The sequence below is a fragment of the Cetorhinus maximus genome, chromosome 13, assembly GCF_964194155.1.
Source record: "Cetorhinus maximus chromosome 13, sCetMax3.hap1.1, whole genome shotgun sequence".
NCBI classification, from domain to species: domain Eukaryota; kingdom Metazoa; phylum Chordata; class Chondrichthyes; order Lamniformes; family Cetorhinidae; genus Cetorhinus; species Cetorhinus maximus.
This window is the reverse complement of record NC_135891.1, coordinates 88,922,790-88,994,878: the sequence shown is the minus strand read 5'-3', so window position 1 is coordinate 88,994,878 and position 72,089 is coordinate 88,922,790. Positions and strand designations below refer to the sequence as shown.

Here is a 72,089-nt window from a genome sequence, read left to right as displayed (position 1 = left end):
TAGAAGAATTAAAACTGCTTCTAGCTTCTGGTTAACTATTGTACAGACCCACCTCGAACCTCCAGGGGACTCTCACCGCCCCCTGACCCGTCTCCACCATGGGACCCCACCCCTCTACACAGGACTCCCCCCAACCCCCAAACCCCCATGGGACTCACCCCACATCCCGACAAAGCCCTCCAGGACTCCTCCCAGCCCCCAACTACCAACCCCCCACCCCCCGGCCTGACCCAACCGGACACACCCCTGCCGAATGCCGGACCTCCTCTACCCCAACTGGCCGACCCCCCTGACTGCCCAACCCACCTGCCTGACTGTCTGATCTGCCCCCAACTGCCCCCAACTGTCCTGACTATCTGACCTCTCCCTGTCCGATTCCCCCCCCACTCCCCCCACCGAATGTCTGAACCCCGCTCCCTGACAGCCCGAACCAGACTGTCCAATCCCTCCAGCCGTCTCCGACTGCCCAGAACCACCACCACCCCCCTGGACTGTCTGAACCCACCCCGACTGTCTGACTTCCTCCTGACTCTCCGATCCCCTTGACTGCCCGACCACAGACCCTAACTGTCTGCAACCCCCCTGACTGTCCAACCCACACCCCTGACTGTCCTGCCCGCCCTCTAACTGCCTGACCTCTCTGACTGTCCAACCCTCATCCCGACTGTCTGACCCACCCACCAACGCTCCCCCCACAAAATTCTAATGATTTACCCAACAAACCCACCTTCTCCCTGGCTTGAAGGTGGCTGGACATTTCAATTTACCTGATTTACGGCAGCCAGTACCGCAAAAAAGGGGATGTGGCCTCATTCCATCCGATTCCACAGTGCTCGGCTGAAGGGCTCAGGAGCACGATGCCCTGTCCAGTTCTAGTCTGGCCTGAGTAGAAAAGTTGGGTGGGACATTATCAAGAAGATTTCCAGGTACGAAAGTAGGAGTGGAGTGGCAATCCGATTCAGTTTGCCTCTCCATGGAAGTTCAGGCCCATTTTTCCCTCAAGTTTTTGCTCAAACTAATTTGCATACCGTCAAATACAAAACCTGCCCTGGACCAGGAAAAGTGGCCATCATTTTAGCATTCTATTTCACAAAAACCGTTACTTCAAAACAAATCCTTCATATATTTCGGACGGTGCTTGGAGCAGTTTAGTTACAACAGCGGTAAATTGGCTTAACCCAAAAAAATAAGCGTTTTAAAATCACAGTGTCAATCCACTACCTGTGAGTAGTCTGATTTTAAATTGCTGAAAATGATTTTTAAAATAATACAAACCTATTTTCCAATGAGATTGGGGTAAAGTCGAGAGATCCTTAGTAAATTGAAAAAAAATTCGAAAGGTTCCTATTCATTCTCTTGCAGCCAAAAAAGTTCCAGCATAAAATCTTTAGAACCTCCCAGAAGGCAAGCTCCCAATTCCCAACGGTGATTAATTTTCTTTGGTGCCTGGTCAGTTTTGTGGGCGGGGCCTGCTTCTAGAGTAATATTTTTAAAACTAGTGCAGAAAATTGGGGTAACACTAGTGGCAAAAAGCTTTGCGATCATTTGCACAGATTAGAGCGATATCAGGAGAATTCTGCTGAAAAAAAAATCTCAATCAAAAGGAAGCCCCAGGCCTATATAATATATATATTATATGTAATATATTATGGCCTGAATGTTTCCCTTGTTGGGCACACGCGATCAGCAGGCCCAGGAGCGGTCAGGAAATGGGCCCCTGACCGCGATTTCACGCCAACTGGCCAATTAACTGGCCAGCATGAAATGCGCGCTGAAATGCTCAGCACTGCCGGGGTGGGGTCAGGAAGAGAGGGGGCATCATCGTGGGCGCAGGTGAGCAGTCCAAGGCAGCCTAAGGGAGCTGCAGGCCTCCAAATACTAAAAGAAAGCACAAAAAAGCTGCAAAAATTGTCCATGCATCACAATCAAGCACCTGAAAGCATACCGCGTAAAAGTGCTGTCCCCAGGTATTGCTTATTATTTTATATCCTGATGGAGATTTCATCCTGCCCTTGGGTGAGGTTTCATCCAAAATGTAAGGGCCGCCTGGCCGATTGGCCCATTCGCCAATCATAAAGTTGGATGGGCTATGGAAAATCGCTCACAATTGCGCTATTAATGGGCTTAATTGCTCACTTTATTGTCGTCGGGCGCTCTTCCGACTGCCGCATGCACTGCTGAGCGAAATATCGCATGAGGGTGCGATGGCCTTGGCACACTCGCCCGACGTCATCGCACACGATTTTACGCCCGTTCGGGTCAGGTGTGGGCCCACCCGCGGAATGTAAAATTCTGTCCTATGTATTACATATCTAGGGTATGTAGTTTGGGAACAAAGATGCACTCCCGCCATACCATTATTATTTTTAGCAGCTTGTGAAAAGGAATAAACTTTAATTTAATAAAGTTGATTTACTGTTAAACAGAATCCCATGTAGCAATGAGTCAGTTGGAGTCCGATCGAAATGCATTCAGCTCACAGCAGGAGCTGATAAAACTGCTTTGTCTTGGCTGGAATGACAGTTGAGATGCTTCTTTTGGCCCCAATGCCCTTGAGTTATGGAGGGGTAAATAAAGCAGGTCGGGTTTCTGCTCCTGATTGCCACCCAGTGCCTGGATGTTAAGTGAGGACAGGAACAGGCTAAGCTATCGTGCCTCTAACTGGAAAATAGCCTTGTGGCATCTGAGAGAAGACATTTTAATGGAGAAGGACTTTTGGGCAGGCAATGGATGGGGTGAGCCTCAGCCCCCTCCTCCTTGACCTCATCAGTTTGACGCCTGGGCTAGTTTAACTTTGGGTTTCATTTATATTCTGCTGACCAGCTGCCTACACAAAACGACAGTGTAAAAGAGACTGTTGGTCAGCTAGGGGTAGGTGAAGATCAGGTGGTACAATGGATGCCCGCCAGCACTGAGGTTGACGGGGTTTGGAGGATCTTGAGAGCAGGAGCCCGTGGTGGTCGAGGACCAAATTTTCCTTGCAAGGCTCAAAGCATTTAAAAAAAAATTAATTCATGGGATGTGGGCTTCGCTGGCTGGGCCAACATTTTATTGCCCATCTCTAATTGCCCTAGAGAAGGTGGTGGTGAGCTGCCTTCTTGAACCGTTGCAGTCCATGTGGTGTAGGTACACCCACAGTGCTGTTAGGAAGGGAGTTCCAGGGCTTTGACCCAACAACAGTGAAGGAACGGTGATATATTTCCAAGTCAAGATGGTGAGTGGCTTGGAGGGGAACTTCCAGGTGGTGGTGTTCCCATGTGTCTGCTGCCCTTGTGCTTCTAGATGCTAGCGGTTGTGGGTTTGGAAGGTGCCGTCTAAGGAGCCTTGGCAAATTCCTGCAGTGCATCTTGTAGATGGTACACACTGCTGCTACTGTGCGTCGGTAGTGGAGGGAGTGAATGTTTGTGGATGTGGTGCCAATCAAGTGGGCTGCTTTGTCCTGGATGGTGTCCAGCTTCTTGAGTGTTGTAGGTGCTGCACTCATCCAGGAAAGTGGGGAGTATTCTATCACACTCCTTACTTGTGCCTTGTAGATGGTGGACAGGCTTTGGGGAGTCAGGAGGTGAGTTACTTGTCGCAGGATCCCTAGCCACAGTATTTATATGGCTAGTCCAGTTCAGTTTCTGGTCAATGGTAATCCCAGGATGTTGATGATGAAGGATTCAGTGAAGGTAATACCATTGAATGTCAAGGGGTGATGGTTAGATTCTCTCTTGTTGGAGATGCTTATTACCTGGCACATGTGTGGCGCTCCTACCCTTAGGAAAATTTAACACATATATGGCCTCTTCTTCCCGCAGACTAGGGCCAGGATTTTCTGGCCCCGTTATGGCGCCATGGGAGGCTCAGCGGCCCAGGCAAAATCCCATTGATTTTCAGTGGGACCGGACGATCCCGATGGTGGCTGGGGTTGGAAAATCCCACCCTAGGTTTCACTGAACATAGTGACTGCAGTGGTTTAAATGCCATCAGGTCCTGAATGACACGAGTTGCATGTATCAATGAGGTTCTCCTCTGAGTCAGGTGCCTAAAGTAATTTCCCAATTCAGGTAATGGAGAATAGGACTCAATGGGGATATTGGAGGTGATTTTAAATGGCCGTTGCTTCCCACTGGGTAGAGTGATTTTAAATTGTTCCCTTATCTCAGCTGAGGTAAGAATGACCCATTGGTCAATAGGAAGAATCACCCATGGGCTGGATTTTACAGCCATAAATCAGGCAGATCCCAAAAACATGTAAAATATGACGTGATGGCATTGGGTTGGCAATCTGACATCATCATGCCAGTGTCTCTATTATAGAAGGTGAGCAGGCGTAGAAATCAGATGTCCAGCGGCCATTTTGAAATAACCATTTAACAAGCGTTAGAACTTGTTAAGGGGCCGCGTGTTTGCAATTTTTCATTGTCTTCTCTATTGTCCCAGTGCCGGACAAAAAAAAATTGGGAGTGTTTTCCGGCAGGCATGAGGAGGTGGCACAAGGTCAGAAGAAAAGCCTTCCTGTAGGACCATGGCTGCATTTAGCAGCAGAATCTGACGGTGTAGGGGGAAGCATTTCTATTTTTTTGACTTCATTTATTCACTGTTTTGAGTCTGATTTAAGAAGTAAGGAAAGCCACAACTGACTTCCTCATGACGGCATAACCACTCCCCCACCTCGCCCCAATATGACGCCCTGATCTAGATACCCAATTGGGCGCAGAGCCTCCCCTTTGCACCCCCTAATTGGCTGCTTTCCAGCCAGCCGGCTGCTAATTGGCTGTCTGAGATTTGATTCACCGAGCTGAGACGGTGGGGCCAGGGGCGGGAGCGAGCGGACCACTCGCTTCCCATTCCGCCTCCCTCACCCCGCCAAAATCCAGCTCCTTGAGTGAATTACCAAGAGCATGGCTTGGACTCATGCATCCGTATTCCAACTAGAGTCAATGACCTCAGAAAAGAAAAGGGAAAATGTACAGGTATTTGTGACCAATCATTGTGTAGCATCCGTGGGGATAGCAACCCAGGATGATCAATGCTATCTCGGTTTCACTATTCAGCACCAAAGCTCAAGTAAACAATTTTAAACAGGCCAATTTCAAGGAATGAGTTAAGAATTTAAAGTGTTGTTAGTGGGGACAAATGGAATATGTTTAAAGACATGCTGCTGAACATCGAAACAAAATACATCCTGAGCACTGACTGAACAAATGTCACACTTGATGAATGAAGTGAAATAAGGAAACAAAAATAAACTATGAAATCCCTGCAGGGAGAAAATGAGATGAGAACAAAGCCTCACTTTAACAGAGCAACAAAGAGGAACAGGGAAGTGAGCGTAGCCTGCGGCCACTAAACAAACATCAACAAGCACAATGCAGACTGGTCAAATTTACAGATAATACCAAACCAGGAGGAGTAATTTAATCAGAGGAGGTAGCCAAGGAAAATGTAATTGGATAGGTAAGTAACAGACAAGATACATTAGGTATCAAAATTGTAAAAATGTTCTGTTCTCCATGTATGGTGCCAAACTAGCTAAGGGTGAATTTCAAGGAGATTTTGGAGTTTAATAAATACAGTGACTAACGCTTTTAAATATCTCAGAGCAAGAATCATCCAGCAAATAGATCAGTCAGCTGTGCCCCCAAAACAACACCATGTTCAATTCTGGCCTGTGAGACTCAGAGGAGATATTCACGCTCTGAAGGTGGTGCAAAGAACAGCCCCTCGAATTAGGAGTTTGAGTTATGAGGACAGACTGAAAAAACATGGAATCTTCAGATTTGAAAAGAGGGGCAGAATCGTCCCAGATTTGCACAAAGTGCAGTAGCGGGTGGGAAAAAAGTCGTTTCACCTGCTGGTCACAATGGTGGGTTTTCACGCCATATTGCCCCATTCCTGGTGCCTCCTGCCTCATTAGTAAAGCATTCACAGGAAACAAAAACAGAATTACCTGGAAAAACTCAGCAGGTCTGGCAGCATCGGTGGAGAAGAAATCAGTTAACGTTTCGAGTCTTCATGACCCTTCGGCAGGAAACTTCACAGCTTCACTTAGCTTCACAGGAAACACTCTGGATTGCTGGTGGACAGGCTCGGATTTGCCTACCCCACTGTGACCTCAGTGCTTCCTCGCTCTGGGCACCATATTTAATATGCACCAGAGCGCAGCCTACTTCATGTGTATAGACCAGGACTGCTCCAGGCGACAGATGGCCCCGAAAGCAAAGAAGACAGCAGCCCCAAATTTAGTGGCGCCCCTCTGGGGCACCTTCTGGACGCAGTGAAAGGCTGCTATAATGTCCTCTTCCCCGGCTCTGGCCGCAGGAGGTCCACCAGAGTCACCAATTTGGCCTGGGAGGCACAGCAGTGGTGGTAAGTGCTGCTGGAGCACAGAGGAGGTCAGCCATCCAGTGCAGGGAGAGGATGAATGCTCTCATCTGTTCTACCTCCTTACTCTTAACTCACAAACTCATCACACATCCACAGGGATCTCACACCTCAAGGGACAACACCACTAACTCTCACACACACCCTCACATCTCCATCAGGCTCATGTTCTCTGGGGCTCATGTCCCCATCCTGTCCATGGCTCCATTCACCATACAAACATTCCATGCAGTGCCATGCATCCTGCTCACACTCTCTCCATCTGTTTTCATGCAGGAGAAGCTGGCCCACAACAGCAGGGAGAGGTCCCAGACTGGGATTGGAGTAGCCCAGATTAAGCCCCTCACTCACTTTGAGGAGCGTGCCGTTGCGCTGACTGGTGAGGATGTGGACTGTGCCTGCGACGATGGTGAGGTCGGCGGTGAACACCCAGATGAGGATCCTGCATCACATCATCCCTCTCTCCACTCAACTGTGAGAGGTCTCTCTCCTGTTTTTGATTATTTTGCCATACATTAATTATCCCTACTTTGGTTCACAGGGAGTTCTGCCAAGCTCAGTCCCTCGATGTCCCTCCAGGTGCTTCTTTGCCTCAAGGAATCAGGCCTCGGGCACCCTGAAGGGAGGAGGAGTGGCAGCTGGATACCCCTGGGTCATCCACTCAGGAATTTCACAGTCTGTCCTCTCCCTCCGAGTCCCCTTTGCCTGTTACCCCCTCAACCCCATCCTCTGTCACCGCAGAGGGAGCAGCTGGCCCACAGGAGGACAGTCAAAGCAAGCCGGGGCCCTTAAATCCTCGGCTGTCCAGAGGAGGCATGTCAAAGTCATCAGAGGCAACAGGGCCAACCAATGCACAGGTTGTCTCCACTCTTGCTGTGGATGTCAGGGCAGCACTTAGAAGAAATGGTAGGTCTAGAAAAGTTAAGAATTTCTGATCCCAGTTGGTTGCACGGATGAACACATTTTGTCACTTTATAATCTGAAAATATATTCACTTTCACTGAGTAATGTGCAATGTTGTCTTTCAGCTTCGCTTATAGGCTTCATGAGTCCTCCCACTGCATTTCCCCCCACTACCAGTTCAGCTGCACGCAGCCAGACCTGAGTGATTCTGGAGGCCTGTGGAGAGAGAAACACAAAGTTAATTGACTAGATTTTCGCGAAGTCAGGAAGACCCTCTGGACCTTTAAAAATGGCAGGCAGGACCCAGATGTGGAAGTCCCACACCCATTTCCAACAGATCTAATTTTTGCTGGGAGGGGAAGGGGGGCAGGTCATGATTCACACAGGCAGGAATCCTGAATCTAGCAGCGCTGAGTTCAAACAGATCCCATTTTAGCTGGTTTAAAGGCCTTAACCTGCTGTGTGGAAGTCACGAATTGATGGAGTAAAAGCTCTTGAAGGGTGGCTAAGGTCTGTATAACTTTCATGAATCTGAAGTTTTTTAAATGCCCCACTCTTTAAACTTAAAAAAAAAATAGACTGCATCTATCAATAAGTGTTTTTTAAAAAAAACTTCTGCTGGACTCTTTGATTAATGGGTGCAAGTTAGAAAAAGTAGCATCTAGTCATGCAGTTTCTTTAGAGATCTTTGTTGACATTTCCCCAAGGACTGCCATTATGTCATTATGAACACTTGGCTGAGTTTGAAAAGCTACAATTATCTCAGCAGGGATTCTGATTGACAGCTTAAAGAAGGATTAGCTCTTTTTGATGTGGCTACTAAATAAAAGTTTGTTTTATTAGCAATTAATTACTTGAGGAGATCCAAAAGCTTTGAATGGATTTTATGAATGGGAGTTTTTTCACTACCAAGTTTGAAGGAGTGAGAGTTGAATGTTAGAAGTTTATTTTTCTCATCTCCACATGGCTCCTGAGGTCTGCCCATGGGGGTTACTTGGTAAGTAGCTATGGAGTTGGTATAGAAGGTATTAGGGTCCATGGGACATGGGTGAGGGGCATGAGTTGGAATTGAGTTGGCATGGAGAGTATGAGGAGCTATGGGCGGGTTAGGTGGTGGGGTGAGGTGGTGTGAGAGGTGAGGGGTCGAGGGCCTACCAACTTCTAAAACAAAGCCTATGGACAGCCTTCCTTCTCCACCACCAATTGAGACACTTAAGTGGGAAACTAATGCCCACTTAAGTGCCTCATCCCACTGCCATTGGTATTAACCCAACGGAGGGCAAGGCACCCATGCGGGGTTGCTTGCGCGCTCTAAGGGGTGTGTCCCTGATTCAAGGCACTCAGTACCTGATCAACTGATCAAGAACCTGGCATCAGAAATGGGGGGGGGTGGGGGTTGCTGCTGAGAGCCACCCCTCTGCCCTTGTTGTTGAACCCCCTGCCCTCCAGCCCCCCTCCTCCACAACCTCCCTTCTGCCATCACTCATCTAGAGTGATGTTAGTTGGTGTCGGGTGGATGTCATACTGGCAGCAGCCACTGCCTCCCTAGTGGCACTGTGGTTCAATAGATCTGTTAGCCTCTGATTGGCTAGCAGCTCTTGGCTGATGGGTCTTCCTCCCCGGGGTCCTTGATCCAAGGGAGACCCGCCTCTGTCCAGTTAAGTGCCTGAGTGGGACTTAATTTAGCAAGCCTTCCCTAAAAGAGGCAAAGAGGGGCTCTTGCCAGCTCTCCAGCTGGTGGGCAAGATTCCCGTCACCTCCATTAAATAGTCCTCATTGTGTTTGAATGATTTTGCAATGTTTCTGAAAGATGTGAATGGGTATTATATAAATACAAGTCATCTGTCTTTCTTTTGAAATGTTTCTAAAACGCATTTGTGCATATATGAATGTATTTAGATGTATATTTCTACATATTTATATGTTTAATGCAAATGATCGCCTCAGTTTTTCTTTGCTTTGATACCACACAACCCTTGGGATTATAGTTACTCCAATAAGATATGTGCTATCTTCTGTTTCCTACTTCTACACTTTCAATCTCTCCTTGTCCATTTCCTTCCTCCTTTTCCCTCCCTCCTTTTCTATCTCCATCTTTTTTTCTCCTCTTCCCTCAACCCTTTCCATCTGCCTCATACCCCCTTATTTTTATCCCACCCCCCCAAATGACTCTACTTATCCTCTGCCCTCCAACCTTGCCTGACCTTACTACTGTACTTTGCTTTGCTCCCCATGTCTGATGCCCCAACACATTGACTATCATTCAGGTAAAGTTACGGTCAAACTGGACCAAACCGAATGACATTGCCAGGAGTTGCAGGTCTGGATCTAAAAAGCGCTTAGGCTTGTGTGATCCCACACAGCGCGTTGCTGGTTGGGTTTCCTTCCACTTCCAAAACAACTGGGATAATTCTCACGAGGAAGGAATTGGCCATAAATGGGCTCTTTTCTATCCTAGTAGATGGTATCAGTAGTTCTGGAAATCATCCGGATGTCTGTGGGTAAATGATTGGCAAAAATTGCAGTCCTGGCCCAAGACCAGGGAGAGGCAGATAAGCATTTCCCTGGGGCTCACCTATATTTAGGAAAATTTGATGTTCAGCACTTTAAAGTGTTAAACCCTTTGGGGGTAATTTTGATTCTGATGGTGTGAAATGGGTAATATTGATTCTGACAATTCAATAGTTTGAAGTTAATGGAAGCGAAATGAAATCATCTAACAGCTGGCTGAATAGATATTGCTAGTTTTTCATGATCACCTCAAGTCAAAGCCGCCCTATCAGTTTTAAGAAACTACAAAGAAAGAACTTACATTTAGATAGTGCAACTCACAACCTCAGGATATTCCAAAGCCAATTGAATATTTTTTAAGTGTGGTCTCCGCTACAACATAGGAAATTACATAGAAAAAACGTTACTTAAAATAGAAAAACAGCCAGTGGGTGTGGTTTGCATTAGTAATATGATAACGTACAGTTTACAAACCGGATACAAAGGTACCAGGTCCGTAAATACAAATGAGTCATCAGGTGCAAAAGAAATGAACAATTTGACTGAACTGCCACATAAGTAAGCACTCTGGGGAGCTGGATACTGCATCACAATACAAGGAAAGAAACAGAGAATGTATGCATGTTTTAATATTGTGGATTGGGGTAGGGGTTAGGATGTAAGCACCTGCAGGCGTCAGATCTTTGAGTGTTGCTTTTGGCTTTTGTTTACCAGTGTGGCTCCAATTTCTGTTGGATTTTTTGGAGGTGGACAGATCCTGGGGGAGGGAAAACCCATCTCCAACAGGAACCCAGAATTCTATGGGAGGGAGTGTTGGGGAATTCCAATAAATTGTTGGGGAATTCCAATGAATCACTGGTGGATTATAGAATTGATACAGCTCATGCTGACAGATGGCAAGGCATAGTCCTAGAGCCTGAAAACCTACATTTTTCCATTTATTGACCTGACAAAACTGAAGTTGAATTTCAATTGGATTTTATGAGAGATTCTTTTGTTTTTTTTGCAAAGAATTGTTCAATGGTTCTTATATTTCTCAAAGTCATTAACAATCACTTTTTGTGAACATTAAATTGATGGTTGATCCGCGATATTAGTTTGACAATTTTTGCAGGAAGGGATGCCAGCATGAATGCTCTAGTCTTTCATTTCCTCTTCAAATAGGTTCAGATTATGATAAACTGGAATGGCAGTGATTGCCATTGACCCTCTCTTACACTTCTTCTCAATTTTGCTTCGTAATGAAAGAAAAGTGTGTCACGTGTTTTATTTTAATCTCCTCCCCTAATTCATCCCCTTTTTTTTCCTTTCTTCTTCTGAAAGCGCAAACCCTTTTGGGAGCCCATAGTTCTTCTGTGCATCTGGAGATCCTCAGGCCAGCTGCCTATGTCTCATCATGTTGCCATTAGGAGCAGTACTGCCTCTGGAGTCAAAGCAAATGCTTTAATGGAAGTTGTCAGCCCAACCATATCGGCAAGTGCACTGATTGTAACTGGTCTGCAGGATCTTCCTTGAAGATTGGGCCATGCCCAGAATGGGGCGTTTGAGCAACAGAGGTTCAAAATAAACTATCTCTCCCACTGCCAAATCTTCCCCTACAGGAAAGGATCAATTAGATGCATGCAAGATTGACACACTTACTCATGGGTTTACAAGTTCATGAGCAGTCGGTTAGAATTTACATTCTTTACAATGTTCCCTTCTCTATTGGAGATGGAATACCTGTACAGGGTAGCAATGAAGAAACCACATTACTGTCTCGAACAGCTAGTTGGAGAGTTCAGCTTCCCCATAGTCAGATCCAAGATGGTGAAACCAACTTATTGACAGCTGTTTATCTTTGCCACATTATCACCAAATGGCCAGTACCTCCTCCTGGTGCTGCTCTAATGCTCTTTCTGTCAGAGGCAATTCTGTACAGGCGACTTAATTTCAAGAACGTGCTTTCAGTAGGTGGCTGATACTTTTACTTTCCTTCCTTGTTTGTTCCATCTGTGGCTACCAGCCCTGGGTGTGAGATTTTAATTGCTGAGCCATAACCTGAAGAACCGTCTGTTTATTTGTTCTCAGGTTGTTGGCAATGGTTATCTTTACAAAAGCCAAATAATGGGAGTACTGGAAATCTGAAATGGAAACTGAAAATGCTGGAATTATCCTGCAGGTCAGGCAGCATGTGCATGAGAGAAAGTTTCAGGTTGATGACCCATCCTTAGTTGCCCGAGAATGTGGGACTTCTTAACCCACTGGTAGCAAGCATTTACACAACTGAGTGACATCTTAGACGATTTCAGAAAGACATTAGGAATCAACCACATGGTGACAGACAGGAGTTGTGTGGAGGCCAGATAAGGTAATGGTGGTAGATTCATTTCTCTGAAGGGGATTAGTGAATCTGGTGGGTTTCATTGTCATTTATTCTAATACTAAAAGACCAGGGAAGTTATCCTTGGTGTCCGGCCAATAGGTTAACCTTAGTCAACAACACAAAAAGTAGATTATTTGCTCATTGCCACATTACTGTTTGTGGGAGCTTGCTGTGCGCAAAATTGCCTGCTTCATTTCCTACACTTTTCAACAGTGCCTCCACTTGAAAAGTACCTCATTGGCTGTAAAGTGCCTTGAGACATCTGGTGGCCATGAAAAGCATTATATAAATGCAAATCCATCTTTCTTTTTTGTTGGTGTTAATATGTATGTATGTATGCTCATCCTTGCCTGTAACTATTATCAATTTTAAGGGAAGGAATAGTTACCCTGAAATCTTTGTCCTGAGTTGTCTTTTCCACCTCAAGTCTAAGCTGTACTGTTAGACAGAGGTAAAATTAATTGCAAGTCTCACACAGAGAGACCTAGGGGAATATGCGGATAAATTGCTGAAAGTGGCACAGCAGGTTGATAAAGTGGTTAAAAAGGTATACAGGATCCTAACTTTAAGAATGAAGACATAGGCCGGAATTTTACATGGAAGCGGCTTAAAGTCAGGGACAAGTCTGCCACCACTTGGTCAGGTCGACCTGCAGCCATTTGTATGGCTGTTGGTCATCTTACCAGGTATTACTTCTTCTGCTATTGCGAGGATACATGAGGGCACTTGCTGGAAATACATTATCCAGCTCAGAACACAAGGGGATGGGGATCCCAAGTTAGGCTACTGTATAGTTAGAAACTGTATAGTTAGACCACTTATTATACTGACTAGCGATACTGTACCTGAGCAGTCTGCATTACGATACTGAGCTTGTATCTCAGCATGTCTGTGTGAGGTCACATTTATGGTGCAGAGACCTGGCTCAGCATTGTAATGCACACTGTCACCTCTGTGCTGCTGCCTGGTAACTCATTTGTTAGCTCTGGTAGTTGTTGTTGAAACCATAGTTGGAATTTTTTGCTTTGCACTGATGCAGCAGATGGCTTGTATTGGTTTAGTGTAATTAAAATGAGATTAATCAAGCACTGTACATAAATTCAAACATAGTGTGCTGTAATTTTGCAGTATATTTGCATACACACACACACACACACACAAAACGTAAACAGAATGATTCATGTGTGGGATTGTTTGAGCTCCATTTATGTTCCCCTCTCTCTTTTCTCCACTTCTTTATTGAAGATGCTGCAGTACCACTGGTGATGACAGCCCTTTTAGTATCACAACCCAGTGGCCATTCTATATATGTGAGCTTAGACAGAAAGGCAGGCTATTGAATGGGGGCATCACACTCAGATGAAAATGACATCCCTGCCAAACAGCCATGCATACACACTCTCTAGGTCGTGCTCAAGCTCTTAGCATATCCTTATGCCTCTTAAATAAGCTGCACTCAGTCGTGTTTGGAGTTTAATTTGTTTTTCTTCCACCGCTATGACTAGAGAGGAAAAATAATTCAAGTTAATAGCTGCAGTGCTGACTCACTGTGCTCAGTAACAGTGAAACCAAGCCAGAATTTATAGTGATTATAGGATTGTTTCACTCTTGTTAACGAGTTTGCTGCCTCCATTCCTATAGCACCTAACAAATGGTGTACTGGTATGAGTCTAATTAGTCCCAACACAGTCAAACTGGGTTACATTATTTTTGAATGCATGAAATGAGAAGTTTTCTGCAGTCTGGAGGAGAGATTTTGCTCAACTTTTGGCTCCTTGGTATTCAATCTGTGAAAGACAATGTGAACATGAGGCCCCAAAGCTCCCCCCCGCCCTTGTCAGAGACAGATAGATTCTTGTGGTCAGAGGACTAACACAATAGGCATACAACCAGGAAAGTCATCTGGTTTATAAAACCTGCTCCTTCCACATATTATCTAGAATAAAGTCTATAGGAAACACTACCACCCTGACTCCTTCCACAGACATAGACTATCTACTTTATCATATACTCTACCCACACGCTTAGTCTCCTGAGAGGAAGTTCTATGTAAATATTCCCTTACCCTCAAAGACAAAATGTCTGAGTATTTGTCCTTCCTCATCATTCCAACACTATTTAACCCCGAAACAAAAACAGAATTACCTGGAAAAACTCAGCAGGTCTGGCAGCATCGGTGGAGAAGAAATCAGTTAACGTTTCGAGTCCTCACGACCCTTCGGCATAACTGAGTATAGTTAGGAGAGAGGTGAAATATAAGCTGGTCTAAGGTGGGGGGCGGGGGGAGAGAGAAGTTGAGGGTGGGGTGATTGTGGGGATAAGCAAGCAGTGATAGGAGCAGATAATCAAAAGATGTCACAGACAAAAGGATCAAAGAGGTGTTGAAGGTGGTGATATTATCTAAGAAAAGTGCTAATTAAGAATGGAAGGCAGGATACTAAAGGTACAGCTCTAGTGGGGGTGGGGTGGAAAGACTACCAAAGTTTTAGTTTTAGATTTAAAAATAATGGAAATAGGTGGGAAAAGAAGAATCTATATAAATTATTGAAGAAGAAAAAGGGGGAGGGGGGAGAAACGGGGTGGGGATGGGGGGAGGGGGAGTTTAAGATCTAAAGTTGTTGAATTCAATATTCAGCCCGGAAGGCTGTAAAGTGCCTAGTCGGAAGATGAGGTGCTGTTCCTCCAGTTTGCGTTGGGCTTCACTGGAACAATGCAGCAAGCCAAGGACAGACATGTGGGCAAGAGAACAGGGTGGAGTGTTAAAATGGCAAGCGACAGGGAGGTTTGGGTCTTTCTTGCGGACAGACCGCAGGTGTTCTGCAAAGCGGTCGCCCAGTTTGCGTTTGGTCTCTCCAATGTAGAGGAGACCGCATTGGGAGCAACGAATGCAGTAGACTAAGTTAGGGGAAATGCAAGTGAAATGCTGCTTCACTTGAAAGGAGTGTTTGGGCCCTTGGACGGTGAGGAGAGAGGAAGTGAAGGGGCAGGTGTTGCATCTTCTGCGTGGGCATGGGGAGGTGCCATAGGTGGGGGTTGAGGAGTAGGGGGTGATGGAGGAGTGGACCAGGGTGTCCGTGAGGGAACGATCCCTACGGAATGCCACCAGGGGGAGTGAAGGGAAGATGTGTTTGGTGGTGGCATCATGCTGGAGTTGGCGGAAATGGCGGAGGATGATCTTTTGAATGCGGAGGCTGGTGGGGTGATAAGTGAGGACAAGGGGGACCCTATCATGTTTCTGGGAAGGAGGAGAAGGCGTGAGGACGGATGCGCGGGATATGGGCCGGACACGGTTGAGGGCCCTGTCAACGACCGTGGGTGGAAAACCTCGGTTAAGGAAGAAGGAGGACGTGTCAGAGGAGCTGTTTTTGAAGGTAGCATCATCAGAACAGATGCGACGGAGGCAAAGGAACTGAGAGAATGGGATGGAGTCCTTACAGGAAGCAGGGTGTGAGGAGCTGTAGTCGAGGTAGCTATGGGAGTCGGTAGGCTTGTAATGGATATTGGTGGACAGTCTATCATCGGAAATTGAGACAGAGAGGTCAAGGAAGGGAAGAGAAGTGTCAGAGATGGACCATGTGAAAATGATGGAGGGGTGGAGATTGGAAGCAAAATTAATAAATTTTTCCAGGTCCCGACGAGAGCATGAAGCAGCACTGAAGTAATCATCGCTGTACCGGAGAAAGAGTTGTGGGAGGGGGCCGGAGTAGGACTGGAACAAGGAATGTTCCACATACCCCATAAAGAGACAGGCATAGCTGGGGCCCATGCGGGTACCCATAGCCACACCTTTTATTTGGAGGAAGTGAGAGGAGTTAAAGGAGAAATTGTTCAGTGTGAGAACAAGTTCAGCCAGATGGAGGAGAGTAGTGGTGGATGGAGATTGTTCGGGCCTCTGTTCAAGGAAGAAGCTAAGGGCCCTCAGACCATCCTGGTGGGGGATGGAGGTGTAGAGGGATTGGACATCCATGGTGAAGAGGAAGCGGTTGGGGCCAGGGAACTGGAAATTGTTGATGTGACGTAAGGTGTCAGAGGAATCACGGATGTAGGTGGGAAGGGACTGGACAAGGGGAGAAAGAAGGGAGTCAAGATAACGAGAAATGAGTTCCATGGGGCAGGAACAGGCTGACATGATCGGTCTGCCAGGACAGTTCTGTTTGTGGATTTTGGGTAGGAGGTAGAAGCGGGCCGTCCGAGGTTGGGCGACTATCAAGTTGGAAGCTGTGGGAGGAATATCTCCAGAGGAGATGAGGTCAGTGACAGTCCTGGAAACAATGGCTTGATGTTCTGTGGTGGGGTCATGGTTCAGGGAGAGGTGGGAGGAAGTGTCTGCGAGTTGACGCTCAGCCTCCGCGAGGTAGAGGTCAGTGCGCCAGACTACAACAGTACCACCCTTGTCAGCGGGTTTGATGACAATGTTGGGGTTGGACCTGAGAGAACGGAGTGCAGTAAGTTCAGAGAGAGACAGATTAGAATGGGTGAGAGGAGCAGAGAAATTGAGACGGCTAATGTCACGCCGACAGTTCTCAATGAAAAGATCAAGAGAAGGTAAGAATCCAGAGTGAGGGGTCCAGGTGGAGGGAGAATATTGGAGGTGGGTAAAAGGATCCATTGAACGGGGAGAGGACTCCTGCCCAAAGAAGTGAGCATGGAGACGAAGACGGCGGAAGAAGAGTTCAGCATCATGCCGAGCCCGAAATTCATTGAGATGAGGGCGTAAGGGTATGAAGCTAAGTCCTTTGCTGAGCACTGAACGTTCAGCATCGGAGAGGGGAAGGTCAGGGGGTATAGTGAATACGCGGCTGGGGCTGGGATTGGAAGATGGGGTGGGGACGGAGGGACAAGCAGGGGTGAAGGGTCCCAGATGGGTGTTGGTGTCGATGAGTTGTTGGAGCTTGCGTTCCTTAGCACTTGAGAGAAAGAGAAAAAGTTTCTTGTTGAGGCGACGGATGAGGCGAAGAATAAAATGAAACTGGGGGCACGCGCAGCTTTGAAAAAGGGTGCGGCGGTGCTGCTGGAGGGAGAGGTCGAGTGTGTTCATATGGCGGCGCATGGCACTGAGTGTGGATCTCAGAATGCGACTATTTAACCCCGGTTGGCTCCCACTCCCTGACTCTCTTGCAGAATGATAACCATCAAGGTCAATGGAATACTTGGGTATTGCAGAACTAGACCTCTGTCTTTGTGATCTTGTGGCGCAGTGGGTGGTGACCGTGCCTCTGAACCAGGAGCTTTAGGTTCAAGCCCCACCCCAGGAGTTGATGGCAAAGGAAGGTGTGTTCATATTGTGGCCAAACAGGTTGAGTATCAACTGGCAAATCCATCCAATACATGCCAATGACAGGCGGTGAAAGTTGGAGAGATTCTTGGTCAGCTATGTGATGGAAAGAGTACTGGAGCCTCTGCCAGCACAATCCATGGCTCCAGACGACAACATCCATGTCAAAGTGCATGTTACCACAGCAACTCGGACTTCTTGAGTGGACTATAACTCACCAGCTCTGCCAACCAACCTACTTCCCAGCTGGGCAAGAGCATATTCTTTTCATCCAATCAAAATTTCAGATCTTGGCGTCTCTCTTGATCAGTCCTGATGTTGTTCACTTTAGATTTCACGATAACATTCCCAGAACACACTCATGAGGATTTTGGTTTAATTAATAAACAGGATGCGTTGTTTTCCCTCCCGAAAGGGGTGATTTCACCGTTTATTGTTCACAAGCTCATATTTGCTATTTTTCTTCCATTGATCACAATAGCAGCTGTAATGAGCACACAAGCCCTACCCAGCTGTGTTCCTGCCTGGGACAGGATGCTGATTTCCCAGCTCAAACAGCTCCATTGTTTCTCATTGAAATAATCCTCAAAGTTCTGTCTGAAATGTTTATGCAGTCAGTGAGACCGTGCAAGTGCTAGATTCAAGTGGAATGCAGAAACGTATTGAGTACAGCTTGCCTTGTTTTTGCTTGCAGTTTTTCCACAGTGTCTAATAGGCCCACTGGGTGTCCAAAGAATGGGGACAGATGGGGCTGGTTTTCACCTGGCCAAATGGGCGATAGCGAGATGGTAACAGACTCAAAATGGAGCCAGCGGACTTATCGCACTGTTAACGGCTGTTGTATGGGTTGTTTCAGGTAGGAGGCCCCTTTACTATGAAATGTAGGGCCCATAGGACCCCGATTGTCATTGCAGAACAGAACTGGGTGGAACCAGTGTCGTGCCCTCTCCGATCAGCCTCACTGGTGCTGCAGACGAGTAGGACCAACAAAGGTATGTTTTACATTACTGTTGTGGGGCTGAGGGTGCCTGGGAGTGCTCCTCCGAGTCCCACCAAATAATCTGGCCTCTCCCCACGATTGCAACCCTCCACCAGGTCTTACCTGCCAGCAGAGGAGCCACCCGATATCGTGTCAGACTCAACTCTGACGGGCTGCGTCAAGGTGCACATTTGGGGTGGGCCGCCATCTGGTTCTCCTTGAATGAGGTCCATGTGGACCTGAGGAAGGTACTCGATCTGCCTCTGAGAAAGCTCTTTGGCACCATGAATGTTGAGCCAACCATTAGTTAACTTCCTTGTTTCTATTCAACATGTTTCGAGTAAGACATTCCCAACACAGTCTGAGTGTATGGAACAAACTTCATTCATAAAGTATAAGTAATCGGTCCATACAATACAAGGTGTGGCTTCAGGTTTCTCTCCCCAGCTCTCCAGCAAACCTTAGAAAAGCCTTTCTTATAAATTCTCAATGCCTACTTAAAAAGTATATTTCCTAGATAAGACTTTATTGTTTATCTGTTGTGGAACTTTTTCAGGGACAGTTTATGGACAGCTTATTTACCTAACTTGTAATAGGCATCCATTCCAAACCATGGTTAATTGATCCCTCTGCCTATGTTTATTATGTTTTAGCAAGGCGGTTGACTCTTAACTGCCCTCAGAAATGACCTAGCAAGCCACTCAATTCAAAGGCAATTAGGGATTGGCAACAATTTGACCTTGCCAATGACGCCCACATCCCATGAAAGAAGAAGAACAAGAATTATACCACTCACTAAGGTTAGAAATTAATCAATCATGGTCAAAGTCTTCACAGTCAATATCTCCCTTCACAGGCATTCCCTATAAATGGTAAAAGACATCTGGAGTGATAAAGAGCTTACCCTCTCTCACTCATCAGCATCCCACCATTTTCCTGTTATCCTTAGAAACCCTGTTGCTCTGAGACCAGTTGTATATATGCAGTTCAATTGAAATTTTAACTCTTAACTCTTCAGCATTTCCACCATTTCTTTAATTTCTGTGAGATGTATTGCATAATCAATAATATTACTCTAATCCATGAGTGCTGTTATAACTGTCTCCTGTTTTTGTTATAAACTGTGTTACAATTCCCATAAAGAATGATAACTTTTAAAAAGAGATGGATTTCCCAAATGACTAATAGAAATAAACCAGTGGAAAAAACTGAAATGAAAAAAACAAACTAAAATCAATATAGATCAGACATTAATTAACAGGCAATAACACATCAAGCTAAAGAAAAAGGGATGTTTCACATTCACTAGCACAACCAAAATATGTCTTATAAAACGCTTTTACCCAATGCCATACTCCTCGCAGATAGGAAACATATCAAGAACAGTCCCACTGTAACTCCAGCTCTCCAGCAGGTTCACTTCCCCCCCCTTAATACCAAATTGAAACTTTCAGTGCCCTTCGATAATTGTTCCACTCAGCTTGAGTTTTCCAGAATATGGTTGTCACCAGCAAGGCACACCTCAGTGATTCCCCGTCATTAAATCTTCAAGAGCCCTGTTTGTTCTGTTCCCTTTTTTGAACAGAAACCAAACTCTCAGAAGCATCCTACTTGGTTGTTAACACAAAACAGTTCACCCTGCTTTCCCATAGTAACAACTCCTTTGTTTCTGCATCTCAAACAGCAGCTGCCTTTTTTTCTGTAATACTATGAAAAGGTATTAAAACAACCATCCCCACCACAGTGGGTTTCTGTTTGAATTTCTCCCCTCCCCCCATCAACCAGATCACATGGGCATGTCTCTGAGCAAATGTGTTCTCTGCTTCACTTTGAGTTAGAGATATATTTCAAAGCATAAAACATTTCAAAACATAACCAGCTTCTAAAGTGACCTCCAAGCATAAATATTGCCTTTCCAATGCCAGCATTACATTGTGTCATATACTTTGTTAGTCTTCTAATGCTAGGGTTTATAATCTACGGAAGGAATCCCAGAAAATTGTTTCATTTACCAGTTCTCAGTCATTATCTCCAATGGCGTGGGCTTATCTAAGGACCTCATGTTGTTAGCATCACATACCATTTTCAAGCCATGTGACCTTTTAGTCTACGTATCATTTGGTTAATTTTAAACATCACAATTCACGATAAAGAAAACCATAACACGTTGTGTAGAAAGCCACATTAAGAAGAAATTGCGATTTGAAAGGATCTCCAGCTCTCCCTTATTATTCATCTTGTGGATATTCTTGCCGGGTATTACAGGTCAAGTATCCTTTATCAGAAACCCTCGGATTTCAGATAATTTCTGTTTTTGCATACCGCATTTAAACTTACAATAGCCTATGCCTAGGCTAGCTATAGTCTAGAGTAAATAAAATAGCTGGAAAAGTAAGATGTATCACTGAATAATAAATACAGGGTACCTGCAATATGTTTCTTTTTGATGTGTTCACCACAAAAATCGCAAGGTAAACAGTGCAGACAAATAACTAGACTTCCTGTGCTAAAGGGCAATGAGGTTCAAAAAAGGTACGGTTTTTGGATGTGTTTGGTTTTTGATTTATGGATAAAGGATAGTCAACTTGTACTCTCCCTGGCTTTCAGTTATCCCAATTTTATTGTTAACTCAAAGGAACCCAACCTGAACTTTTGGAAATTCACTTTTCTTTAATTTCAATCTCTGATAGATATTAGTAGGGAGACATCAGAAGCACCCAGAACAGAGCAGAAATTATAACCACTTGATGACAGACACTAGGAAGAGGGATAACAGGAAAATCACCACCCCTCTCACCTCTCCTAGCAATGTACTTGGCTATAGGCTGGCAATTTTTCTGGCTGTGGTTTTCCCACTCTGTCTTATATAGACCTTCTCCAGCCAGCGAAAGAGGTTGGTGATGAACTAATGAATGATGTAACCAGCATTTGATCTTCAATCCCACCCATCCCCACCACTGGCCTATCCACTCCCTAATGACCCCTTGCATGACATCTCCCCTCATCTCCTGACAGGGGTTAAATTTTCATGGGGTAATTTTCTGATACCTCCTGTAACCAATAATTACCTCTGATGAGGTTTTGCAATGAGTGTAATTTAGCTGTTAACTTACAAGAGACATTGTAACCAAACTCGATCCTGTCATCTGATGCCTATACATACTTTCCGGCATGAGTCACTGGTTAGCATTTGGGAAAGGAGACATAAAGGGACGCTGAGGTCAACTGCAGCACCCTTATAATGGCCCAGCTCAGTTCAGCCAACTCAGCAAAGAATCAAAGGTTCAAATCTGACCCCTGCCCTTAAAATCATTCCATACCTCAAAAGCATGTAACATTAGCCGACACTTCAGGGAGTGCCACATTGTCAGAGATGCTGTAATTTATATGAGATGTTAAACCAAGGTCCCATCTGCCTGTTCCTTAGGATGTGAAGGATTCAATTTTTGTATTAGAACGAGGAGGGAGTTCTGTCAACATTTCTATTTCAATAAACCAGAAACAAATTAACTGGCCATTCATCTCATCGTTATCTGTGGGATGTAGTTATTGCAGAATGGCTGTTAGTGTTTCAACGTAGCCATAATCAGTGAACTCTAAACGTAGTTACTGACATTCTGCTTGTTCTGTAGACCCAGCGGGATATATGTGCGTGTGTTCTTGGATATCAGAGTCAAGCTGGCTCCATACTCACTGTAGGGTGGATCTCTTGGTGAGGAGTTGGAGGTCCGTTTCTCAGTGAGAGTCAGGGATTGGGGGGGGTGGGGGGAAGCAAACAAAAAAAGCTGAAATAGCTTAAAGGGGAGCCTGCCACCACATTAAAAAAAGAGAGAAAATCAGCCTGTCTTTCGATGAGCTCTAATCTCCCTCAGTTTTATATGTTACAGGAGGCAGTTTTGTAGATGGCCAAGTAACCAAAATAAGGATAAAAGCAAAATACTGTGGATGCTGGAAATCTGAAATAAAAACAGAAAATGCTGGAAAAACTCAGCTGGTCTGGCAGCATCTCGGAGAGAGAAACAGAGTTAATGGTTCGAGTCCCTATGACACTTCCTCAGAGCTCTGAAGAAGAGGCATACGGACTCGAAACATTAACTTTGTTTTTCTCCCCAGAGATGCTGCCAGGCTAATCAAAATATGGAGACAGGCTAATTTGAAAAAAATCAAACTAAAAAGCTTAAACTCATTAAAACAAATCACTTAACTTTATCACAGACTTGAGTAGTATTAGGAGACAGAGGTAACAAATAGAGCCAGGATAATTGCTCATGATTTGGGAATAAGTCGGGAGATTTTTCAATGATATGTTCCCATCACACGGTGCTGCAGCCACTGGAGTATCTGGAAATTGTACGCCTGGAGCCTAATTGGGTGATGCAATTTGCTGAGGTTTGTTCCCAGTAGATAAGGATCCGTGTTAGATTAGCACAATCGGAGCATTTAACCATATAATTCCACCATAACAAGTTGGTATTTTAGTTCTTGTTTATAGCTGAGGGCTGCCTCTGTGTTGCCTCTGTTGGTAAATAGTTTGCACGGTGTGCTGCTGGGCCAGGCAGCTTTCGAACAGCCCAGTCTGAACTCAGTTAGTTAAGATCAGGAGTTCAGGGCAGGAAAAAGCAGCCAGGGTTCTTATTCCTAATCATCCAGGTGAAAGGTGCAGCTTAATAGACATCATGGGCTGGATGTTCCCTCTGAGAGCAGGAAACAGGCGTCCGTACTGCTTCCGTGTCCTAAAGCAGCCCCTGAGGGAGGGGAGGGGAGGGAGGGGAATAATAAATCTTATGGATTTTAATGGAGGCACTTCCTTAATTAGCGTGCAGTCAGGTTCCTGTCCAGTTAAGGGCAGCTGTAGTGTTTCCCTTCTTCTTCTGCTTACTTAGCAGGTAAACATTAAGGCACCAACCACACTTAAAGGATTGGCTCACACAAAAAAAATGTAGGTTCATTTATTAAGGATTTGAGAAGTTGGTAACAGTGCTACACAGCTGGTGAACTTGTATACATGCCTGAGCTGGGAGCTTCCTCAGAACAAACTGAGACCGAGTCTCAAGTCTGAATCACATGATACATTGTAACATTTCTCCTCTAGTAATGGATACAAAAAACAAAACCCACTTAAGATGTACCACAAAAGCAGCAGCAGGTGGGCTCTGGAAGCCAGAGGGCCAATCAGCTTGAGAGAAGCAGCAGGCTGCAGTAGAGGATAAATAACCGAGAGGGTGCTTCAACATGGAGGTGCCTCTTGTCAACGTTTTAAAAACTTTACATAAAAGACAAAGTAACCTGTCAGGCCACCATTGTTCCAGGAGAGGTGGTGGTGGGTAGTGGTCGTTGGAACCCCACCACAGGCTGACCTTTGGTTGGACTTGCACTCAGGCAGGCAGGAAGGGCCTATAGATCTGCTGGAGTCCTGCCCCTCCAACCCACCCTTCCCCCCCACGCCATCCCTCCCACCCCCCACCCCGGGCCTGCTGCTGGCTGAGTGGCCCTTACAGCCCTGAACTAACCATGGCAAAAATGGCCGGTGCTTGGGAAACCGTTGTTGGTATTTTCCAGGCCCCATCTGTCCCTGTTTCCGACCTCGGTGGGACCTGAAAATTCAGCGCTATGATAGGCCAAGCTCAGTTCTCCTCACAATTGAATAACTCATTGTCTAGGTCAGAGATAAAGTGTGTCACTTGAGTGTAATACCAAAAAACAGTCCATAGCGGTGGAATTCTATTTCACTATCAGGAAAAGAGGTGATAAAAATGGAGGAAAGGGAAAATGAAAGAAGAGCAATTCGCTTCAACAAGTAAACCATTCAAACAGTGTGGCCACATGACCACCAGGTGGCAACCTACTCCAAGAAGTGACCTCGCTCAGCTTCCCACAAGGTCAATCTGGATTGATTTTGACATTGAGCTACTCTGCTCCCAGTGTGGAGACTCGCTCAGCGGGAGCACTGATGAGAGAATTGGGTCCAGAGGTTAGTTTCCCATTCCCGCAGCTGTCTCAAGATTCTGGCCATTATGCCAGGAATTGGGCAAGCTGTTCATCGTGCCATGATTCCGTGCTTGGTGCTGGGAGTGGAGATTCACAATTTTGGGGCACATATGTTTTTATTCAAGGTTACAAATGTCTTGGGTATTCTGATTCTAACCCAAGGACAAGTCTAGCAGCTGGCTTTTCTGTTTAGTGCATTAGTGCACATTGTCACTGCAGGACTATTAATCGAATCAGACTTCCAAAAGCAACAGGCTCGAGGAAGAGATGGATAGTTTTGAGTTTTCTTTTAACTTCCTCCTGCTCTGGTTCAATTCTATGAGTTCTCCGCATCCACAAGCTCCTTACCTCCCCCATGCAGCCAGTGCCAACAGAGTAATGGAATGTGGGATCACAACTAAATCTGATCCTGCCCTTTCCTCATGTCCACATATTCAGTGATTAGGAGCACGCTGAATTTCCGCCTCTCTGACCCAGGACCACTGAGGCAACCTTTATACCCCTAATGTGTTCAGAGGTAGCACCCTCGATCCCTGAAACTGTGGATTCAAGTCTCACTCCAGCACAGATCTAAGCTGACACTCGAGGGGAGTGCTGCACTCTTGTAGATGCTGTCTTTCTGATGTGATATTAAACTTAGATGGAACTTAAAAAAAAAGAAATCACACAACACTATTTGAGGAAGAGCTTGGGAGTCCTTTCCAGTGTCCTGGTTAGTATTAATCCCTAATCTAAACATCATTAAACAGAATGTCTGGCCATTATCTCATTGCTGTTATTGTTGGAAATTGTATGAGTTTATCACATATCCTGGAATTCCTTTTGATAAGTAGACAAGTAACATTCTACTACCACAGGCTAAAAATCCTGGATCCGGTATATTAGGAAGTAAGAATTTGTTTATTCTTTAATGGGATGTGGGTGTCTCTGACAAGGCCAGCATTTGTTGCCCATCCCTAATTGTCCTTGAGCTCAGTGGCTTGCATGGCTACTCCAGAGGGCATTTAAGAGTCAACCACATTGCTGTGGGCCTGGACTCACATGTAGGCCAGACCAGGCAATTACAGCAGATTTCCTTCCCTAAAGACTAGTTTTACATTCCAGATTTATTAATTGAATCTAAATTTCACCAGTTACTAGAGTGGGATTTGATCCCATGCCCTCAGAGCATTAGCCTCAGGATGGTTAGTCCACTGACATTACCACTACACCACCATTACCCCCTAAAGCTGAAGCAGAAGCAACAGTAAATAACAACTGTCACTAAATTACAAGCTCTCACATAACCTGAATGCCTCTAACAAAACAATAAATGTCTGAAACCCTTTGGTAGCTCTATGTACTGCTTTCAACAACCTGTCCTCAATGACTCACTTGCAAAAGAAAAATTCATGATGTCTCCATTGCTTTTGCTTAAGAAGCAGCTGTTAAGTCTGTGGATGGATTTGAAAACAAGGATGAAAATTTGACAATTGAGGCATTGCTTAACACAGAGCCAGTTCTCCAACTTTACAACCCTCCGAGGTACCTGAGCTTCTCTAGTTCTGGCCTCTCGTGCAACCTCAGGTTTAATCTCTCCAGCATTGGCAGCCATGTCTGCATCTGTCAAGTCCTAAGCTCTGGAATTCCCTCCATAACCTTCTCTGCCTCTCTACCTCTCCTTCCTCCTTTAAGACTCCCCTTGAGGCCGACATCGTTTGGTCAATTGCCCTAATGTCACTTTATGTGGCTCTTTGCCAAAGTTTATAACATTCCTGTGAAGGGCCTTGGTGTGTTTTACTATGTTAAAGGCGCTATATAAAGCAAGTTGTTGCCCTATCTTGCCCAACCCAGACACACCATCTTTCACCTGCTGAATGCATTAAGGCCCTGTTTAGGTTGATAGAAAGTTTGGTGTTGCCCATGAAGCCACGGGCAATGGAGTTATTCGCGCTAACTTCAAAGAAAATATTCATCCATGGGATGCAGGCATCGCTGACTGGGCCAGCATTTATTGCCCATCCCTAGTTGCCCTTGAGAAGGTGGTGGTGGTGAGCTGCCTCTTGAATCGCTGCAGTCCATGTGGTGTAGGTACTCCCACAGCGCTGTTATAGAGGGAATGTGCTCACAGGACAAGATCAGGCCTAACCTTCCCACCCTTCACCGTCGAACAAAGCAGTAATCACAGAGAGAAAAGATTTCCCTTTCCTTCTATTGTTAAAAAGAAGGATCTCATCCCCCTTGAGGACTACACCTTCTCTGTTATCAAAAGAGATGATTCACAAGTTAAATGAACACAATTTATGAAATTGATTGGCCGGTTTGACTGATGATGCAGCTCCTGCAGGAGATAAACTAGTGACCGGGCAGTGATAATAAGCTCATGTTTGTAGCTGTTGTGATTGATTGCTCAGTGAGAGAGAGGCTTGTATCCCAATCCATCGCTGGCTCTTTGGACTCATTACAAGCTCACTGACTATTACCGAGCCCTAATCATTAAACCTGGACTTAAGTAAATTGTTTTCATTTTTTATGAAGGCAATCACTAGCAAGCCAATTGGAAGAGTGAGAGCAAGGAGCAGAAAGCTATTTATGCCTCCAGGAACACCAGAGAACCAGGTGGAGGCTAAAGATGAAGGGTGAACAGGGATGTCAGGATTTCTTTCACCCAAAGGGTAATAGAGTTTAGAATAAATCACCAGGAAAGGACATTGAAGCTCTCAGTGTAAATAGGTTCAAGAGGAAGGGGGTAAATTTCTATTTGTAATGTCCCTTGGTGCCTGCCCAAGGCTGTACAGGAGGCCTGAACCGTTATCAGCTTGGAGCTCACATCCGAATTTTGCTGCCCAGCTGAGCAGCTGGTTGGGGTCAGTGGAAAGTTGGCTGGCATCTACACAGAGCCAACTGGCAGGCATAACTTGGCTGGGTGGGCATGGGGACGGTGGTTTGGGAGAGTAGGTTGGCAGTGAGTTGGCAGGGTTTTGAGTGGCTTGGAGGCGGATGTGCTTGGTCCCATAGAAATGTTTAAAAAAAAAAATCCCCAAAGTGTACTTTACCGAAGCAATCTCCAGCTGTGTCTTTAAACACCCCCTGGTTGGGCTGCTCAATGTCCAGGACAATTGGGACTAATGAGCATGGTTAACATTTTGAGTTGGATATAACTCTTCTTCAGGATTGAATCCTCTTCAGTTCTGAAGAATAGTTATATTCGACTTGAAATGTTGCCTCTGTCTCGCCACAGATGCTGCTGAGTATTTCCACAATGCTCTGTATTTCAGATTTCAAGCATCTGCAGTATTTTGCTTTTACTAACGTGCGTAGTGTCTGTTCCACCTATTTGTACATTAAAGCTGCAGCCAGGGCTCTACAGCAAGCCTGGGGACCCTGCTTTGTATAGTTACGCAGCGTCTCTCCTTTCTTGAGTGCGAGTTCTTGGATGACACTTTAAAAAGGAGCCTGAAAACTTCACCAGGCGGGAAAATGAATACCCACAGTGCCAACCAGGCTTTCCTCTTCCATTTTCTGCTCAGAGATGGATGAACAGTAGTTAGAATTCTCTCCCCACATTTTATGGAGAGATTGAAAGGGTCCTTGGTCCCAGTGGGTGCAGAAATTGTGTCCTTTTTTCAAGGCTTTTCAAGGAAGGCCCTGCATCCCTTTAATCCAGTGTGCGCCATTCCCAAAGGGTGGAATTCCAGCAAGACACTAGTTGGCTGTGCCCTGGACAGAAAATAAGTGAGTAATGCAGGCTGTAAATCAACAGTAATGGGATCAAACCTTAATCAGGACAAGCGGCTTCTGTCTCAAAACATTATTCCATTTAATACAATGATAATCAGATCGACCTTCTCCTCATTTTGCGAAGCCTGACTTATGGCTGCATATTACGGGATTTATTTTCAAAGGGCCGGAGGTTGCTAACATCTTCTGCAAATTAGCAGATGCTGTTTGAAGTAAGCTTGTTATTTTTAAATCTTCCAACTGTCTGTCAGCAAAATCCTGGTGCAGGTCTGGTATCAAGAACAAAAGCAATATTATGGACATCAAAAATAAAAACAGAAAATGCTGGGGGGAGAAATAACCTCAGCAGATCTGGCAGCGCCTGTGTAGAGAGAGAGAGAGAGAGAGAGTGAGAGTCAGAGCTAACGTTTCAGGTCTGTGACCTTCCATTGGAACTGGGAAAAGTTAGAGGTATAGTAGGTTTTGTGCAAAGGGGTGGATGGGACAAGGACAAAAGGAAGATCTGTGATAGAGTGAAAGTCAGGAGTTAGTCTTCCAGGGGTCACTGTGAGGGACTAGACTGGTGGCTCGGTAATGGGAGGGGGGCAGTGTCAGGGTGGGCACGGGGATGGTAACAGGCGTCAGCTGTGAGGGGAGGGAAGGCATGTGGAAGTGGATTGTCATAGGATTCAGGGGAATGTGGGAGGCTCAAGGGTAACAGAGAGGGGAGGAATGGTGATATTGGGTGTGCCAAGGGTGATGGGGGAAGTTGGGTGATGGGGAGGGTAGAAGGTGTTGGATCGAGTTTGGAAGGTGATGCACACCATTTTTCCAATCCGACCTTGAGCACGCAGGTAGTCAATGAGATCCCTCGAGGTGGGAGGAGGGTCTTTTCGGGCGGGTGGAATTCAAGGCCAGTGCAAGTGACACCCTAATAATTATGAGGCAACTGGATGTCAATCATGCTCAACTGTGTTCTCCTCTCTATGGTGGAGCCCATACAACATTGGGCTTGCTCCCAGCCCACAGGTCTCATAACATCGAGATACCAGCACGGTGTGGAGCTGCCGTTCATTCTGTGTCATTTTCCGTCGGCTGCAGACAGAGGCAGGGATGAAGGGAGGGAAGGAGGTGGATGCCTCCAAGGGGCATGGCTGGTAGACAACTCGCAACTCCAAACCTCCAACCCCCTGGGTGAATGGTCATGGTTGACAAGGGCTCATATGGTAAGGCTTTCTATATTGCCAAGGCAATGGGCATTCTATAGAGTCCCAAGCTTGGATGGAGGCAGGCGGAGTAGTGTCAGAAGGAGGTTCTTGTACATGGCTCTCATCCAGATGAGGAGAAGGAAGGTCCATTGCAAGTTGGCACAGGGCCATGAGGAGCAAGGGCCTGAGCAGCAAGAGGCATCAGGGCCTCAAGAAGGTCAAGATGCTGGTGAACAGGGTCCACTGCAACGGCCAGCATTTACCCGACCATGGTTGTATCGCCGGCAGTGGTCTTACCTAGAGATGAGCAAAAGACAATGCTGGAGGTGCCTTTGTATGCCCTGGGATGTGGTTGCTCACATCTGCCAGCTTCTCCAGTAGTTGCTGTGGCCTCAGGGACCCTGGAGGAGAGATGTGGAGCTCCTGGCCTGCAGTGAGTGATTGGATGTCCAGGTGCCCTTTAAATATGGCACCAGGACCTTCAGCCCCATGAGGTAACCGTGAGGTGGGCGGCTTCCTGCCTGTCCTGCCACGGGATTTGCCGTGTTCCTTGTGCATGTTTAACTAATGAGCTGAGCAGCGGAAGATCACGTATGTTCAGCTGTCCTGCTGCCCGGCAGGAATCACGCTGACTTACGTACCCACCACCAGACTTACTCTCCAGGACAGAAGATTTTGCCCAGAGAAACAAGAGAGGTGCGCAGAGCAGGTGTGTGACTGACTGAAAGAAGAAAATGAAACAAAGGGAAGGAAAAAAAATGGGGAACAAAGTTTACAGCCTGAAATTGTTGAACTCGATGTTGAGTCCAGAAAACTGTAAAATACCAATTTGAAAGATGAGACCCTGAAGCTTATGTTGAACTTCACTGGAGCCATGCGATAGGCCGAGGACAGAGATGTCAGTGCGACAGGCCGAGGACAGAGATGTCAGTGTGACAGGCCGAGGGCAGAGATGTCAGTGTGACAGGCCGAGGACAGAGATGTCAGTGCGACAGGCCAAGGACAGAGATGTCAGTGCGACAGGCCGAGGACAGAGATGTCAGTGTGATAGGCCGAGGACAGAGATGTCAGTGTGACAGGCCGAGGGCAGGGATGTCAATGCGACAGGCCGAGGACAGAGATGTCAGTGCGATAGGCCGAGGGCAGAGATGTCAGTGCGATAGGCCGAGGGCAGAGATGTCAGTGCGATAGGCCGAGGACAGAGATGTCGGTGCGACAGGCCGAGGGCAGAGATGTCGGTGGGACAGGCCGAGGGCAGAGATGTCGGTGCGACAGGCCGAGGGCAGAGATGTCGGTGCGACAGGCCGAGGGCAGAGATGCCAGTGCGACAGGCCGAGGGCAGAGATGCCAGTGCGACAGGCCGAGGACAGTCATGTCAGTGCGACAGGCCGAGGACAGAGATGTCAGTGCGACAGGCCGAGGACAGAGATGTCAGTGCGACAGGCCGAGGACAGAGATGTCAGTGCGACAGATCGAGGACAGTGATGTCAGTGCGACAGGCCGAGGACAGTGATGTCAGTGCGACAGGCCGAGGACAGAGATGTCAGTGCGACAGGTCGAGGACAGTGATGTCAGTGCGACAGGCCGAGGGCAGTGATGTCAGTGCGACAGGCCGAGGGCAGAGATGTCAGCATGATAGGCTGAGGACAGTGATGTCAGTATGAGGGCAAGGTAGAGAATTAAAATGACAGGCTGCCAGAAGCTCAGGGTCCTGCTCGTGGGCTGAGTGAAGGTATTCTGCAAAGCAATCACCCAATCTGTGTTTGGTCTCCCCAGTGTAGAGGAGACCGTGCTGTGAGCAGCGATTATATTAAGCTAGAGTGAAAGAAGTGCATGTAAATCGCTGCTTCACCTGGAAGAAGTGTTTGGGGCCTTGGACGATGAGGAGAGAGAAGGTGAAAGGGCAGGTATTATATCTCTTGTGTTTGCATGGAAAGATGCCATGGGATGTGAACAGAGTGTTGTGGGTGACTGAAATCCAGGGTATCATGGAGGGAATGATCCCTTCAGAATGCTGAAAGGGGAGGGGAGAGGAGGGGAAGGTGTGTTTGGCAGTGACATCATGCTGAACAGCAAGCTGGCATCTCCAACCAATTTCCCTATTTTGTTTTAAAGTGCCATGAAACAGCGCACAAGGTGGGCATTGTGATAATCAATACTCGCTCCCTCACTCACTTCTCTCGCACTTCTCCCTCATCTCGGAAACTACTCTCTTCAGGTCCATCTCCTCAATGGGACCCACCCCCTCCTCCCTTGATCCAGTCCCTGTCCAATGCCCGATCATTCAACTACCTTCCTCTGCAGTGCTCACTGGCAGAAGAAAGAAAGACTTGCATTTTTATATAGTGCTTTTCATGACCACAGGATGTCCCGAAGTCATTTTTGAAGTGCAGTCACTCATTATGCAGAAAATATGGCAGCCAATTTGCACACAGTGAACTCCTACAAACAGCAGTGATCAGATAATCTTGTTTTTTGTGATGTTAGTTGTGGGAAAATATTGGACAGGACACCAGGGATAACTCTTCTGTTCTTCTTCAAAGTAGTGCCATGGAATCTTTTATATTCATCCATTGCTAATAAATGCCTTTTCTCAGTCATTGCTCTCCTCTACATCAAAGATGCCTCTTTCTCAAAAAGTCCCACCATTGGCCCCTCTGTCTTACAGACACCCTTCTAACCTCCCTAAGGCCTGAATTTTACTGTGGATGTCGGGACAAAGAGTGTGTCCTGAGCCCATGTTTGCCGCCGCAGGGGCCACCACATGCAATTTTAGCACAGGTTGCCACTTGTGGGCACGCTTCTCAATTAAGGATGGCGGGCAACCTCCTGATGCTGCTGCCCCAATCAGAGGGTCAATGGCTCTGAAACCTCCACAGCACCATCGAGAGAGGTGGGCGTGGCTGAGGCAGGTTGGCATTTAAGCTGGCAGCCTTCCCACGCAGCGTGTGGGGGGAGGGGGGGGGGTGTCTGCATCGCCATCGGCAAAACGTTGGTGGTTCCATAAAATGGCCCTTAATGGCGTCTTTAATTCTGCTAATTGGCTGCTCGCATCATTGAAGTGGGCAGCCACTCTGCATCTGGTCCCGTTGCATTCTTTTTTTCATCGTAAATACACCAATCATATGACAAGGATTGCTAAAATAATAATGTGGGTTCTTTATTTGAAGGTAAGACTATATGCAGACAATGGTAACTGGGAGGCTGCGTAGACATCTCTGATATGTAGGACTGCTGCTGTATCCTGTCAACAGAGTCATGGGATTATAAATCAGACTCTGTCTCATAGTGGACAACAGCTTAAGGTACGCTCCCTTAAAGGTACATCACAACAGGTCCCACCACTGGGAAAATTCCCCGATGGGTTGACCACGCCCGGGAGCCGACCCAGCCTGGCTCCCCATGATTTTACCAGCCCACCACCCAGTAAAATTTTGCCCTAAGATTATTGAATGTGTCATTGGATCCAACTTCTTGTACCCAACTTCTTCAGCAAATCTGTTTGAATACCTGTAGTCAACGCCGCTCTCCAACCCACAGCTTGGAGACTATGCTCTTCAAGATCAGGGACAGGGAGAGGCGCCGATGGGTTAGTGGCAATATCACTGGACTAGTATTCCTGAAATCTAGAGTAATGCTCAGGTGACCCAGGTCCAAATCCCACCATGGCTGGTGGTGAAATTTCCATTCAATAAAAATTTGGAGTTAAAAGCCTGATAATGACCATGAATTGGTTGGTGTAAAAACCCATCTGATTCACTAATTCCCTTTAGGGAAGGAAATCTGCTATCCTCACCTGGTCTGGCCTACCTGTGCGTCCAGACCCACAGCAAGGTGGTTGACTCTTAAACGCCCTCTGAACAAGGGCAGTTAGGGATGGGCAACATTCCATGAACAAATAAAAAAAAATCACTCCTTTATGACTGAGACAATGATGGGTTATTGTTCCTTGGCGTCTCATTTAGCTATTGCTCATGATTTAATTCCACAGCACACCAAGCTCATGTACTTCCAATCCTGCTTGTCTAGAAATGGCTTCCCTACCCACCCCGCACAGCCACTTCCAAGATTCCACTCTTTGCCTCCAAATCCTCATTGACATATAGTTCCTCAATGACCTTCTTGCCTGTGTATTGAAAATTGGTCAGTTTCCATGTGTGTATGTTGATGGCAGCCGACTCGATCTCTCCGCTAACTCTCTCAATTGCACAGCTAACTCTGTATTCCTCTCTGCCGTCAAGTTGTGAATGGGACAGAATGGCCCCCAGTTGGATGTAGAAATGATTGTCGCTATCTTATTCAATTTCCAGTGAACACTCCATACCAGTGCAAATAACACTACGCTCCATCACCACAGTTTGCTCAGGTACTGCAAACACTCAGTGTCCTGTTTAATCCTGAGTGAAATCTTAAATCCTACAGCCTATCCATCACTAGCACTGCATACTCTTACCAATGCAAAGTTGGCTACCTCTGCCCTTGTCTCAGCCTCATTACCATTAAAACTGTGGTCTGCACTTTTATTACCTCCTGACTTGACTTCACCTCCTTGTCTAGCACTACAGGTTCACCAAACCGGCACTGGACCTTGTCCCTTCACTGAGGCCCAACCACACATTACCACCACACCTGCCACCCACCCCCCTCCCACCCCATGGGCTTCCATTGGTTCCCTGTCACCCAGTACATTGGAGTTGAGATCCTCATTGTTATGAACAAATCGTATCCCCTTTTCAAATCCTCCACGCCATTTCCCTGCCTGTGTTCTTTGGCCCTGCTGTTCTGTCCTCCTAGGAATCCTCACCTCCCCTGCACCATAGCTAGCATGTGCCTTCAGGCATTGTCCTTACCTGTTGGAACTCTGTCCTGTAGCCCTTTTGCATTGCTACATCACTCACCATCTTCAAAAGGATCTTTAAAACCAACCTATTCACCAGTTGTCCCAGTCATTTCTCCAAACTCTTCTATTGCTGCTCATCATCCACTTGTCCCTAACTGGTTAAAGATATTTCTTATGTTAAAAGTGCTCCTTCTTCTTGGGCTCTCTGCCTGAGGGCAGATCTTTGGCGAATTCATGATTTTGTTTATTACTGGTAGAATGAGGAGGCAGGCCCTGAGTCAACCTCAGCTGGAATGGGGACTCTTCCTTTGGCCATTAGAGCTGCCTGGTACTAGTTGTACACCTGTGCAAAAGATATCTAAAATAAACGGTAAAAGCAAATGTGCTACACTGCAGCTAATGTATTATATGCTCTTGTTACAAAGAGACTTGTTATTGTTAAATGAGAGGAATGCTCTGCTGCAATTTGCACAAGTGTCAACAGGTGGCAGTCAAACTATTCAGATACACATCATTCAAATTCTGTACAGGGACAAGTGAGGTATAGTTCTACGGTGAAAAAAGAAAATGCTGGAAATGTTACTCACTCCACAGATGCTGCCTGGCCTGCTGAGTATTTCCAGAATTTTCTGTTTTTATTTCAGGTTTCGAGCATCCAGAGTGTTCTACTTTCTGATTATGGTTCAACAGGCAGTGACTGATCCTGGGATACAGTTCCACTCTTGGTGACTGATCCTGGGGTACAGTTCCACATTCAGTGACTGATCCTGGGATACAATTCCACTCTCGGTGACTGATTCTGGGGTACAGTTCTACTCTCCGTGACTGATTCTGGGGTACAGTTCCACTCTCGGTGACTGATCCTGGGGTACAGTTCCACTCTCGGTGACTGATCCTGGGGTACAGTTCCACTCTCGGTGACTGATCCTGGGGTACAGTTCCACATTCAGTGACTGATCCTAGGATACAATTCCACTCTCGGTGACTGATTCTGGGGTACAGTTCCACTCTCGGTGACTGATCCTGGGGTACAGTTCCACACTCAGTGACTGATCCTGGGCTACAGTTCCACTCTCGGTGACTGATCCTGGGGTACAGTTCCACATTCAGTAACTGATCCTGAATTTCAGATATTGGCCTCTCAAATATGTTTATCACAAATAAAGTTGGTTACAGAGGCAAATGGTAAAGGAAAAGTTTTGAACCATTACCCCAGAACAATAAGCCTGGGCACAGTCACCATGGCTAAGACTAAACAAACTAGTTGGACAAATTCCTTTGAAGTTTCCTTTCAGAACTCGAGGGGAGATATTTCTCAGGATGTGCTCCGCAGACTTTTTTCCATCAGCATCAACAGAATCCAGTCTTCGAACAAGTTTGGGTGTTTATGTTACTGAACTAATAATTCAGAATCCTAAGTGTCTGGAGATATGTGTTCAAATCCCACCAGGGCAGCTAGAGAACTGAAATTCAATTCATTACATTAAAAAAAAGTGGAATAAAAGGCAATCCAAGAAAGCAATTCACCCCACTACCCTCTCGAAGAGCAATTAGGGGTGAGCAACAAATGGTGGCCTTGTCAGTGATACTTACATCCCATGAATGAATGAAAGGAAGCACACATTTTGTAGTGCTTCATAGCAATGCATACTGAAATGCGAATGTAAGATGTACAATTAAATCCTGATAACACATGCTATGAAGGCCCATCTACCAGATAAAGGTGATTGTAAAGATTGTTAATATTGGTCAAGGCCAGAGGGTTAGCTCTGGAGGAATTTTGATGAGGTCCACAAATGCACATCAGTTGAGCTTATTAATTTGACACAACTTCAACCCAGAGCAGCCACGGCACATCTATTTCAGAGAATCTTTAATTTAATTGAGTTTCGTGATCAGTACTACCATAGATCACAGAGCATAAGTCAACCTTTGAAGCCTCCAAAAATAATTTCAAAAAAGGGGGTTGACTTATACACCAAGTATAAAATGTGAGCCTCCGGTTTGGGTGTGGCCGGTTGCCATTTTGAAATGTGAAAAAAGCCTGGTAATTCAGTTAATGCAGCACAGTTTACTGAATAAATTAATTGTACAGAGTTACCTTTAGTCACAATAAAATTTATTATGGATTTAAAACCCATCAAATTTATTGGCCAAATCATCCCAGAATTTCACTAAGTGAGGAAGCAGGCGTGAAATATTAGACTATAAGACATAGGAGCAGAAGTAGGCCAGTCAGCCCATTGAGTCTGCTCCACCATTCAATGAGATCATGGCTGATCTGATAATTCTCAACTCCACTCGCCTGCTTTTCCCCCATAACCCTTGATTCCCTTACTGATTAAAAATCTGCCTATCTCAGCCTTGAAAATACTTATTTTTATACTCCATTCCCTTTGAAATAAAGGCCAACATTCCATTTGCCTTCCCTATTACCTGCTGAGCTTGTATGTTAGCTTTTTTGCGATTCATGCACAAGGACCTCCAAATCCCTCTGTGCTGTATCTTTCTGCAGTTTTTCTCCATTTAAATAATATTCAGCTCCTCTATTCTCCCTGCCAAAGTGCATAAACTCACATTGTCCCACGTTATATTCCATCTGCCAAGTTTTTGCCCACTCACATGACCTGTCTATATCCCTCTGTAGACTCTTTGTGTCATCCTCACCACTTGCCTGACCACCTATTTTTGTGTCATCCGCAAACTTGGCGATAGTGCATTCACTTCCCTCATCCAAGTCATTAATATATACTGTAAATATTACGTTTCACCATCGGCTGCAATGGTGAGTTTTCGCACTGTATCGCCCCCCCTTCTCGCCTAATTAATTATGCAGCCACAAGAAACACGCTGTCTCGCTGGCGGGCAGCCTCTGAATCACCCATCCTGCCATTACCTCACTGTTTGCTCACTCCGGGTGCTATATCTAAAGTATAGCCGCACAGACAGTTCTTGATGCTTGTAGCCCAGGACTGCTCCAGTGAAGGCATGGCCTTGATAGCCAAGGAGATTTCTGTGACCTGTTCGTGGAATGCCTTTTGGGGGCCCACCATGGGCTTGAATTTTTCCCATGTCGGGCGGGCTCAAAGCCAACCGCCGCCCGCGATCAGCTCCGCACCGCCATTTTATACAGGCAGGCCAATTAAGGCCCACCCAGCGCAATACGCGAGTAGGAGCAAGCGCTACCTGTGCGAGCAGCGGGAGGAGGATATATTAAAAAAGAGAAACATATATAAAGGAGAATGAAAGCTTATGTGTCAGAAGGCTATGTGAGCTCTAAGAGGAGTATGTAAAATAGCTTTAATGAACCTCCAGTATTTGTGCATAAGTCCGCTATATAACATTGCTGAAGCTGGAGAAAAGCCATTTGGAATTCCACTGTCCAGGGTATTGTGTTAACTTGCTGAGTTTGTTTTAAATCTAAAACCTATTTTTGGACCGTTACCTTAAAGGGAATGTAACTGTGGGGGCGGGGGGGGGGGAGGTGGTGGGCATGGTGGGGGGTTTCAGGTTAATTAGGAATTTTAGGAGTTATTACATTAGTAAGTAATTTGTAGTCTTATTTATGTGCTTGAAATATTTTATATATTGTTAATTACTATTGTAATTTTAATTTAAAAAATCTCTAAAGGTCTTGGTGGACTTATTACTTCTGAATTCAATGCCCGCATCTCGTAATAAATACAAATTGCCTAACCGTTGTGATAGCACCACCAGGTTTCCTCATAGATTTGGTCCACCTGGCACACATCATCTGCCACGTCATAACAGTAAGTAAGACATGCATTTGTGGGGTGAAAAATTGAGGCTGACTACTAATGCAAGTATAGTATTTCGTGGCTGAAAAGGCACGGGGGGGTTGACTTATATACTGACTATATGCAAAAGCACGATTTTTGGGGCTGGAAAAATAGGGTCATCTTATACGCTGGGTTGACTTATACTCTGTGATCTACAGTAAGCAGCTTTCTCCCCACAGCCTGCGCCGATTTGATTACAGGACGTGTTCTGGTAGGATGTTATCTCGTAGCATTTTTTAAATCAAGCTATTAGCATACCAAAATACTTGCTTCCCCTTCAAAGAGATACTTTGGCAGCAAACTCACACTGGGTTTAATGGGACACTGTAGACACCTCCCCACCAGCTAAAAAGTCGGGGGGGTGGGGGGGGGGGGAGGGGAGGGAGGGAGTATGCCTCCCGCCACCCCCCCCTCCATATTAAATGGTTGATTAGCTGTTAATTGAGTTGAGGTGGAACTTCCGACTCTCAGAAGCAGGAAGTCCCGCCTCAGAGAGCCACTGGCCATCAAAGGCCAGCAGCTCTCCAGTACCTGCAGCACCGCTCGGAGTGGTGGCCATTGCTGGTATGGCAAGAGGCTAAGATGTGGTACTGGATCGGAAATGGCAAGTGAGTCTGGGTCTTGCTGGACGGGCTGGCAGGCTCCGACGAAGGGGTTGGATGCAAAGGGCAGGGGGGAAGGCAATTCTGGAGGGGGGTAGAGGTTACATTTTGGGGGAATCCTCTCATGGGCCCAAGCAGGACCCCCGCCCACTGCCTGTCATCCGTCTGTACAGGCGGGATGAGGCCATTAAATGGTAATTAATTGTCCACTGAAGGGCCTTAGTTGGCCCATTGGTGGACAGGCCATCGATACCCCCCCACTCCCCCCCTCAGCCACAGGTATTATTGCAGTGGGGCAGGGTGAGTGGTTAGGAGACAGCCAGGTCTTCCACAGGCCTTCCCACCCCAGGTGGGGTGGAGGTGGGAAGGTGACAGGGTCCCCACTGACCATCCTCTTACCTGATTAAATGCCCTGCTGCCACCGAACTCATCATGGGGGAGCTAGGGCAGAAGGTTCTGCCCACCGTGATTTGATCTGACACTCACAGTTGCCAGCTCAGATATGTTCCTATACAGGTTGCAGATGACATACACGTTACTCCGGGCCTAGGTGGAGGTAAGAGAATCCTTCAGGAAGACCCTAGGTGGATAAGTTCTCCTGTTGACAGAACATCTCCACCTCCTCCTCCTCACCTCTGTGAGTAGATTGTCTTCTTATTTGCAGCCTCTGTATCATCTCCTGTATCCATCTGCTGTAGACCAAGTAAGACCGCTACTATAACCCCACAACAAGCGGCCCTGAGCCCTTACAGTCACAAGCAATACCTTCTCAATATACAGCACTACTTCTTACAGGCTTTACCAACTGTAACCAACTCCTCCAAATACCCAGCACTTCTACATGCTCAAACAGAGCCAGTAGGAAGTAATCAGCAACTAACTAGCAGGTTGTTCATTATCCTTTTGGGCTGCTCCTTCACACTGTGTTCAGTTGTGTGAGGTTAAGAGAAAGTGAAGCCCAAAATAGCAGCACTGGTGACAAATCATCAAATCAGTGTGACACATTGACTGACATAAGATTTGCCTACTCTGCTTACATCCGGCGTGTGCTCTTGATACCCATGCTAACCAAGGTAATGTTTGGTGCAGGTCACACTGGACGTGTGTGTGAGTGGCACAGACACCATTTTGGTACCAACATGACACTTGCAGCATCAAAACTCCAGGCATTCCAGAGCCCAATTTTGAAGCCACAACCTTAATTTAAAATGAAATGAAGACATAGGGAAGATTCCATTTTTCCCCCTCAGCTTGTCAAAGTGTGTGATTATGTCTGTACTATGAAGTGAAGCAGAGAGGGTTGAGGAAGGTAGAAGCAAGTGGACACTGATGAGGAGGATATTAAAATTCTGCATGAGTTATGGTACCTGGGGTGTTGTGTGCTTAGTGAAAGATATGAGGAGAGGTGAAGAGGTGCATTAGCTTGTTTGCAAGTGTGTTTGGTGAACTGCAGATGAGAAGAGATCACGTTGTGGGATATGAATAGGAGAACTTACGAGGTTAAGACTCACTCAACATTCATCTGATGTGGGGCCAGTCAGAGGCAATGAATTTGGTTGCTTTTGCAACAAGCTTTCAATTGTTCTGTCAATCTGTTTACTTTTGAAGCTCAATGTGCTTGATTGGTTAAGCCTAGGTGTAGACTCAGAAAAAGTAAACAAAGCTATAGAAAGAGCTTGAAGCTAAAGCTATAAGCATTGAGCAGACATCTAAAGCAGTGAATAAAGCCTGTTACACACATGGAAACTAATGTCATCTCTGCATAGATCCGAGATATAAAATATACAACAATAACATTTGGTATTAATTGCAAAGACAGAATCTGAAAGCACTGAAGTGAAAATAGGTCTGTGTACAAAAGCTAAATACGTTCCAGAAAAGGAAAGGGGATGAGTGCAATATAGCAATAGTACCCTCAAAAGATAGTAGAATCAGCAGATGAAGTAACTATGGGTAAAGGAACAGGAGGGAGGATGAATTGCTGCTGGGAGTATTTTATAGCTTCTAATGGAGCAGTGGATATATATAATTTATATATATTATGTATACAAATTAGGGACATCTGTGAAAGAAATAAAATTGTGATTATAATGTGGGATTTGAACCTGTTTATAGTTTGGGAAAGAAGTAGCAGCACAGATGATAGAGGGGATGTAATTATTAAATATATTCAAGTTAGTTTTGTAAAGCAACATCTTTTCAATTGAACAAGGGGGCAGTCCAAATTCGATTTACTCATGAATAATGATTTAGAAATAATTGGTGATCTGGTAATGAGGGAACAGCATTATCAAAGGAAGCAAAGAAGATCAAAACACAAGTGTTTGATTTGAACAGGGCTAACTTTGAAGGGATGAGGTAGGTATTGACTGGAACAGGATGTGAGAAATTGTCAGTTGGCAAATCTACAGGCCAACAGTGGAATGCATTGAGGAGTGTAATTAGTGGAACACAAAACAAGGATGTCTCCCTGAAAAGCTGAGGAAATACTTGCATTCCTGGTTATTGAGAGTGGGTTGGGATCAGTATTAAACACAAGGAAAAGGCTTGCTTGTGTAAAAGTAAAGAATGAATATTGGGAGTATTACAGAAAGCAACAAATGAAGCAAGAAAATAACAAGGAAATAAGAAGGGAGAATGAAAAGAAACAGAGATAATATTGTTGGTAATAGGAAGGGTTTTCATAAGAGCATCAAGAAAGAAAGGAATTAGATGAGGTGGCCCATTAAAACAGATTTAGGTATGATAATAGTGAAAGCTAAGGATCAGCCTTTACAATGGAAATGAATAATACAATACCTGCAGTACAGACTTTAGTGAGGAGTTGAAATTTGCCTGAGCAAATAATGACAGAAAAGTTATAATGGATAAAATAATAGATTGAAGCTAATGTTGGGAATAGGAACATTGCTGCAATTCTTTATCATGGGCAGAGTAAGTAAACAGCTGGAAAAGTAAAGGCTTAGGGAAAGTCAACACTTTCTTGTGAAAAATAATTCATGTCTAATCAACCTAACAGAGTTTCTTTGAGTCATTGAAGTGGTGGATAGTGGAGAATCAATGGATGTCATACATGGATTTTCATTAGACTTTTATTAGGTTTTTCAGAAGAAATTTCTAGCTAACATCAAGATATTTGGAATTAGAGGTAAAATTGGTGAGGGCTTATGGTGCCTTTAGACAATCTTAACTGACTAACTGAATGTTCCTTTGGTAGTCTCCATGAGCTGGAACTCCAAACAAATATTTTAAAATCTCATGAGATGTGATTCTATCTTTCCTTGTCTAAAATATATATATATATATATATATTTAATAACACAGTGTTTCTGTGGGACATAAACACCAAGTATTTTGTGCAACTAAAAAAGGACAGTGTCTGTGAAGAAAATATGTCCAGATAAACAACCGCTTCCTACAGAAGCGATATTTGAAAAATAACTGCAAATACCGATCTGTTCTTTCAAATTTCATCTCACTGAATCAATTCTCTGGTTTCATGTAGAATTGTCAAAGTAAACATTATTACCAAAACAATGCTGCTGAAGTGGGTGAAAAGAATTCAACTCACTGTATTGACATTAAGTTTTCATTTGCAATGTTCTTTTGCTCACTCATTGATTTTGGCTTTGTGCAATAGTGGAAAACAGTTGATATGAATTGACAATACATTTTATCTTTCCCCAGTTTTATTTCCAATATAATTATTGTCCATTGGCCCAATGCACACTGTTGTACAAAGTCAGAATTAGCCCTGTGCTCTTGGATGGGTTTTAAAAATTTTCCTTTTAAGGGATTTTTAGACTAGCTCTTGTTTAATTTGGATTCTGGAAATTTGGTGGTAGAATTTCCATGAAGATTTCCTGATCTCTAGTACCTTTGGCTGGATATTAGTAGAAACTCCAGAGGAATGGTGTAAGGGGTTATTAACACTGTTTCCTTGTGGTTCCCTCTGAAGCATTGCTAAAGTTACAGCAAGTAATCAGGAGAACACCCTGTGAAAATTATTGGCTTTGGAGTCTCTGTGTTGGCTCCTTCACACTGCGCACCCCAGCGCCCCCACCACTTTCGACTGCTAGACCTCATAGAGCCAGCCTTCGATGACTCCATGCATATAAAATTCTGAGGGTTCTGCTTCACCAGCACGAGTGCTGCAGCAGTTAATTTATTCTTTAATGGGATGTGAGCGTCACTGGCTAGGCCAGCATATGTTGCTTGTCCCTAATTGCCCTTGAGAAGGTGGCGGTGAGCTACCTTCTTGACCTGCTGCAGTCCATGTGGTGTAGGTACACCCACAGTGCTGTTAGGAAGGGAGTTCCAGGATTTTGACCAAGCGACAGTGAAGGAACGGAGATATATTTCCAAGTCAGGATGGTGTGTGGCTTTCAGGGGAACTTCCAGGTGGTGGTGTTTGCATGCATCTGCTGCCCTTGTCCTTCTAGGTGGTAGAGGTCATGGGTTTGGAAGGTGCTGTCAAAGAAGCCTTTGTGAGTAGCTGCATATCGATGGTACACACTGCTGCCACAGTGTGTCGGTGGTGGAGGGAGTGGATATTGAAGGTGGTGGATGGGGTGTCGATCAAAGGGGCTGCTTTGCCTTGGATGGTGTGAAGTTTTTTGAGTGTTGTTGGAACTGCATTCATCCAGGTAAGTGAGTATTCCATTACAGTCCTGACTTGTGCCTTGGTGGGTAGGCTTTTGGGGAGTCAGAAGGTGAGTTGCCAACCACAGAATTCTCAGCCTCTGCTCTTGTGGGGATTATTTACCTGTCTTCTTTCCTTTGCTCACCCAGCACAGGAAGCAATGAGCCAAAGGGCAGAGGGGGCACAGCTTGAGGATTACATGAGTCACAGATCGAAGTTTACAGGGGTCACGGATTGAGGATTACAGGGATCACAGATAGAGGGTTACAGGAGGCATGGCTTGAGGGTTACAGGGGTCATGGGTCAAGGCTTACAGGGGTCATGGATCGAGGGTTACAGGGGTCACGGATCAAAGATTACTGGGGCCACGAATTGAAGATTGCTGGGGTCATGGATAGAGGGTTAAAGGGGTCATGGATCAAGTGTTATGGGGTCACGGACCGAGAATTACAGCGGAAACAGATCGAGGGTTACAGGGGGCACAGATATATGAGTCTAGAGAAAGAGGAATACTATTTGTAATTTCTTTCTGAAATATTCCCAGGTGGTCCTTGCAGGTGAAGAGTCCTAAACTATAGGCTGGTAAGATATCCAGTCTTGGTGAGCCCTCCAGCAATGAAGTGTGTGTGATGATGTCGGATGAATCGTAGGAGATAAGCCTTGGAGGTGTCTCCACTCCTTTATTATCATAAGGCATCCTACCAAGGCATTAATGTTTGGAGTAAACAGCTCATTAATTCTATTTATTCTTCTGGAGTCTTCATGAAAGAGCTCACAATGTAGAGAACATTGAATGTCCTGCTGTGAAACTAAGAGTAACAGTAACCTAGCAACTTGCATACTTGATTAGTTAAAACAATTTTTTAAAATTTAAACATCCAATGCATTTGACTCACATAAACCAGCTCTTATTATTTTATGTATCATGGAGACATTGATACACTAGTTAATTGGTTTTAGTATTCCCTCCCCCCTGCCCACTCAATTCGGTCCTCAGATATAGCAACTGAATGATACTCTCCTGAGTATTTATGATGTAGGCATGGTTAATGAACTGAGTCTGCCAAAAAGAATCTAACGCAGCCAGGCAAGTTGCAGAACCCCAGATACTGTCATGTAATCAAGTGCTATGTCAGACCAGGGTCAGGACTTTCCACCCCTGTTGGTGTCGGCCATCATGGCGGGCTAGTGGACAACACGGCGAGAAGGTCCAAAATACGGCTCCACACCACCATGAAAGCAGTTTGTGACTGTCCGCTCCACCTGTCAATGGCCACCTTTCTCACTGCCGGACGTCGGGAACATAATTTCAGTGCGTTTGCATCTCATCATCTTGCTTGCTTGCTGGAATCTTCCCCCCCATGTCAATTTTACGGCCCAAGTCAACGGGAAAACATGCCGGCCCAGAACATGGCTTGACAAGTGTGACCTGCAGAAGCTGGGACTTCCCATTAGGGCCTTGCTCACATCGTGGACACCTGAGGAGCAGAAGATGCTGGAACCCTGCAGTTACTGGACCCTGGAGGAACATGTGCATCGCATGCTGGTTAGATCCTCATGGGCACGTCTCCGCTGCAAACCAGCTCACGGAAGGCGGGGGTTCTCCGTTGATGTCTGAGGTTTGCTTCGGGACATCACGGTCTCAGCCATGGGCTGCCATGGGTGATTGGCAAAGGTGGGGAGTGGAAGGTCCAGCTGCGAGTGGGAGAGGAAGGTGTTCTGGGGGGAGAGGTTGGGAGGAGCTCAATGAAGGCATTGGGGGCGTGAGGATGGGAGGGTGGAATGAAGGTTTTGGGGGTGTGAGGTTGGGTGGGGGTGGAGGGAGCTGAGAGCAAGGGGCGCCTAATAAGGGAGAATGCAGCAACTGAGGAGGTAGGTGTAAGAGCAGAGGAAGGTTAAGGGAAGGAGTTAAGAGGGGGAAGAAGATTGGAGGGAGGAAGAAGATTGGAGGGAGGAAGGAGTCTGGAGGGAGGAGGGAGTAAAGGTGGAGGAGGGAGTAAGGATGGAGGATGGAGTAAGGGGGTGGGGATGTCTAAGTGAACATGCAAGGGAGGGGTCTGTGGGGTCAATGACTGCCTCCTAGGGAGCGAACTGAGGATGGGTGTGGTAGGAGGGAATGGTCAGTATGAGAGGGGGAAGAGTGAGTTGGAAGGGTGGGAGGGTGAGGGTGTGGAGGTAATGGTTGAAGGGATGGTGAGAGTGGTTGGTGAGCACTCAGAGGTACACACGGACCCTGGGGAGTGGGAAGGAGGATGTCGGGGAGTTGAATGTGGATGGGGGTGGGACTCTCCAGGAGAAAGGGAATGTGCACGTTCACCTGGACATCCTGGAAAGAAAAGGGTTCTGGTTGGTAGGTGACAGTGGGGAGGTGGAAGGTGATGCCAGGGGGGGTCAACAGTGAAGGGGAAAAGGACATGGATAACTGGGGGAGGGGAGAAGATGGGGGAACTGAGAAAAAATCTTACTATGACCATGTTTTTGAAATTGAAAGTGAGAGGAGACTCGCATTGCGCGGGCACAGGTGCTGCATGAAGTGTAGCAATGGCTGGGTGGAGATGCAGGTCAGCTCAGATGAACAACTGAAAGAGAATCCCAGCAAGCAGCATTGGAAAGACTTGGGATATTGAGATGAGTGTGATACAGGAAGGATCTGCGTGCGTGGGAAATGCTTGTACGAGGCTCCGAAAGGCCCTGCCACACACACACACACACACCTCTCCCTCCAGAATCACTTGTTGTCTGGCTGCATGCAGCTGAACTGCTAGTAGGGGTGGGGGGCTGGGTGGGGTGAAGGGGGAGGCATCATGAAGCCTGTCAATGAAGCTGAATGACACCATTACACATTACTCAGAGAAAGTGAATATATTTTCAGATTATAAAGTGACAAAATGTGTTCACCTGTGCAACCACTTGTGATCAGAAATTCTTAACTTTTCTAGGCCTACCATTTCTTCAAGGTGCTGCCCTGACATCTGCAGGAGGGGTGGAGACAGCCTGTGCCTCTGATGACTTCAGCGTGGGTCCTCTGGAGAACCGAGGCCCTGAGGCTTGCTTTGGCTGTCCTCCTGTGGGCCAGCTGTTCCCTTTGTGGTGACAGAGGACGAGGTTGAGGGGATCACAGGCAAAGGGAATCAGGGGGAGGGGACAGCCTCTGAGATTCCAGGGTGGATGACCCAGGGGTGTCCAGTTGCCACTCCTCCTCCCTCCGGTTGCCCGAGAGCCCCAGCCTGATTCCTTGAGGGGAAGGAGCACCTGGAGGGACATCAAGTTGCTCCCTTTCCGTCTTGTGTTGCCACTGCAGGAACTCATCCATGACTACTGCGTTGGAGTGCAGGTCCGCACACATCTCTACGTTCTGCTGGACAAGGTTCTCCATAGCATCTGCCACCCTCACCATGGAGACCTCAGTGCACAAATGGGAACCACTTCATCAGAGAGCAGGCGGGCACACTCCTCTGACTCGCGTGCCACCCTGTTGAGGGCTCCCAATGGCTCTGCATGATTTTCCCCCACCTCCTGCTGACTCTCCTCGATGAGTTGGAAGGCCAAACCCAGAGGCTCGTCATCTGACTCGCGCCCCACAGATGCCTCTTCCCCAACAATCCCCCGAGTGTCAGGGAGCTCGGCTGAACCTGCCTCCTCCTGCTGTGGGCATGTGTCTGTGTGGTGACCACCAGATTGTGAACCCAAGCCTGCTCTACATCTAGGTCTCACCGAGGTGTGTGTCTCTGCGCTGGTGGAGGGCGTGGGTGAGCGCTGTGACAGATCTTCCAGGTTGCTTATTTCCAGCTCTTCAATAGAGGAGATGTCTTCTTGGCTGGAGGTGAGGACCTGTATGGAGCTGAGGGACTGGCTGGCTGAGGGTGTCGGTCGCTTGGCAGAACTCCCTGTGAACCAAAGTAGAGAGCATGACAGCAGAGTCAAAAGCAGGAGAGAGAGCACTCACATTTGCGTTGAGAAAGGGGTGCTGTGTTGCAGGATCCTCATGTGGGTGTTCACCACCGACCTCACCATTGCCACAGGCACAGTCCATGTACCTCACCAGTCAGTGAGATGGCACAATCCTCAAAGTGAGTGAAGGGCCTAACGTGGGCCAGTGCACCCATGGTCAGGAATCTCTCCCTGCTGTTGTGAGCAGACTTCTCCTGCATGAAAACAGATGGAGAGAGTGTGAGCAGGACACATGGCACTGCATGGACTGTTTGTGTGGTGAGCTGAGCCAAAGATGGGATGAGGACATGAACTCCAGGGGATATGAGCCTGATGGAGATGTGAGGGTGTGTGTGAGAGTTAGTGGTGTTGTCCTTTGAGGTGTGAGATCTCTGTGGATGTGTGATGGGTTTGTGAGTGTGTGAGTTGAGAGCGATGAGGTGGTTGCCTTACCCTAGCGGAATGGAGGGGATCATTCATCCTCTCGGCACTGGGTGGCTGTCCTCTTTTCAGAGCGCTGGCATTGACCATCACTGCCACTGCCTCCTATGCTGGATTGGTGACCTTGCTTACTGGTCTCCGCCCAGAGTGGGTGTCGAGGACTTGGCGGCGGGCCTCCATTGCATCCAGTAGGCACTCGAAGGAGGTGTAGCTAAATTTGGGAGTAGCATGTTTCCTCCTTTGGGCAGCCATCAGTTCCCAGCAGCTTCCTATCCCTTGAATAGTGCTAGCTCTGTGCAGGGGCAGCTTTAAATATGGTGCCTGGTTTATTGAAGGCCTGATGTGGTGGCGGGGCAGGCGAATCAGAGGCTGCCCCACCTGTGACCTGGTGTATTTCCCGGGAATGCAGCATTAATGAGGTGGGACACGCCGGGAATGGGACGAAACGGTGCAAAAAGCCGCCATTGCAGCTGATGGGTAAAAAGTCCTTTTTCCTGCCCACTACTGCACTTTGTGCAAATCTGGGATGATTCAGCCCTATGTCTGTGTTTGAACCTTATAAACTTTATTACCCAACCTGTTGCAGCTAAAGCATTCTCTGTTTCTTTCCTCACTAAGTTGCTGCCGGTCTTTATCTCATTATTCTGGCTTATGATTAGATGGGTGGTCACGACCTTATCTAAAGGACCATCCTTCATGTATGAACCATGACGAATTTCTGTGGGGCCTTAAGGTGAAGGAGGGTGGTTGTAGAAGAGAAGATGGAAGAGGCCTGGTGGGTTGTAAAATGTGGCAGCTCCCATAATGGCTGGCTCTCTGCCTGGAAAAGCATCTGGAATGAGTTCCTGAAGGAGGCAGGGCAAATATTCCATCTGTCCCAAACATGGCAACAAAACAAGGAGCAACAGTGCAACAGTTTCATCACTGGAATCCCCACTTCTCCCACTGCCTTCTCCTCTAGAGATTCCAGGATGAATCTGGCATTTAGGTCATTGTTGGGGCATAAACAGGACCCACTCTGGTGTTCAGGCCTGAATCCTGCCCCAGACACCCCTGAAAATTGCCGACACTCTCAGGCAAGGCAATCCATTATGACATCATTGAAAAACCCACCTCCTTCCTTCCTCCACTCACTCCACATGCCAGCCCATGCCCCTCTATGCTCCCCATGCATCTCCCAGGCCCCCTCAGGTCACCCTACCACTCCATGGAGACAGTGGCTGGATTGTACTTGTCAGCAACAGGGAGCTCACAGTTACATCTACAAACAAGGCAGAGGTGTTTGGCAACGGGAGCGCCTAAATTGTGTTTGGTCTGCCTGAGTGCTGCTTTTCGTCTCTTACTCCTCTAGTGTGGATCCAAAATGGGCCTGCATTAGTATAGTGCACACCACATCTACATTGCGGACCAAACACAATTTAGGTGCTCACTTTGCCAAACACCTCTGCCTTGGTTGTAGATGTAATTGTGAGCTCCCTGCTGCTTACCAATACATTCTTTTTACTACACTGTCATCCTGAGCTTTCAGTCTTTAGGTTCCCACATTGTTCTAATGAAGTGATTTTTCTATTAGGCTCTTTACAGGCTTCTGCCCTTAATATTGATTGTCATAACTTGAGGCTTTAGCTATGCACTTCATCTTCTCTCCAGCAGGAAGTGCTGGTGATACAGGATGGGTGACCTGGGGCTGAATCTTCACCTGGAATCAGGAAAATCCAACCTGCGCACTTTCATGGCTTGCAAACTACACACCCGACCCATATGTGGCTTCACATGCCAGTTTTGTCCTTTCACACAGAGGTCGGATTCACAGTGCAGTTTGCAAGCTATGATGGAGTGCATGAGGAATGTGGGGGGCTGAGGTGGATTGGTTAGAATGGCCCACCTCAGTTCTCCAACAGAGCAGCCAAGCTCCCAACATTGTTTAAAGACCACCTAAATCTCAACCCTCACCTCCTTCATACCCCCACCCATTCCACATTCCAGCCCATGCCCCTCTATGCTCCCCATGTATCCCCCATGCCACCCCCCAGGTCACCCATACCACTCCATGACATCTTTATGCCCCCCTTGTATCCTCCATAGCCATTCACCCAATATGCACTATGTACATTCCTCAGGAACCATGCAATAGCAATGGGAATTATTTTAAAATCATTGCAAAAACATTAAAGCTCTAAAAATCTAAGGAAACTCTGAATGCAAACACACTATCATGCACAAAAAAACCCAAGGGGGAAGAAAACTTGTAAGCCTTTATGTGCCTATCAGGCTTTGTTATAATGCGGCAGGTGATGTGTGCCAGGCAGACCAAATCCACAAGAGAAACTTGGCCACACTATCAGAACAGTTCTGCAATTTGTATTTATTACAAGAATATTTGTGCACTGAATTCAGAAGTAATGAGTCCACTAACGTTTTGAGATTGTAAAAATTAAATTAAAGCATTTATTAAAAAAAGAAAAGATTTCCAGCACATACATAAGATTACAGTTACTTAATACTATAACAAACCCCAAAATTTCTAATTAACCTGACTCCCAACTCTACACCCTCTTTAAGGCAACAGTCCAAAATAGATTTTAAATTTAGATAGGCAATACAACAAGTTTACCGCAGCACCCACTTGACAGTGGAATTCCAAAGGCTTTCCTCCACCTTTGGTTACTGGACACGGCAGGCTTCTGCAAAAGTGGCTGGAGTCTTCCCCAAGGCTGTTTTACATGGTCCTTTTAGATCTTACATTGCTCCCCAACATAACCTTCCATTCTTCTTTCTATATGTTTCTCTCTCTTTAATTCCATTGCTCTATATGTCTTTGGAAATTTATTTTTCCTATAATATAAAATCTTTCATGTTGCAAATAATATCAGTATTTTTGGGGAAAATTAACATACTGCCTGGCCTTGCTTTTCTTGTTAGTTGTAAACATCCTATCGTCCCTTTGAAACCTAAATAACCCCATTCGCTTATCTAAAAATGCAAATTTCCTTCGCACCCTACATGCTGCCCTTGTCTATGTTTACTCATTAGCATTTCAAATGCCTTTTATGCCTAACTTCTTTTTATAATTCCAACCTTGCAGTCTATCTGACTCCAATTCATTTAAGCCACACAGACAGAACCATACACACTAACACTCATAAACCTACTTTACAATAAACTACAATAATATCATGAAAAATATGATAGTTTTATGACACCATCCTTATGGAAAAATGAATCGTCATAATTTTAAAAGACAGCTTCATTTTCTCAACCCATTTTACATTACTTACTACACTCATCTATATGCCCAAACTATTACATTGCCAGGTGCATGCATTAACATAACAATATATGCAAATCCTTTGTATCAACAGAGGTCATTTCAGTCCAGTGTCCAGGTTTTAAATGTCCAATTCCCTTTGAGCTTTAAACTCTCGACAATGCATCTGCAATTAGATTTTCTTATCTAGCCGTATGTATAACCTGTAAATTAAACGGTTGCAGTAATAAACTCCATCTGCACAGTCTTGCACTTTGGTGTCGAAATTTTGTCCAGAAATTTTAAAGGATTGTGGTCTGTATAAACAATTGTTTCTGATGAATTGCTTGCAACATAAATCTTGAAATGCTGCAACAGTATCACCAAACCCAGAGCCTCCTTTGTGATGGTTGAATATCTTCCCTGATGTACATTCAGCCTTCATGAAAAATATCTGGTCGGTTTCTTAACTCCAGTTTTAACTCTTGTAACAATACAGCACCAATACCTACATCACTTATGTCAACTGCCAACTTAAGTTGCTGAGCATAATTAGGTACTGCCAAAACTGGTGTCATAGTTAATAAAGTTTTTAAATTGTCAAATGACTTCTGACACTCCAGTGTCCATTGAAACTTCTTGTTCTTCTTTAATAGCTCAGTCAATGGAGCAACCACACTGCTAAGGTTTGGTATAAACTTCCAGTAAAATCCACTCATGCCCAGAAATCTCAAAACCTTTCATTTTGTCATAAGCATGGGGAAACTCATGATGGCTTTTACTTTCACATCTCTCGGAGCCACCTTACCAGGTCCAATGGTATGACCTAGATACGTAACTTGCACTTTTGCCAACTCACTCTTAGCCAAGTTCGCCACCAAATTAGCTTCTTGCTTTTGATAAAACTGTTCTTTCAGATGTTGTAAATGCTATTCCCACGTTTGACTGAAAACTATCAAGTCGTCAGTATAAACAGCACAATTGTTCAACCCTTTATTTGTCAGTCTTTGAAATGTTGCTGGTGCATTTTTAATACCAAATGCCATAACTTTAAACTGATATAGTCCATCTGGCATTACAAAAGCAGATATCTCCTTTGCTTTCTCCAATAACGGTACTTGCCAATATCCTCTCAGCAAGTCAATCTTTGTGATAAACTGTGATTGTCCCACTTTTACAATGCAATCTTCCAGCTGTGGTATAGGATATGAATCCACTTTTGTCACTGCATTCACCTTTCGATAATCCACACACAGTCTTTGTGTTCCATCCGGTTTTGGTACCATTATAATAGGCGAACTCCAGTTACTGCAACTAGACTCAATGATATCCTTTTAAAGCATGAATTCAATTTATTTCTGTATTTGTGATAATTTTGCTGGATTTAATCTATAAGGATGTTGCCATAACGAAACTGAACCACCCACATCTACATCCATGTGTAGCTAAATTTGTCCTCCCCAGCTTATTCCCACAAATAGTTTTGTGTGACTGCAATAGCTTTTCCACTGGTCTGGAAGGTAACTCAATATCACATTTACATTTTTAAGCACTGCCTCATTATCCAATTTGATTAGAGGAAAATCAATTTCAGAATCCTTAATTTCTACCTCTTTCTTTTTATCTGCCACCACTAATACCTCCTTTTGGTCATCTTCCCTGTCAAAGTACTTTTTAAGCAAGTTTACATGGCCCACTCTCTGCTTCTTTCTTCTATCTGGGGTATTTACTAAATAATTTACTTCACTCAGTTTCTTTTCAATTCTGCAAGGTCCACTAAACTTTGCCTTTAATGGTTCACACAATACTGGTAATAAAACTAACAGCAACAAACCTACAAGCTGTGGCTCACTTATCTGCTTTCACTTTCATCACCTGCTGTGATATCTTTAAATGCTCTTTAGCTAACTCACATGCTCTGTTCAATCTTTCTCTAAAGTTTGTCACATAATCCAAGAGAGTAGTTTCTGAATCCTGATCCATAAATTTCTCCTGAATCAACTTCAGTGGTCCCCTTACCTCATGACCATAGACAAATTCAAAAGGATTAAATCCTATCGATTCATTAGGAGCTTCCCTAATGGCAAATAACAAGAATGGAATTCCCGGATCCCAATCCTGCGGATAGTCTTGACTATAAGTCATCATCATAGTTTTTAAAGTTTGATACCATCTTTCCAAAGCCTCTTGTGATTCAGAATGATAAGCTGATGACTTAACTTGCTTTATCCCCAAGCTACTCATCACTTCCTTAAACAGCTGCGACATGAATTTTGAACCTTGATCCAATTGTATTTCTTTTGGTAATCTATATCTTGTAAATAATTTAGTGAATTCCTCTAGAATTCTCCTTGCTGTAATATTTCATAAAGGTATCACTTCCAGAAATCTTGTAGGCACATCCATTATTGTCAGCAAATCCTGATTTCCACTTTTAGTCTTAGGGAAGGACCCTGCTAAAAGGTTCCTCAAATGCTTGAATCAGAATTAATGGTGCTGGTTTAATCACTGCTTGAGGTTTTCCTGTCACCTGACATGTGTGACATGTTCTACAGAATTTGATTACATCTGTATGCAATCTAGGCCAACAGAAATGTTTTTGTATTTTCACCTGAGTCCTCTTAATTCCTAAATGTGTCCCTATTGGAATTTCAAGAACTACTCTCAATATCTCATTTCTATACCCAGATGGTATAACTATTTGATGCACTACCACCCATTTCTTATCTGCTTAAACACGAGATGGTCTCCACTTCCTCATTAACATGTTACCTTTAAGGTAATAACATTTTGGAATATATTCTGTTTCTGTTTCTGAATAAGCTGTCTGATATAACTGCTTTATTTGTGGATCCTTCTGCTGTAACTCGACCAGTTTCCTTGAGCTAAACACTTCAGCTTCATTCTCTTCCATTCTCTCTCCCTGAACAATCTGATCAAAGATAGTATCAGCTAATTGAATATCAGCATCATTTCCCTGCCTTTTAAAATCCTCCTCTTCCTGTTTTAACCTGTTTGCACAACCTGGAAACAATCCAGGATGTTCTTTCCACAACACCTTTGTTGAATACAGCTCCACAGGCTGCTCAACTACCATAAGTATTACCAACATCTGTGACCCAGCTACATCATTACCTAAAATAAATTGAACCCCGGCAATGGGCAATTTTTTTCACTACTCCAACAATCACCTCACCTGTTTTCCACTTACTCTTTAATTTTACCTTCCACAATGGAATAGGTTTAGCATCTCCATGAATCCCACTCATTATCACTTTTTTATCCGATACTCCCTCTGGACAACAAATATCACTATCCTATAACATTAAGGATTGACTAGCCCTTGTGTCTCTTAAAGTTTAATATCTTTACCTGCTCCACCCTGTACACATGGAAAGACTTGTTCAACATACAAAATTTTAAAAACATTTCTATAACCTGCCCTTCAGCACTCCCTTGGGTAAATTGTGAACACATTCCCACTTCTTTACCTATCACTGATTCTTCCTGCTTCCACTGTACACAAACCATTGGCATTTCCTGTGCCTGAATCTCAGAACCCACAGTACTCTTACTTCCAGAACTTTTCTGCATTCTAATTACTGCAACAGATTTTCCTTGTAACCTCCAACTCATTGACTTTGTGTGCCCAACCTTATTACAATGAAAACACCTCAATTTTCGAGTGTCACCTCTACCCTCAGCACCTTCCTTTTTGGTCTGAAGAAAATCTTCCTGAGACTTTCATGAACTTGCTCCTTCTCTTCCCTGACTACCTACCTTCCTTTCACCTTCCCACTCTCTATCATTCTCAGATTAAAAAGGGTGACAAAAAAGGTTTAGATCTATGAATTAACTCAATCATCGGCTATCTCTGCTGCTTGTCTTACCGTTTTAACCCTCTGTTCCTCCACGAGTTCTCACTACTGAAGGTATTGAATCTTTAAATTTTTCCAAAAGAATTACTTCTCTAAGAGCTGCATATGTTGTCTCTACCTTTAATGCGCATATCCACAGGTCAAAATTACTTTGCTTTACTCTCTCAAACTCAATATAAGTTTGACCAGGCTGTTTCCTTATATTCCTAAACTTCTGACTGTACGCCTCAGGAACCAGCTCATATGCACTCAAAATAGACTTTTTTAACTGCATCATAATCCATCGATACCTCTTCTGATAGTGAAGTATAAACCATATGAACTATACCTACCACCCTAGACTGCAAAAGCAATGTCAAGATTTCTTGTGGCCATTTCATCTGCTTAGCTATCTTCTCAAATGAAATAAAGAACGTCTCTACCTCCCTTTCCTCAAACTTTGGAAATGCCTGCTCAAATTTAAACATCTCCCCACTGGGTTTTAGATTAAAAGTGGTTGTTTCATTCTCAGAACCTCCTCCAGCCTCTGAGATCTCTTTTTTAACTTCCAACTTTTTAAGCTGATATTCCCTTTTTTGTTTTTTATCTCTCTCCTGCCTTTCTGCTTTCTCCCTTTGAAATGCCTTTCTTATTCCTTTTCCTTTTCCCCTACCTCTTGCCTTTTCAATTCCAATTCTCTCTCTTTTCATTTTTCTTTTTCTTCCAATTAAAGTTTCTCCAGTTGCTTTGCTTGTCAAGTTCTAGCTTCTTCATTTGTAACTGAAGTCTCACTACCTCCAGCTGTGACTCACTAGTTTCAGGTATTCCTTCCAATTTCAAATGCTGTGTTATTACTTCAATTATGTCTGATTTCTTTGCCCCTATGCAATTGCAACTTATCCACCAATTCTGGTAATTTAACCTTAGATACTTCTTGCAATCCAATCAGAGTTATGTCTTCTTCTCCCAGAAAAGCCATTTTTGCAGTCTCACCACTTTAAAATCCCTCACACCAACTCCTGAGTTTAATATTCTTCTTCTACTCATAGCCTTAAGATTCACCAACTCCAAATCAATCAAAGAATTTCAAAAATTCTGCAAAGAGCACACAATTTTGTTATGTCGTGGCAGTTGATGTGTGTCAGGCAGACCAAATCCACATGGAAAACTTGGCCACGCTATCACAACGGTTTTGCAATTTGTATTTATTACGAGAAGATTTGTGCACTGAATTCAGAAGTAATAAGTCCACTGACATCTTTAGAGATTCTAAAAATTAAATTAAAACATTTATTAACAATAGAAAAGGTTTCAAACACATACATAAGATTACAGTTACTTAATGCTTAATAACAAACCCCAAAATTCCTATGAACCTGACTCACAACTATACACCCTCTTTAAGGCAACAGTCCAAAATAGTTTTTAAATTTAGATTGGCAATCCAGCAAGTTTACCACAGCACCCACTCGACAGTGGAATTCCAAAGGCATTTCTCGAACTTTGGTTACCAGACACAGCAGACTTCTGCAAAAATTGGCTGGAGGCTTTTTCCCAAGGCTGTTTTACATGATCCTTTTAGATAGTACAAGGCCCCCCCTAACATAGGCTTCCATCCTTCTTTATATATGATTCTCTCTCTTTAATCTGTAAATTCCATTGTTCTATATGTCTTTGGAAATTTACTTTTCCCATAATATAAAAATCTTTCATGTTGCAAATATGGTCAGTACCTTTGGGAAAAATCAACATACTGTTCGGCCTTGCTTAACTTGTTAGTTATAAACAATTTATCATCCCTTTGAGACATTAGCAACCCCTTCACTTATCTAAAAATGCAAACTTCCTTCACGCCCTATATGCTGCCCTCATCCATGTTTACTCATTAGCATTTCAAATGTCTTTTATACCTAACGTTTTTTGATAATTTCAACCTTGCAGTCTATCTGACTCCAATTCAATTTAATCATGAAGACAGAACCATACACATTCACACTCATAAACCTCCTTTACAATAAACTAAAATAATATTATGAAAAATATGATAGTTTCATGACAGTTTGTAACAAACAAGAAACCACATCAAAGACAAATTCTGTTATTAGTGACGTGTAAATGTTTTTCAATAGATCTAAGACCATCTGCAGAGATTAAGCTTTTGAAAGCCAGCCAAGCATTCATAATGGAGCAGCTGTCATAACAAAAGCTTCCACGGGGTTGGGGGGGGGGGAGGGGGGCTGCAGGTGGCAGGGGGAAGGGGGCAGGTGCAGAGCATTTTTTTCTAACTTCAGAGGCAGGTTTTTTTGTAAACAGCCACACCTGCCAGTCCAAATCAGAGCACAAAAACATGACAGGACACATTTAACATTTTCCACTGAATTCTGGTACTTTCTCCATTGTAAAAGCACTGAGCTGGTAATGCATTGAACTAATAGACAAAACTGGTCATACGAACATATGAACAAGGTGCAGGAGTAAGCCATTCGGCCCCTCAAGCTTGCTCCACCATTTAATAAGATCATGAATGATCTGATAGTAACCTTAAATCTGCACCCCACCTACCCCTAATAACCTATCACCCCTTTGCTTTAACAAGAATCTATCCACCTCTGCCTTAAAAAATATTCAAAGACTCTGCTTCCACTATCTTTTCAGGAAGAGAGTTCCAAACACTCTAAGCCCTCTTGAGAGAAAATAATTCACCTGATCTCTGTTTTAAATGCATAATCCCTTATTTTTAAACAGTGACCCCTAGTTCTAGACTCTCCCACAATAGGAAACATCCTCTCCACATCCACCCTGTCAAGACCCCTCAGGATCTTATATGTTGCAATCAAACTGCCTTTTACTCTTCTGAACTCCAGCGGTTACAAACCTAGCCTGTCCAACCTTTCCTCATAAGACAACCCATCTATTCCAGGTATTAGCCTGGTAAACCTCCTCTGAATTGTTTCCAATGCATTTATATCCTTCCTTAAATAAGGTGACCAATACTGTATACAGTACTCTGGATGTGGTCTCACTAATGCTCTGTAGAACTGAAACATAATCTCCCTACTTTTGCATTCAATTCCCCACATAATAAATTATAATATTCTATTAGCTTTCCTAATTACTTGTTGTACCTGCATTCTAGCCTTTTGTGATTCATGCACTAAGACACCCAGATCCATCTGCATCTCAGAGCTCTGCAATCTCTCACCATTTAAATAATATGTTTCTCTTTTATTCTTCCTGCCAAAATGGACAATTTCACATTTTCCCTCATTATACTCCATTTGCCTGGGCTTTGCCCATTCACTTAACCTATCCATATCTTTTTGTAGCCTCCTTATGTCCTCTTCACAACTTACTTTCCCACCTATCTTTATGCCATCAGCAAATTTGGGAACCATCCCATCCATCCCTTCATCCAAGTCATTTATAAATTGTAAACAGTTGAGGTCCCAGCACTGATCCCTGTGTCACACCACTCATTACATTTTGCCAGCCTGAAAAAGACCCATTTATGCCTACTCTCTGCATCCTGTTAGCCAGCCAATCTTCCGTCCATGCCAGTATTTTACCCCCTGTACCATGAGCTTTTATTTTCAGCTATAACCTTTGATGTGGCACTTCTTCAAATGCTTTCTAGAAATCTAAGCACAGTACATCCACTGGTTCCCCTTTAACCACAGCACAGGTTATTTCCTCAATGAACTCCAGTAAGTTGGTTAAACATGATTTCCCTTTCACAAAACCATGTTGACTCTACCTGATAACCTTGAACTTATCCAAGTGCCCTGCTATGGCTTCTTTAATAATATCTTCAATGTAAGAGTTAACTTATTTTTAAAAGACAGATCCCTATGATGAATCACTGCATTGAAAACACACCTGCATTACAATGCATCATCTAAAAGTGACATCTGAAGATGCAAAAACATTTTACACTTACCTTTCAGAATGTTCCCAACTCCTCAGCAGGCTTTTCACTTTCTAAACGAGCTCTCAAACCCGGCGTGTTTTTAATGGACTCCCAAGACCCAGCTCCACCAGATGAAAATGGTGTGCAGGAGGATATCCGATTTTTGTCCCTCATTTAAAATGGGGAACCTAACATCTGAGGGGGGCAGGTGTACGTTTTGCACACTAGGCATTCGTGACCTGCAAAAAGGTCAGAGGAAAATGATGCAAGGTAGGAAATGCAGAGGAAAATCGATTTCCTCTGAAAAAAATTGGGGCCCCCGCCCTGACATTGTTCACTCCCTCGTGACAATGTTCAACCTCGCCCGACTTGCCACCTGGAATTCCTGGCTCCTGTTCAGCTGAGTCGGGAGTGTCAGCCTTGTTGGGGGTATGCGGGGAGTGGGAATGAGCATTGTTTGGTGTGAGCGAGAGAAAGCGAGCCTAAAGGGGACCATGAGAGGGGGTAGGTGAGCAATGTTTGGTGTGAAGAGAGGGGGTGAGCATTTTCAAGGGGGTAATGGAGGGGGTGAGCATTGTCAGGGAGTAAGGGAGGGGGTGGGGATCATCAGGGGGTTAGGGATTGGCTGACTTTTGTTGGGGTGAGGGGAGAGTTTAAGTATTGTCAGGGGTGTGAGAGAGCGAGCATTGTCAGGGTGTGAGGGATGGGGTAAATTTTGTTGGGGGTGAGGAGTGGGGGTGAACATAATCAGGGGTGTGAGAGGGGTGAGCATTGTCAGGGTCTCAGGGTAAGCATTTTCAGGCATGAGCATTATTGAGGGTGATGAGTTGAACGATGTTGGGGACCGAGGTGGATGAACACTGTCGGGGGTGACAGATGGGTTGAGCATTGTCAGACGAGGAGGGGGTAAACTTTGTTGGGGGGAATTTGTGCAGTGTTGGGAGCTCCATTTAAAACAATGTAAGTCAATGAACTGAAGACAGACCTTAAGGGCCGTGTCTCCAGTTCATGATGAAGAAATGAGGCATGGCTTTGCTGGAATTACAGCCGCCACTTGGCCTCCCAATTCATTTCATCGCTGGTTCCCTGCTGGAGCCAGGCCTGCAAGGTAGCGTAAAATGGTAAGTGAGCAGTTTAAATAACAGTCAACGGCGGGCACACACGCTCTGCTACCAACTGGAAGATCTGGACTATTCACTCGTCTGTTCTTATTATAAAAATGCAGCCTGATCTGTGGTGTGATCCCACCATTCTCTAATTTTTGTGACATCATGACGTTGCCTCATGCAGTCTCTCTGAAGATAACAGGCAGTGTGTGATGACATTGTGGCTGAATGCCGTAATTCCAGCCTTATAATGCACTGCTGCTGCATGAATCCCCATGAGAGTGGCAGCATCGAGGAAAACACAGAAAACAATGTAAACATATCTGGCTGGTTTAAGCTGATGTGGTCCTTTGCTGCAGCACGTCTGGCCTATAGTAGCTGAGTGCAATATATAACCCCTCACCCGGTGCACTTGGAAATTCAATTAAGCCAAGGCACAATTAGATTCCTTTGTCAAAGCACTTGAACTGCTCTTTCGAAGCTCATCATAGTAGTTACATATCAAATTCAACAGCAAAAAAGGGTCTTGATTTGATTATTCTAGTGACATGATACTCAAGTATGGAAGGCTGAAATTAACGTTTTCAGGATTATTATACCTTGTCATGTAACTCAGAGCTATAAAAACCAGCCCCTTCCTGACAAATTGCAGAGTTTTGGACCTGTCTGTGTTCCAGGAGTTAAATTTTTATGGAGGAAACCAGCATCAGGTATCCTATTAAATTTTATAAGAAAATGTGACTTTGGTTAAATCAATATTGGATTAGTATGCACATGCACATTCTGGCTGAACATTCTGCATACTGCAGCAATTTATTTGAAATTGAGACATCCAAAACATGCTGGAAATTATAATCTCCCCACCAATTCTCTTCCCTCCACAATAAGAAATTCTCCTTGAGTCCTGGCCAATCGATGCCACCAAAAGCAAATGGGCCTAGAATTTTCTTGAACTTGTTCCTGCACTTTCAGTGTAGCTTTTCCAGAAGTACAGCTGAGCCTCGTAGTTTCTGTATTATAAGGGTCTGTCGTTAATGTGGGACTGAGTATAGTACCGCCCACAATGTGATGTAAAGGAATGCATGATCCGAGTCCAGAGGGCAGTCTTGAACATGACAGAGACATGTGTAGAGGCAAACATAGAGACAGCTCCTAGCTTAGACCTTCTACTGTACATGTGTATACAGCTACAAGGAATTAATAAACTCTTACTGTTAAACTATACAAGACTCAAAATTCACCCCATCCCTCATACCCTGACAATGCTTGCCCCCTCACACCCCCTACAATGCTCACACTCTCCCTTCTTCATGAGACCTACTGAACCATGCACAAAATCTTACAACAGTTTCTACCCTGCTTCCAGTGCTGGAGTGGCAGCAATTTGAGGAAATTCCTGTCCATTAACTAGCCAATCACCACCCCCCACTTGTTATTTATGGGATCTGCCCTGTGTAAATGGAGACAGGACATACTCAGGAATGGTGATGGTGGTGTCTGGGACGTTATCTGTCAGGTATGATTCCACGAGGATGACTATGTCTTGGCTAGCCTGTGAGGCAGCTCTCCCAATTTTGGCACTAGCCCCCAGATGCTAGTAAGGAGGACTTTGCAGGGTCGACAGGGCTGCGATTGCATTTGTCATCGAAATGTGGGCCTGGCATCACATGTAGGCCAGACCAGGTAAGGATAGCAGATTTCCTTCACTAATGTACATTAGTGAATCAGATAGGTTTTTACAACAATCTGAGACTGGCTTTATATTCCAGATTTTATTCATTGAATTTCAATTCCAGCAGCTGCTATGGTGGGATTTGAACCCATGCCCCTGAGACAGGGGACTTGTGCCATCTTCCCAGGGCATTAGCCTGGGCCTCTGGATTACTAGTCCAGTGACATTATCACCACACCACTATCTCCCCTCAAATGTCACTGCTGAACTCATCAGTGTCCAATAAGGAGAGATTGAGTAGACTGTACCTACATTTCCTGGAATTTAGAAGAATGAGAGGTGTTCTCATTGAAACATATAACATTCTTAAAGGGCTCAATTGATAGATGCTTGCAGGGTGTTTCCCTGGCTGGACAGTCTAAACTAGGGGTTTCAGTCTCAGAATAGAACTGAGATGAGGAGAAATTTCTTCATTCAAAGGGTTGTGGATCTTTGGAATTCTCTAACCCAGAGAGTTGATGCTCAGTTGTTGAGTACATTCAAGACAAAAATCAATACAATTTCAGATATGGAGGGATTTAAGGGATATGGACATAGTGCAGGAAGGCGGTATTGAGGCAAAAGATCAGCCGTGACCCAAGCCCTACTCATATGTCTTATGCTCTAGAGGCTTGAAAACAGGGACAAACACCAGCAGGCCAGTCTGAAGGGATTATCCTGGGTGATGTCACCCACTGTTCTGTACCTAGGTTTATTTATGTTAAAAAGTGACTGCAATGCAAAGTAATTTGTTGGGAAGTCTTGAGGGCATGATAGGACACTACATATAAATGCAAATTTTACTTCTTGCAGATTTCCATTGAACAGCCTCGTAAATGAACATTCCAACAAAGCTAAAATATAAGGCAATTATTTATTGTTATACAGAAGCTGAATGGGTAATTACTTATTTATGATTGCAACTATCCTTATAATGTAGCTATCTTCTCCTTTAAAGGCCAACAATCAATCATTAACATTCTCTGTCTTTTCAATGTCAACTCTAATGACACAACAAATATTGAGTAGTGTTTATAATCTCCCTTCAGGGCAGAAAAGTATTTGATGGGGCCAAGTGAGAATTCCCACCTACAATCAATCATAGTTTGATGTAGGTTCTGATTTTATTAACTGTATCCTGACAGGTTCCTTGGTCTGGTGGATACAGGTGCCACCCCATGTGGTTCTGATAGGTACACAACTGGGAGGTTCTAGGTTTAATTCCTGATCTCTGTCAATTTTGCTGATCTCAGCCGGAGCACAATAATTGGTCTCAACTCCAGCATTCTCAATCCGTTGACTGGAAAGTCTAGAGGATTAACTCAGGATCAGCCTGAGTGTGAGCATGATTGAATAGTTTTCTGAATCTCGTTGGCTATATATGAAGGATGGCAACTTGGAATGAGGTCCAGGTATCTGCAGAAGTATGTCCAAGGGACAGCTAAGACATTCAGGAGAGCATGGGAGAAAAATGATTAGAAGAAAATGGGTTCTGATATCCTGTAACTTACTGATGCTTTACAAACATATCCACTTTCTCTACTGGTATTCATATCAATGTAACTTACCTATTCATCCACTATCACTACTGGTAACTCTAATAATGCAGAAACAATTGGAAAATATCCCAGAATTTCTGCAATTGGAACCGGTGCCAGGAAGTTGCAGATCACTGGCCTCAAAACAGAAACCCACTTGAGAAAATTCCCTTCATGTATTTCCATATCTAATAACTCTAGGTCCAAAATTCCAGGCGGCCGGGGGTGGGGGGAAGGGGGTTCTCTTGGTTTCCCATCATTACTTTGGTGGTGAGACTGGCGAGCTCTTAGGGAAATGCGGGAGACCTGACATCCCATGCTTACACTGTGACTCCATCATTACCCTGTACGTTCGGTTGGTCTCTGGGATAATTCTTAGGAGTGGCAACTGACCAGCAGTCTCTCGCATTTCATTACTAAACAGTCGAATGCTGCTGCAAAAATAAGTTGGATGTTAAAAAAATGATTTTGTTTTTCCATTTTCCTTGAACACTTCTGTCTATTAGTTATAAAATTATTGGAGATAGGCAGAAAGACCGTTTGACTGTGCAGGGTTAAGTGGTGTGAAATGCATGGAGACAAGGGATCTTCTCTCTGGAGGGCGAAGGTGAGCTGCAGAGAGTTTCTTATTCGTCAGACCATCGCTGTATCCGTGAATGACATCACGCACTCAAAATGGTTGGTTCCCTAATACTGACTTCCATTAGCTGGAGTTCCGAACAGACTCAGGATGAAAATATCAGAGTATCATCCCCTCACTATTCAACCTGTATTCGTTTCAAATTAGGGAGTAATTTTGTGTGTGTGAATTAAGAGGTGGTGTAGCTGTAACGTCATTCGGCTAGTAATCTTGAGGCTCAGGCAACACTCTGGGTACTGGGGTTTAAATCCCATCACAGCAACTCATGGAATTTAAACTAAATTAATAAATCCAATGAATTAATGAAAGAAAATCTGGAACTGAAAGCTAGTTTCAGTAATGGTGACCATTAAAGATTGTTATTAAAACCCAGCTGGTTCACTAGTTGTCCTTATGCTGTCTGGCCTGCCTCTGATTCCAGACCCACAGCAAAGTATAACTGGCCTAACAAACCACTCTGCTGTAGCAATTAGGTGTTGGCAACAGCCCTACCCATGCAGGAATATATTGAAAAAAATGCCAGGTTGAGGCAGAATAAACTTTCATCTCCCCAGCCTGGGCTCGGTTTGAGACCTGGTAGCAAATTTCTGTGGGATTCTCCCTGCCCCATTCCTGTCATTCCAGTAGATACACTATTTCCATGTGTAAACCAGATTTCTGCCAAACTTGCTGTACGGAGTAACAGAACCCCCACTCCCGAAGGAAATTCACCCTCCTCCGTCTCAGAGAAGAAAAGTCACACTGTCCAATGTTTTTTAGAACAGCGAGTCTCTATAGGGAAAAGCAATCAGAAGCAGAAATACCAGGCGTGCGCTGTGCAGTAATTCCAGTAATAAATGAATCTGTAATGGAATAGATTGTCTCAGTTGCATTGCCCAACAATCTGCATAAATTAGTTACAAGGAATGACATTTAGTATTGTTGGCGTGCAAGGGAAATGCTGAGCTCTTCCAGTGCACAAAATATTGTTAACCCTTCTTATACCACACCCAAAGTGTTGAAATGAAGGAGCTACTTCCCAAATATTCACTCTCATTTCCTCACTTTCTCTCCTGAAGCCTCTTGCTGGGGTAGAGGTTCCATAAGGTTTTGCCGACTTTCCACTACCTTGTCCAAATGGCCACTTCCTACATGTGATGCAGGAAAGTAATAACCTATCGGAATGGGGAGGATTGGTGCTTCATCAATTTCTGTCCTCAGTTAATAGACAGCCCTCCACCAAGGACCTCCAGAGGGTAATCAAAGATAGGAAGCATGGCTAAATTTTACTTTCTGTAGCTCAGACGTGCTGAGGCTAATTGTGTCCTAACTGCCAACCTCACTGAGATGAGCTAATTCATCATTGAACCAGAGACCCTCCCAGAATGTATGGATCAGTAACTCAATGGCCAGTGAACCAGGAGGTTGCTTCATTTTTTTTGTAAAAGTGGGCTTCCATTTGAAAAATAAAATCAGGGAGGTGATGCTTGACATTGAACATCTCTATGTTGAGTTACTTTCTCCCCAGTCATGAATATTAAAATGTTGCTCTCTTCATCGGCAGCCATTTTGAAAGGGAGCTAAGGCTCTACAATCCAAGATGGTCACCATTTAAGTCATGTTCCTGTCCTTACAACACGTATTTTGTACAAATCACTAACAGTTCGGGGTGAGAGTGGGCTTTTTCTACATCTGGTGCAAATGCAAATCAATTTCATTTCTCTTCTTCAGACTCCGGCTAAACAAAAGGTGTCCAAAAGAAACTATACAAACCATTGATTTTTTTAACCTGTTGATCTGTATCTGCTGCCAGTTCCAGGATGAAGCACCACTCCACATGAGGCTCTTAAGAGGCTTAGTTTTCAAATTTAGTTGCTAAGATTCAGCATACTATTAATTTAGTCTTGATCGAGGCTTGTTAATTAGCTAGATTTCCACTACTTTATGCAGAGTCACTCTTCATTGACCTAGTCATTCTACACTAATAAACCTCTCCAGTGCTCAAATTATTACCAAAACCGTGGGCGGAATTGTCCCAGATTTTCACTAAGTGTGATAGCGGGTGGGTAAAACGATGTTTAACCCGCCGGCCACGATGGCAGGTTTTCATGCTGTATCATCCCAAACCCACCGCATTGCTTATATGCTTCCATGGCGGGCAGGCTGTCATTCGCCCACCATGCCATCACCTCGCTGTATCATCACGCCAGGCACCACAATTAAAGTACAGCCGTGCTCAGTGCTTCCAGCCCAGGACTGCAGCAAAACAGACATGGCCCTGAAAGGCAAGAATTCTGCAGCCCTCGAGCACCTTTTGGACACTGTGGAGGCCGCTGTGATGTCCTCTACCTCCACTCTGGCTGCAGGACGGGCAGCTACATTGCCACTCCGGCTTGCTAGGTGATGGCACGGATGATCAGTGCCAATGTCGCACAGAAGAGGTTGGCCATCCAATGCAGATAGAGGATGAATGATCTCATCCGTGCAGCCAGGTTAAGACAGCCAGCTCATCACTCTAAACTCACACACTCAAGCCCATCACACGTTCACTGGCATCCCTCTCATTGCCAGCTCAAGGGACATCACCACTCACTCTCTCACACACATATCCTCACATGTCCATCTGGCCTCATCTCCTCGTGAGACTGCCTCCTCAGCCCGCACCATCTTAAAGCCACTTGCACAGATCAACTTGTGCCCTCTCACACACCCTGGGATACCCCCCTTCCCCAGTACAGCCCTTGTCCTGTAGCCTCTTCCCTTGCCTGAGGCCACTTCTCCCCCTTCCCCAAGCAAGACCTTGCCCTGCAGCCATTGAACAGCCACCCCAAGCAAGCCCTAGCCCTACAGATGCATTTAAAGTGACCTCCGCCTTATGGCTAGTCTGATAGGTAGAGACCTGCCTGTGAGCCCCCCTAAAAGTGATGCGGTGCTGACTGTGAAGCCTGGCGCTGATGACTGCGAGTGCTGCCCGAATCAAGATAGGCAAACAAACCTTGAAGCCCTGAGCGAAGTGCAGCCTGCCATGTGCATGCCTTATATATGCTGTTGTGAAACAGGCCAGGTGGGCGGATGATCCAGTTTTGGGGGTGGGGTGGGGGTTGGGGCTGCCGGGGGGATGATGAGTCCGGCAGGCTGGCCTTATAATGATATGCTGATGTATCATAATGAGGTTCCTAATGTCCAATGACAGGGAATGTGGCCCGCCATATGTGGGTGGAGTGGAAGATCGCAAACTGGTTTCACGATGTTGTGAAGCTGATTTTTGGCCTTCTTGCCATATTGTCTGCTCACGCCACCGAACACGCCTGACACTGGCGGGCACGGAAAATCCCAGCTGGTGTTTTGTGCTGAAAACAGGTTAAACCAGCATTTCAACTTAAGACCCCCATCTTGGTCGCCTTAGAGGCTCTTTAGTATCTAAAGTATCTGGTGCAAATTGTTCCCAAAGAATTTAGTTTGAGAAAGGAAATGTAGCATTTGGGTCTTTGGGACTGTAGTGGTTAAGATGGGATTGGGGAAACAGTACCACTCAGATTATGATGTGGAGTCATAAGGGTGAGAGTTGGAATGAAGATAGCACCTAGTCAGTATCGTATCCTGTATATATCTATATGTGTAATTAATAAACAGTTATTGTTCAACCATACAAGCCTCTAGACCTCTTCATGAGACAACACACAACCATACAACAGGAATCATAGATTGTTGGCAATGTAGGAATTTCAGTTAAGACAAATGCAGCCAAAGATATCAACCTAACTTTCTTGATTGTCCTGCTGGTCAAGACAGTAAGGAGCTGAGTCACAGAGACCAGGGAGATCCAATGCTTGGTCTGGTTTGTGTTGATTTAGCTGGTTACAGCTAGGGGAAAACTATGGATATTCCAGGCCAGAAGGGAAAATCAGCCAGGTTTCCGTCACCCTCCAGCCTTCAAATGCTGTCTCTCACATTCTTTGTTGTCTCCTTTCCTCTCTATTTTATTGACACTGCTATAAAAATTTATCTGAACTTTCTCCTCTTGCTCCTTTTAAACTCCTCCATTCTTTTACACGCTCTCTACACTTTTCTAGTCTGCACCAGTATCAGGTATGGACAACCAGGCTTGGCTGTGATGCCCCACGGTGAAAATACCCATAGACACTCAGTGCCTAGTTTCATGTTTTTATTATTCATTTGTGGAATAAAGGCAGTGTTCATTGCCCATGCCTAATTGCCCTTGAGAAGGTGGTGGTGAGCCGTCTTCTTGAACTGTTGCAGTCCATCTGGTGTAGGTACACCCACAGTGCTGTTAGGAAGTAAGTTCCAGGTTTTTGACCCAGTGACAGTGAAGGTATGGCGATATAGTTCAAGTCAGGATGGTGTGTGTCTTGAACGGGAGCTTGCAGGTGGCAGTGTTTACTTACATCTGCTGCCCTTCTCCTTCTAGAGGCCACGGGCTTGGGAGGTGCTGTCAAAGGAGGCTTGGTGAGTTGCTGCAGTGCATCTTGTAGTTGGTACGCACTACTGAGTGTCAGTGTTGGAGTTGTGAATGTTTAAGTTGGTGGATGGGATGCTAATCAAGCGGGCAAAGCAGCCCTGGATGGTATCAAGCTTCTTGAGTGTTCTTGGAGTTGCACTCATCCAGACAAGTGGAGATTATTCCATCACACCCCTGACTTGTACTTTGTGGATGGTGGTCAGGATTTGGGGAATCAGGAGGTGTGTTACTTGCCATGGAATCCCCAGCCTCTGATCTGCCCTTGTAGCCACAGTATTTATATGGCTGGTCCAGTTAAGTTGTAAAATATGATCATTTATGCAAGGAGCTAAAGTTTACCATACCCAAATTGAAGTAAATGCAACAAGTCATTCTGTGGAAACATGGTATCAGATTAGCTATTTACTATTCATACGGTTTGCTACAGAGTACACAGATAAGTGTAGTTATACAATTAGATGCAGCAAGTTAAATCTAGGTGAAGGGTCAATGCCCAAAGTCTACAAAGACATCAGTTTTGAAATTTTACGCGTGCCCGACCTGATCAGACATGAAATTATGCGAGATGATGTCGGGCGAGCGCCCTGGTGTCATCCTGCGCTCGCGTGATATTTCAGTCGGCGGGCGCGCGCAAAAGTCGGAAGCGTGCCCGCCGATAATCAAGAGGGCAGTTAAGCCCATTAAGGGAACAATTGACTCTGATTGTTCGTGGCCTACCCAACCATACGGTTGACAGACGGGCGAATCGGGCCAGGCGGCCTTTACATTTTTCGTGAAACCTCTTCCAAGGGCGGGGTGAGGTTTCCGTTATGAAATAAAATAAAAATAAAAGCCTGTGGGCAGCAATTTTATCATCTATAGTTTCAGGTGCCTGATTCCAAAGCCTGGACATTTTCTTCCGGCTTTTTGAAACTTTATTTGACGGCTTTCGTGTCTACCGTTCTCTGAGGCAGCTCTTTGCCTTCAGGGAGCTTTCTCTCAGCGTTTGCCCGTGCACACATTGACGTCATCACTGGTCCTCCCCCCGGTCCCCACCCCAGCAGTGCTGAGCTTTTCAGCGCATGCTTCACGCTGGCTACCCAATTAATGGCCAGCCAGCGTGAAGTCACGGTCGGGGGCTGATCGGTCTGTTTCCCGGCCGAGCTAAAAACTCAGGCCCTGGTGTGGGCTGAGGAAAGAATTCCTAAAGCAATACCTTTTAGGAGAGGAAGCAAGGATGGAGAAAGCCCGATAAAAAGGGGAAGATAAAATCACATCAGCCTCAGCTGGAATTATAACTGATCATTAAAGCAGCAGATATTGAATGTTACAAAGGCCATTCATACACAGTTTAGCGCTCAAACAGTTAAGGGCTTTTTTTTTAGAAGATTGTTTTAAATGTTTCTGATTGTATGTGGAGAAGAGAAATGTGTCAGTTTATTCCTAGGATTGTTACCTGACTTCCTGGTGTCACAAAAAGTATCTTTTTTGCTGATTTTGGAAAGACATAGCAATGAGAAGGACATTTTAGAAAAGATTCATTTGGGAATTTATATGCCAAGACAAAAAGGACAGAGCTACCAATTAAACATACTTCCTAAAAGATAGAAAGTAATACATACTGAAAATACCACCCGGATGGGTAGGACTATGCATTTAGAAATATCACTATGAAATTATTGGAAATTTTAATCGTATAGGTTATGTCACTGTCAAAACAGCATCGTGCCAAAACTGAAGAGATGCAAAATTCTAAATTCAATTTCAAATCATTTCACAAATGTATTCAGCTTTCCAAATAAATATGATTCAAAAAAACACTGGCTAAATTTTGTCAGATTTAAATTTAGTCGACTCCCACTTGTTCCATTTCCCTGGTCTGTGATGATTGCAAAGCTATTTCAACTCTCTACATCTATCAATTATTGGTAACAGGGAACGTTCACAGTTTTTCTTTCATGAACTATGCTTTGTTCCATTGTTGTGTTTCAATTTTCTGCAAGTCTTCAAGAATAAATTACTGTAAGTTCAAACAAAAAAAGAACAGCTTTCAAATCATGCTGTGCACTGTTACTTCTTTAAGCTGCGTCTGTGTTAAAATAACCTACTGGAAACACTCCAGTATGGCTCCGTGGTTAAAAGCATTGTGCTGCGTAATTGTGGTGCACAGACCCCCAGGGTTGCTTCGTAGTCTGTGCAAGGTTAGTTGTTCTCAGTTAGGACAGCAATGGACTGTTAACATATGGCAGCAACCCTTAGGGATGCCGAGGACAAATTAGCTCAGCTAGGTTCCTGCTCCCCATCACTGCTGCTGGAGTCCTCTGGCTGAAGGCAGGTCCAACCCACAATGCCACAGCCTCCAACTTAGGTAAGGCAAGGTGGCGGGTCCCGAATCCACCCTAGCCGGAACGAGGATCAAACACTGTGCTGTTGGCACCAAACTTGCCCAGCTGGCTTCCCATGAAGTCTGAGTTGCTGTGGCAACTTACATTTTTCCATGCAGGGTTGCAGCCCTGGAGCTATGAATAGAGATGGTAGAGGCTTTCCATCCACGAATCTCTCCCACTCTTACCACCTGGCATTGGCGTATATTGGAAGGATTTACAAATTGGTATTCAACCTGTTTGGCCGTGTTACGAATGCGCCTTCCTTGGCCATCAAGTCCTGCAGTGGGACTTGAACCCAGAGCTTCTCAGAGGCAGGGCACTACCTACTTTGCCACGAGAACTTGTCCCTGCTGCTCAGTGATATTTTACTGCGTAAAGTGGTGGATGGCATGTTAAGCTGTTAAAGAAGCATAGGCCAGAATTTTTTGCTTGGTGTGCTGGCGTGTGCTTGGCATACTCGAATGTAAAATAGCGCGCGATGACATCGGGTGAGTGTCCCGACATCATCGTGTATTTGTGTGATATTTCAGTCGCCGGGCATGCGTGAGAGTTGGCAGCGCGCGTGCCTACAATTAAGAGGGCTAAAGCCTATTAACGGCGCAAATGTCTTTAATTTTACTTTGCCCGTCCAACCTTACAGTTGGCGGGCGGGCGAATCGGCCCGGTGGCCTTTGCATTTTTTGGGAATCCGCATCCAAGGACGGGGCGAGGTTTCCTAGATTAATTTTTTAAAAATAAAAATATTTGGACACAAATTTCAGCATCCATATGTTTAGGTGACTCATTCTGATGCGTGGGCATTTCTTTCTGGATTTTAAAACCTGTTTTTATTGAATTTAAATTCTTCAGCTCCCTGAGGCAGCTCTCTGCCTTCAGGGAGCTTTCATTGCGTGCTCCTCCATGCCCACGCTGACTTCAGCACTCGCCCTCCTCCCGCCCTCAACCCGGCAGCGCTGAGCCTTTCAGCGCGCCTTTCATTAATTGATTGGTCAGCCACCGTGAAAAGCGGCCGGGGGCCGATTGCGGGTGGTGATCTGTTCCCTGGCCGCTCCTGGGCCCGTCGATCCCGGCCGTCCACCAACCGGAAAACCCTGCCCATAGAATCAGGGAATGTCCAACATCTGTGAAAATGAATTTCAAGATATGGCCGCTCACAATATTTTTATAAAAATGTGAGAAAGAATGGTAAGAGAAATAGCCATGGACTATTCAATCCCACTCCTTCCCCAGCCCGTGTACAATTTACCCAATCATACAGTCTACCCCATCGATTTAAACATGGCTTTGAATAAGTATTTCCTGATCACCAAAGGTAATTAAGCAAAACTCCATAATATTCCTACAGTTTCTTTATCTCCACTATTGAACATTAGCCTGCAGCCGTTCAAAGAATTTTGTCCATCTCCCCATTCCTACCAACAGAAAAAGTTTCATTGTGTGCTGTGGAATATTGGATCATCCTAATCTATAACTTGCCATTTCATTTCCAGTCAGATTTATATCCTGCTCCTATGCACATCTTGGGACCTTACTTGCACATTCACAGTGCATTGTGCCTGATACAGGGAGCCCTCCGACCCCTCACCATTGGGCTCATGGGAATTCAGTATTAGCCACACCTTCCGTGGGAATGGGGCGATATTTCACACCTCACCATACCTGGAACACCACTATCCCCTTTCCACCAGATGGGAGGCTTCAAAAAC

At 45.0% G+C, this 72,089-nt stretch overlaps 1 long non-coding RNA gene across 1 annotated transcript; it reads left to right on the top strand.

Moving 5' to 3' along the window:
• Window positions 1-18,163: 18,163 nt before the first annotated feature.
• Window positions 18,164-63,493, top strand: LOC144689220 (uncharacterized). The gene is made up of 3 exons (XR_013578599.1): window positions 18,164-18,279; window positions 62,430-62,491; window positions 63,425-63,493. It is a non-coding gene; the product is annotated as an uncharacterized LOC144689220 (long non-coding RNA).
• The last annotated feature ends 8,596 nt before the right edge of the window (window positions 63,494-72,089 follow it).